Below are 72,089 nucleotides of genomic sequence, written 5' to 3' on the forward strand. Positions count from 1 at the left end.
TCAGACCATAACCAAATAAATGTGTACCTTAAACTTTCTGCCCAAACTACAGACACAAAAAAGGAACCCAGTAAGCTACATAAAATAAACCAGACATACAGATGGGCCCCAGACAGTGGAGATAAATTCATCACAGCACTAAATGCACCTGATCTCACAAGTAAAATTTCAAAATTTAAAGAAAATCTATATGAGATCACCAGAGATGGTGTAAACATGGCCATAGAGGATATAAATATGATCTTCCATGAGGCAGCTGTAAAAGCCGACCTCGTGAAACAGAAGAGGAAGAGTCACAAAAGACAAAATAAAAATAAGAAATGGTTTGACCACGAATGCAAAAATGCCAGAAAAGACCTGAGAAAAATATCAAACCAAAAGCATCGCCAACCAAACAATCCGGACCTACGTACTAGATACAATGAAACCCTCAAAAGATATAAACACACCATTAGGAACAAAACACAAAACTATACCCACAAAATACTAGAAGAAATTGAAAACTCCACCAATCCAAAACAATTCTGGGAAATGTGGAATAACCTGAGTACAACACAATTGCAAGCATTACCAATCCAAGATGGCGACATCTGGAGAACACATTTTGAAAACCTCTACAAAGACATCCCAATAAACGAAACAAACCCAAGTCAACATCAGGTCACAGAAAAACTCCACACATTAGAAGCAACAATCAAAGACAACCAAAACCCTCTAGACTCCCCAATCACATGGAAAGAACTGGCAACAAAAACAAAATCTCTCCACCTAAAGAAAGCCTGTGGCCCAGACAACATCAAAAATGAAATGCTCAAGTTCAGCAATATGGAGATGCAGGGTGCGGTACTCAAATTATTCAACATCATATTACGTTCAGGCTGTTTTCCCGATATCTGGTGCCAAGGACTAATCTCCCCCATATATAAAAGCGGAAACAAATCAGACCCAAATAACTACCGCGGCATCTGTGTCAACAGTTGTCTAGGGAAGTTATTCTGCAGTATTCTAAATAGTAGATTACTTGATTTTCTTAACAAACATAATATCCTCAGAAAAAACCAAATAGGCTTTCTTCCAAAACACCGCACCGCCGACCATATCTATACCCTTCACACCCTCATTGAAAAACATATACACCAAACAAAAAATGGGAAAATATTCGCCTGTTTCATCGACTTCAAGAAAGCCTTTGACTCTATATGGCACGAAGGGCTCTATTATAAACTTCTTCAATGTGGAATAGGGGGCAAAGTCTATGACCTTATTAAATCAATGTATCTGAAAAACAAATGCGGGGTCAAAATTGGAGACAAACGCACCGATTTCTTCACCCAGAGAAGAGGCGTCCGGCAGGGCTGCAATTTGAGCCCGACCCTGTTCAACATATACATAAATGAATTAGCAGACATGCTGGAGCAAAGCGAGTCACCAGGTCTCCGTCTCCTGGATGGAGAAGTGAAATCCCTGTTCTATGCAGACGACCTGGTTCTGCTGTCTCCCACAGAACAGGGATTACAGCAACAACTAGACCGACTCGACAAATACTGCCAAAATTGGGCTCTAACAGTAAATCTAAAGAAAACCAACATCATGATTTTTCAAAAAAGGCCCAGATGTCAGGAAAACAAATACCAGTTTACCCTCAGTGATACCACTATAGGACACACTATGAGCTACACCTACCTTGGTCTAACTATTACAGTATCAGGGAGCTTCAGCATAGCAGTGAATGCACTAAAAGAAAAAGCCCGAAGAGCCCTATATGCAATAAAAAGAAAATTCTACAACATCCAAATCCCAATCAAAATCTGGCTCAAAATATTTGACAGCATAATCCTGCCCATTGCATTGTACGGTAGTGAAGTATGGGGCCCGCTAAATCACCAAAGCTACACTAAATGGGAAAAACATGCAATAGAAGCCCTACATGCAGAATTCTGCCGAAGCATCCTTCGCACCCAAAGAAAAACGCCAACAAATGCATGCAGAGCCGAACTAGGCAGATACCCACTGATAATAAACATCCAAAAACGAGCACTAAACTTCCTAAATCACCTCAAATCTAGCTCCCCAGACACCCTTCATTTCAAAGCCTTTCAGACCCAAGAGCTAAACCCAGAAAAGAGTCCCCTGAGTCAGCTGCTACGGAAACTAAGTACTCAGCCGGACCCTGACCAGCCCCAGACCAACACAGCCATCCAAACACCAATCCGAGTGAACCAAATCATTAAAAAATGCAAAGAAACCTACCTGGAACATTGGAACAAAATAACCGAAAGCCAAAGCAGATTAGAATGTTACCGGGCCCTAAAAAGAGAATATAAACTGGCAGACTACCTCACGACCATCAGAGACACAAAACAGAGACAGACCCTCACCAGGTACAGACTAAGCGACCACCAACTGGAAATTGAAAAAGGCAGATACAAGAAATCCTGGCAGCCTAGAGAGAATAGAATATGCGATCAATGTATGGCTGGCGAGGTTGAAACAGAAATGCATTTCCTCCTAAAATGCGAAAAATTCAACACATCAAGAAACATATTATTCAACAAGCTAAGCCAAACAACCCCAGATTTCAAGGAATTGGATGATCTGTCAAAATTGAGATTAGTCCTAGGAGAAGGAGACAGACCATACCTTGGGGCCAAATATGTAACAACATGTCACAACCTGAGGACTGTCTAAAATTAAGACTGTTTAAAATTAATATTGAACGTACCAAATGAAGTACAAAGACTGTTTAAAATTAATATTGTTTAAAAGTAATATTGTATGTACCCAACAAATGTCAAATCGATTGACACCTACAGAATGTTGGAAAACTGTACCTTTTTGCTATGTAAGCTTTGGCAATATGGTTCTCTGTAAACTTTCATGCCAATAAAGCATTTGAATTGAATTGAATTGAATTGGAGTACAGTGTGTGAAACAGAGAAACACCAACAGAGGGAGATTGATAAATGTGAGTTGGAGTACTCTCAGTGAATCAGAGAGACACCAACAGTGGGAGAGCGATAAAGGTGAGCCTGAGTAAATTGGTGTGATACACAGAGACACCAGATGGAGATTGAGAAGAATGTGTATTGTGAACTGCAGCGACAGAGAAACGGATGGGTTTAATACAGGCTGCACCGTTCAGTGTCCAACTTGTAATGATATGATGTCGTACGGGGAATTAAAGGGATCCGTACTGTTTTGTGTAAAGCAAATTTAGAATAAAGGGTATCAGTAAAAGGTAATGATTCCACATGAAACCAGAATGGGTCCGACAGACACGGCACGAACCTCACTGTATAAAGCAGACGGACACAACAACATAGGGATTCATATATCGATGTTCCAGTCCTACTCAGGTCCCCTCCCTCACCTCTTTTTCCGGTACATCGATGACTGTATTGGTGCCGTTTCCTGCTCTCGCCCTGAACTAGATAAGTTCATTCACTTTACTTCCAATTTCCACCCTTCCCTCACCTTCACATGGTCCATCCCCGACACTTCCCTTCCCTTCCTTCACTTCTCCATCTCTATTTCTGGCGATTGGCTTTCGACTAACATCCACTACAAGCCCACCGACTCCCACAGCTACCTGGACTACACTTCCTCCCACCCCGCTTCCTGTAAGGACTCTATTCCATTCTCCCAGTTTCTCCGTCTCCGCCGGGTCTGTTCTGATGATGCCACCTTCCATATCAGTGCTTCCGACATGTCTTCCTTTTTCCTCAACCAAGGATTACCCTCTACTGTGGTTGACACGGCCATTGACCGTGTCCGTTCTATTTCCCGCACTTCTGCTCTCGCCCCTTCCCCTCCCTCCCAGAACCATGATAGGGTTCCCCTTGTCCTCACCTTTCACCCCACCAGCCTCCACATTCAACAGATCATCCTCCGCCATTTCCGCCACCTCCAACGTGATCCCACCACCAAACACATCTTCCCCTCACTTCCCCTTTCAGCATTTCGAAGGGACCGCTCCCCCCGCGACACCCTGGTCCACTCCTCAATCACCCCCAACAGCCCTTCTCCTTCACCTGGCACCTTCCCGTGCAAGTGCAGGAGATGCAACACAAGCCCTTTTACCTCCTGCCTTCCCACTGTCCAGGGCCCCAAACACCCCTTCCAGGTGAAACAGCGATTTACTTGTATTTCTTGCAATTTAATATACTGTATTCGCTGCTCACGATGCGGTCTCCTCTACACTGGGGAGACCAAATGCAGATTGGGCGACCTCATTGCGGAACACCTCCATTCAGTCCGTAAGGGTGACCCTGAGCTTCCGGTCGCCTGTCACTTTAATTCTCCACTTCACTCCCACTCTGATCTCTCTGTCCTCGGCCTATTACATTGTTCCAGTGAAGCTCAACGTAAGCTCGAGGAACAGCACCTCATCTTTCGATTAGGCACTTTACAGCCTGCCGGACTCAACATTGAGTTCAACAATTTCAGATAATAATCCCTGCCCCCATTTTTCACACAGTATGATTTTGCCATTCCCATTTGCAACATTTTCACAGCATGTTCTTTCAATTCCTTCCCCCCCCCCACCCCCACTGTCTCTGCACCTGCTTAAAATCTGTTACATTTCCAGCTTTTTCCAGTTCTGATGAAGGGTCCCAGACCTGAAACGTTAATCCTGTTTCTCTCTTCATGGATGCTGCCTGGCCTGCTGAGTATTTCCAGCATTTTCTGTTGTTATTTCATGTACCTTTATATAGACTGGACAAATCAAATTGGTAAAAGCAGTTTGAAGGATGAGTTCATGGCATGCACTCGAAACACTTTCCTAGAACATGGAAACCACCATGGAACAGGCTATTTTTAAACTTGTCTCGTATAATGTGACAGGGTTAATCAGTAATCTCATAGTAAGAGTGCTACCGACCCCACCCCTCAACCCCGCCCTGGTCACAGACAGACTGACCCGCACCAGCGAGCGGGGCTCAGGTGGTTAAAGTAGTCCCTGTAGCTGAGGTGTTTGTACTGGGAGGAGGGCACTTTTGTGTGACAAGACTCAGCTACATACATTTACAGCACACAGCGGATAAAGGGGAGCGATTCACAGCTGTCTGGTACTGAACGGCCCGAGTGTGTCCAACAGATCGTCTTCTGGGGCTCTTAAGTATGCAGATTGTGTCAGTGGGTGATTTGTCTAGTATATAAAAAGATATACGAATCCCTCTGTTGTTGAGTCCCTCTGCTTTATACAGTGAGATTCGAGCCGTTTCTCTCTGTTTCCTTTGAAAACGTGGATCGGCGTACAGGGATCTTTAAATGCAGAAATCAGGTTCCGGGGTCTTTTAATTACACAGATCGGGTTACAGGGTCCTCTAAATAGACAGATCCGGTTTGGGGATCCTCAAATACACAGATCGGGTTACAGGGGCCCCTCACATATGTAGATAGTGTTCCCCCGGGTGGGTAGGGGGCAGTTTAAATACACAGATTGGGTTACAGGGGTCCCTCACATACGTAGATAGTGTTCCCCCGGGTGGGTATGGGGGCAGTTTAAATACACAGATCGAGTTACAGGGGTCCCTCACATACGTAGATAGTGTTCCCCCGGGTGGGTATGGGGGCAGTTTAAATACACAGATCGGGTTACAGGGGTCCCTCACATACGTAGATAGTGTTCCCCCGGGTGGGTATGGGGGCAGTTTAAATACACAGATCGAGTTACAGGGGTCCCTCACATACGTAGATAGTGTTCCCCCGGGTGGGTATGGGGGCAGTTTAAATACACAGATCGAGTTACAGGGGTCCCTCACATATGTAGATAGTGTTCCCCCGGGTGGGTAGGGGGCAGTTTAAATACACAGATCGGGTTACAGGGGTCCCTCACATATGTAGATAGTGTTCCCCCGGGTAGGTAGGGGGCAGTTTAAATACACAGATCGAGTTACGGGGATAATTTAATTACAAAGATCGGGCTCCAGCTCCTCCTTTAAATACACAGACCGGGTTATGGTGGCTCATTTAAATAAACAGAACAGTTGTGGGGGTGTTTCTTAAATACACAGATTGGGTTCAGGGGGGATCCTTTAATTAGAAAGCTCGGGTTCCGGGGGTCCTTTAAATGTATTTGTCGGGTTGTGGGGGTCCTTTAAGTCCATCGGGATCTATGGGTACAGAATGTTGAGGGCCTTCAATGTCCTTTACCAAGAGTGGCTCGGTAGTGTTAGATCCGTGATTCGGAGAGCATGATGTTTTTCAATAACCACACGGATGCTGTAACTTAACAATCAACAGGTATTTACTGGAGTAGGGTAGTCTCAAGACTGGGGGTACAGAGGCATGCTCAAGGCTTATATACAGGTGTGGTCACTGCCGGTACTACAGTATACAGGAGCTGTAAAAGTAGTTCCCTCTTAAAGGTACATACACTACAATTCCTCCCCTTTTAGATTAGCAGTACCCATAATATTCAAATAACAATTAACACTTTAACATGTACATTAAACAACAATAGTCCATTTATAGATTCAGTCTTTGGGGCGGCTTCCTGATCCTTTCGGGATAGCGCCTTTCCTGAGGTTCTTGTTCTTGGTGCGGAGGCGATTCTGGCCCTTTTTCGTCGGTTAGTTCATCAGTTTCCACTGCTACTGGTTTGGAGGTAGATGCTACCGGTATGTCGGGTTCATCCCCAGGTACGCGAGACATGGGGTTGACTCGTTCCTGTGACGCTAAGATCTGATCGACGTGGCGTCTCACAATGTTCTCCCCGACATCCACTGTGTACGTTAATGGCCCCTGCCTTGTGCATATCATTCCGGGTTGCCATTTCTCTGTTCGGTAGTCACGGGCCAAGACTGGTTGTCCTACGTTGAAGCTCCTTGTCGGCTTCTCATTGATGTGCTGGAATTGTCTATCCTCAACATTTCTTCGCACATTTGGTCTGAGCAAGTCCAGACGAGATCTCAACCTTCGGTTAAAGAACATCATGGCCGGGGTCTGGTTGGTAACTGCATGTGTCGTGTTTCGGTAGGCTAATAAGAAATTGCCAACCTTATGCTGTAGTGGAATTTCATCGTCGCACATGGCCTTTATCGCCTTCTTAAAGGTTTGTACGAACCTCTCAGCCAATCCATTTGTGGCTGGATGATACGGGGCGGATGTGTAATGCCTTACCCCATTCCTTCTCATAAATTTTTGAAACTCTTCGGACACAAACTGTGGTCCATTATCAGAGCAAATCTGCTCTGGCAAGCCGTTCCTGGCAAATATGGTCCGTAGGACTGCAACCGTTTTCTCTGTAGTGGTTGAGGACATTTTTATCACCTCAGGCCATTTCGAATGAGCATCCACTGCTATTAAGAACATTGAGTCCATGAATGGACCAGCGAAATCAATATGAACCCGTTGCCATGGAGAGGAGGGCCATTCCCATGGGTGTAGAGGGGCATGTGGTGGTGCATTTTGGACCTTCTGGCATCCTGAGCAGCTCTTGGTTAGGTCTTCGATTTGTTGATCGATTCCCGGCCACCACACATAAGCCCTAGCAAGGCTTTTCATTTTCACTCCCCCCAGATGACCTTCATGAAGCTCATTTAGCACTCTCTCCCTTAACTTGGGTGGAATCACCACTCTGGATCCACACATCACTGTCCCCTGGCATACTGACAGCTGTTCTCTTCTGGATGAGAATGCTGGCAACAGAGTCACCATGTGTTGGCCATCCCCTCACCATCAAATCATACACCCGAGACAGCGTCGGATCATTGCGGGTCTCCTTCTCTATATCCGCGTTCGTTACTGGCAATCGTTCAATTATTGATGAATAAAATATCTCGATAGGGTCCACTGCTGGTGCTTCCTCCACAGTAGGCAGTGGCAGGCGCGATAGCCCATCAACGTTCCCATGCTGTTTCGTGCCTTTATATTCTATTTCATATTGATTCGCCCCTAGAAACAGGGACCATCTTTGTAACCGTTGTGCAGTCATCACTGGAACGCCCTTCTTAGGATTAAAGATGGAGACAAGTGGTTGGTGGTCAGTCAGCAAAGTGAACTTCTGCCCATGCAGATAGTGGTTGAATTTTTTTACTCCCCATACTAGGCTGAGGGCATCCCTGTCAATCTGGGTGTAGTTGCGCTCGGCTGAGGTTAGTGACCGAGACGCAAAGGCTACTGACCTCTCCAACCCGTCTGGGAATTTGTGCGACAGCACCGCTCCAATACCATAGGGTGATGCATCACATGCCAAATGAATTGGTAGTGCTGGGTTGAAATGGGCCAACACCTCTTTTGATGTGATCAATTCTTTACACTTCTGGAAAGCTCATCTACGTTCGTCATTCCACTTCCATGGTTCCCCTGTTTGCAGTAGGGTGTTCAGTGGGTGTAATACCGTGGACAAATTTGGTAAGAACTTATGGTAGTAGTTTACCAGCCCGAGGAACGACCTCAGTTGTGACACATTTTCCGGTGCTGGAGCCTTGACTACTGCCTCAATTTTTTCAGGGGACTTATGTAACGCCTCTTCATCGATGACGTGGCCACAATACGAGATCTGCTTCTGGAAAAACTTGCACTTGTGGCGATTAGCTCGTAGCCCATATTCCTTTAATCTGGTGAGCACCTCCTCCAAGTTGGCGAGGTGATCACTGTCATTTTCGCCCGTGACCAGGATGTCGTCTAAATAACACTGGGTCCCTGGAATCCCTTGCAGGACTTGATCCATCGCCCTTTGCCAAATAGCCGGAGCCGATGCTACCCCGAACACCAGCCGGTTGTATTGATAGAGACCTTTATGAGTGTTGATCGTAATGTATTGTTTCGAGGCTTCTTCTACCTCCATTTGCAAGTACGCCTGGGCTAGATCAATTTTGGTGAAGCGTTTACCTCCAGATAGCGAGGCGAAAATATCCTCAATTCGTGGAAGCGGATATTCTTGCTGTTGGTGTTCTTCCCAGACCTGCAGACTCTTGCTATGTGTTCTGCTTTTCCACACTGTCTGCACACTTGGTCCTTGAACCAACAATCCTTCTGGCCGTGTGTTGTTCTGCCGCAGCGATAACACTTCCCTGTTCCATAGGACATTTCATTGGTGCCATATTCTTGCGGTCTCCGTTGTATCTCTGCAGCGCCCCTTGCGGCTGCTTCGTGTGATACTGCCATACTGAAAGCCTTGTCCAGCGTAAGATCCTTTTCTGATAGAAGCCGTTTCTGGGTTCCTTCACTTTGCAGCCCACACACAAACTTGTCCCTTAACGTATCTGCTAGTCCCACTCCAAACTGGCAGCGTTTCGATAGCTTGCGCAGTTCCGTTAAGTACTCAGCATTGCTTTCGTCTTTGTGTTGGTTCCTTTTATGGAACTTAAATCGTTCTGCTATCAGCAGCGGTGTGGGGTTTAAGTGGTCCTGTAGGATTTCTACTATGCTTTCGAAATTCTTGTTCACAGGCTTCTCTGGGGTTATTAGGTTTCGCAGTAACCCATAAGTTTTTGCACCCATGGAATTTAACAAAACCAGTGCTTTCCTTGCATCTGGCACTTCATTCGCCCTGCGGTACACCTCAATACGTTCCACATATATTGCCCAATCTTCGACTTCATTGTCGAACGTAGAGATACTGCCACTCTTCGGCATCCCTGGGTGTGATTTAACCATCAAAAATGGCGTCTCCCGCGCTTTCCCTTCTTCTCCGCTGGCACAAAATGGCATCTCCCGCGCTTTCCTTTCTTCCCGCGCTCGCCCTTCTTCTCCGCTGCGGCTTCTGAAAATGGCGCCTCTTCCTTCTTCTCCGTGGCTCAATGGTGTCTCCCGCACTCTCCCTTCTTCTCCCTGTGGACACTGTTCAGCCCTTGAGCCCTGGCTGTGTTCTGCGCATTTTTTTTTTTTCTGTGCGCCTTTCCCGTTTCCGCCGCTCGGTCCTGAACCCGACTGCTGCTTTACCCTCTCTCTCTCTCCGTTTTGTTTTTCCTTGACGCTGCTCTGTTTTCAACCCCCGGCTGTGCCCTGTGCGCTTCACCCTCTATCTTACCCCGTCGACGCTGCTCGGCTTTTTCTCCGCCATCGGTCGGCTCCAGCCGCCGCTGTCCGGGAAGGGTCTGCGCTGGACCTGTCGTCAGTCTCTTGCTGATCGTCGTGGCTGGGGAACCAAGCCCGGCTCTCCACAGACTCCCCTGCGATGTTCACTCTCTGTCGGATGACTGGGCGATTGCTCGTGGTCGACGCCCGTGCTTCTGGCCTCGACTTTCTTCCACCGCCCTCCCGGAGCGAATCCTTGAAGGGAAATGCAGAGTTGCAGGTAGATTCGAATCGACACTCATCGCCACTGTTAGATCCGTGATTCGGAGAGTATGATGTTTTTCAATAACCACACGGATGCTGTAACTTAACAATCAACAGGTATTTACTGGAGTAGGGTAGTCTCAAGACTGGGGGTACAGAGGCATGCTCAAGGCTTATATACAGGTGTGGTCACTGCCGGTACTACAGTATACAGGAGCTGTAAAAGTAGTTCCCTCTTAAAGGTACATACACTACAGGTAGCACCACTACTAACCTAGCTGGCCAAATCCTGAAGGAAATAGCTGCCAGCGTGGGCCAGTGACAGGTGGTGAGAGAACCAACACGAGGGAAAAATCCAATTGACCTCGTCCTCACCAATCTACCTGTCACAGATACATCTGTCCATGACAGTATTGGTAGCAGTGACCACCGCACAGTCCTTGTGGAGACAAAGTTCAATCATCACACTGAGGCCATCCTCTATCGTGTTGTGTGGCACTACCACCGTGCTAAATGGGATAGATTCAGAATAGATCTAGCAGCTCAAAACTGGGTATTCATGAGGCACTGTGGGCCATCAGAAGCAGCAGAATCGTACTTCACCACAATCTGTAAACTCATGGCCCGGCATATCCCTCACTCTACCATTACCATCAAGCTGGGCGAGCAACCCTGATTCAATGGGGAGTGCATAACAGAGTGCCAGAAGCAGGTGCAGGCATACCTAAAAATGAACTGCCAACCTGGGAAAGCTGCAAAACAGGACTACATACAAGCTAAACAGCTGAAGCAGCATGCTATAGATAGAGCCAAGTGATCACACAACCAACGGATCAGCTCAAAGCTCTACATTCCTGTCACATCCAGTCATGAATGGTGGTGGGCAATTAAACAACTAACGGGAGGAAAAGGCTCCATGAACATCCCCATCTCAATGATGGCAAAACCCAGCAGATGAGTGAAAAAGAGATGGCTGAAGCGTTTGCAACCATCCGAGTGGACAATCCATCTCATCCTCCTCCTGAAGTCCCCACTATCACAGAAGCCAGTCATCAGCCAAATTGATTCACTCCACGTAACATCAAGAAATGGCTGAGCGCACTGGATACAGCAAAGGCTAGGGGCTCTGACTTGTGCTCTATAACTAGCCATCCCTCGAGCCAAGCTGCTCCAGTACAGCTATAACACTAGCATTTACCCAAAAAAGTCAAAAGTTGCCCAGGTATGTCCTATCCACAAAAAGCAGGATAAATCCAATCCAGACCCCTGCTCTGCAACTCACCCCCGGAGCCTTTTGGGAAGCAGGCCCTCCCTCTGTGCCACTTACACCGGGGTTTGTCTGAGGGAGCAGTCCCCCGATCTACACGCAAACCCCGGGTCTGTCTGGGGGAGCAGAACCCCCTCTACACCGCCACCCGGGACTGTCTGGGCAAGCATGCCCTCTCTTTACACCACTCCCCCGGGACTCTCAATGTCAACAAGCCTCCAACCCCTAGAGTAGAATTTGTGAATGATTCAGCAGTGAGTCAGTCAGTAGACTAGAGTATGTTCGGACAAAACTAGCAGATCAAAGCTCAAATCATCCGGCTTCAAGGACAGAAATCCCAGATATTTAATAATCTACAATCGCCACAATACCAATTACAGAGACAAAGATGTGGAGCCGCCATCAGTCACTCGCCGTCACCTGGATGAAATCAAACCATCCCCGATTTTCTCATCAACTCCTTCAGCTAATCTCTGTGAACTGAAGTCCCTGGAGTACCAGCCGGACGCGCGAGGCCACTGGGGAAGAGGAACAAATGGATGGTTGCAGAGCAAGGAAAACCCATCAAACCCACCTCATCGCCACAAGCACCAACAGCCAAACCCATCAGATCCAGCACGAACTCAGAAGCACCAAAAGCAACACTCTTGAGACCATTCAGACCCAGTACACCCCCACAAACACCTGCAGAAAATCCATTTGCATGCACCTAACTGCACATTTGTCTGCAAATTACATATCAGACGCAGCACACACCCACAGAAACAAGCATTAAAACCCACCAGGCACCCACCACCAAAAGCACCAGAATAAAAACCCTTCTGACACACCGCACCCCACAAACACCAGCAGCAAAATCCATCAGACCCAGCACACCTCCACGCACCAGAAAAAACAATCAAACCCAGCACAACCCCAACAAAACCAGCATCAAAACCCATTAGACCCAGCACACCGCACAAACACTAGCTGCAAAACACATCAGTCCTCCAAAAACACCAGAATCAAAACGCATCAGAAGCCCCACCACCCACAAACAGCAGCAAAATGCACCAGACACTCCACCCCCACAAACACCAGCAGAAAAACCCTTCAGATCAACCATACCCCACAACCAACAACTGCAAAACTAGTCAAACCTAGCACTGCCCGACAAACACCTGCACTAAAACGCATCAGACCAAGCACCCACACATGCAGCAACAAAACCATTCGAACCCAGCAGACCCTCACAAACACCTGCACCAAAAACCATCAGAACCAGCACACCCTCACAAACACCAACAGCAAAACCCTCACAAACACCGCCACCATAAACCAACAACCCCCTACACAATAAATCACCACCAACAACATCAATCATACCAACCCCCACCCTGGTCTCCTCACCCCGGCAATTACAGAGAGGTGCAAGAAATATAGAGTAGTAATGATGGGGGACTTCAACTATTCTAATATAGCCTGGGATCGTGATAGTCTGAAGGGCAGAGAAGGGAAAGAATTTCTGAAATAACAACAGAAAATGCTGGAAACACTCAGCAGGCCAAGCAGCATCCGCGGATAGAGAAACAGAGTTAACGTTTCAGTTCTGTGACCCTTTGCCAGAATTTCTGAAGTGTGTTCAGCAGAACTTTCTTGATCAGTATGTTTATGGCCCGATGAGGGAGGAAGCATTGCTGGATCTGATTCTGGGGAATGAGATAGATCAGTGGAGCAAGCGCCAGTAGGTGAACATTTAGGGAACTGTGATCATAATATCATACGGTTTGGATTAGCTATGGAAAATGACAGGCAGCAATCTAGAGTAAAAACGTTTATTTGGGTGATATACCGATCAATTCATCCAATGAAAAGCGACGAGTTAAGATAGTAACTATAGGTTTTTATTGGCTAAATGACAGAGCCCACCCTCGTGGGTGATCGGGTCCAACAAGGAGGAATACCAGCCAGTCGACCACCTTTATACCTGGGCAAGCAGGCGGAGCCATGGGCGGAGTCAGCTGTGGTCAGCCCAGGTATAACAGCGTGACAAGAGGTGACCTTGTGTAGTGATACAACAGTGTAAACAGTGATAACCATAGTGTAATGATATAAACAGCGATAACCATAGTGTAACGATAGTGAACGATAAAAGTGGTTTACCACATTCACCCCTTGTTTAGATTTGAGTCCGGCGGGGTGAAGTGTACTACCAGTTCGGGTATGTCAGTCTGTCCGGAGGCCTCATAAGTCTTTCTGATCGGCGCAGCAGCGGCGGCGGTGATGCAGTATCCGATGTTAATGCTGGTGTCTGCGTGGTCGGCGAAGGCTCGTGGGGTTCCGGCATGCCGTCTACCTGGGCTGGATTTGGGGGGGTGGTGGGGGGTAACGGTGGCATCTCAGGGGTGCCCGAGGGTGCAAGGTCTCGTAAGGAGACTGTGTCCTCCCGCCCGTCTGGGTATGCCACATAGGCGTACTGGGGGTTGGCGTGCAGGAGGTCCACCCTCTCGACCAGGGGGTCCATTTTATGGGCCCTCACGTGCTTTCGCAGCAAGACGGGCCCCGGAGAAGTCAGCCATGTTGGTAGCGAGGTTCCCGTGGTCGACTTCCTGGGGAAAACAAACATTCGTTCATGGGGGGCGGCATTAATGGCCGTGCAAAGCAGTGACCGGATGGAATGCAGCGCTGCCGGGAGGACTTCCTGCCAGCGAGAGGTTGGCAGGCCCTTAGACTTTAAGGCTAAGAGAACGGCCTTCCAGACAGTCGCGTTCTCTCTTTCCACCTGGCCGTTCCCTCGGGGGTTGTAGCTGGTGGTCCTGCTTGCAGCAATGCCTCCTGCTAGTAGGAACTGGCGAAGTTCCTCGCTCATGAAGGATGAGCCCCGGTCGCTATGTATATAGTTCGGGAACCCAAACAAGGCGAAGAGGTCGTTCAGGCATTTGATGACCGTGGTACTGGTCATGTCTGGGCAGGGGAAGGCAAAGGGGAAACGGGAGTACTCATCAATGATGTTGAGGAAGTACACATTACGGTCAGAGGACGGGAGGGGCCCCTTAAAGTCGATGCTCAAGCGCTCGAAGGGGCGGGTGGCCTTGATCAGGCTTGCTCTGTCCGGCCTAAAGAAATGCGGTTTGCATTCGGCACAGGTTTGGCAGTTCCTGGTCATGGTCCTGACCTCCTCGATGGAGTACGGCAGGTTGCGGGCCTTAATGAAGTGGTAAAGTCTGGTGACCCCGGGGTGGCAGAGGTCGTTGTGGAGGGTCTGCAGTCTATCAATTTGCGCGTTGGCGCATGTACTTCGTGATAGAGCATCTGGGGGTTCGTTCAGTTTACCAGGCCGGTACAAGATTTCATAATCATAGGTGGAGAGCTCGATTCTCCACCTCAAGATCTTGTCGTTCTTGATTTTGCCCCTCAGCTTGTTATTAAACATAAAAGCGACCGAACGCTGGTCGGTGAGGAGGGTAAATCGTTTGCCTGCCAGGTAATGCCTCCAGCATCGTACTGCCTCCACGATCGCCTGGGCCTCCTTCTCGACCAAAGAGTGTCGGATCTCAGGGCCCTGGAGGGTCCTTGAGAAGAAGGCCACAGGTCTCCCTGCCTGGTTAAGGGTTGCAGCTAGGGCGAAGTCGGATGCATCGCTCTCCACTTGGAAAGGGATAGACTCATCTACCGCATGCATTGTGGCCTTAGCAATGTCTCCCTTTATGAGGGAGAAGGCTGCGCACGCTTCTGCCGTCAGGGGGAAGGAGGTGGACTTCATGAGGGGTCTGGCTTTGTCCGCATAATTCGGCACCCATTGGGCATAGTAAGCGAAGAGCCCCAGGGTTCTCTTCAGTGCCTTTGGACAGTGGGGGAGGGGAAGCTCCATGAGGGGGCGCATTCTTTCGGGGTCGGGGCCGATGACTCCGTTCTCTACTACGCAGCCGAGGATGGCAAGACGCGAGGTGTTAAACACACATTTCTCCTTATTGTAAGTGAGGTTCAGCCGTTCGGCCGTACGGAGGAATTTCTCCAGATTAACATCGTGGTCCTGCCGGTCGTGGCCGCAGATGGTGACGTTATCTAGATAAAGGAACGTGGCCTGCAGCCCGTTCTGGTCAACCATCCGGTCCATCTCCCTTTGGAAGACCGAAACCCCGTTGGTGACGCCGAAGGGAACCCTAAGGAAGTGGTAGAGGCGGCCATTCGCCTCGAAGGCGGTATACTGGCAGTCCTCAGGGCGGATAGGGAGTTGGTGATAGGCCGAATTAAGGTCAACGGTAGAGAATACTCGGTACTGTGCAATCTGATTGACCATATCAGATATGCAGGGAAGGGGGTATGCGTCCAGCTGGGTGTACCGGTTTATGGTTTGGCTGTAGTCGATGACCAGGCAGTTTTTATTGCCGGTCTTAACGACTACGACCTGGGAACACCAGGGGCTGTTGCTCCTCTCGATGATGCCCTCCTTCAGGAGACGCTGCACCTCAGAGCTAATAAAAGCTCTGTCCCCGGCGCTGTACCGCCTGCTCTTGGTGGCGACGGGTTTACAGTCGCGGGTGAGGTTAGCGAACAGGGAGGGGGGCGGGACCTTGAGGGTGGATAGGCCGCAGGTGGTACGCGGTGGGCGGTTTAAAGGCTGCTGGTTGTCGACTGTGAGTGGCGGGAGGGGTCCACCGCATGCCAAAGTGACACTTTGAAGGTGGGATTGGAAGTCCAGCCCTAGTAGGACGGCAGCGCAGAGCTGGGGCAGGACGAGGAGTTTAAAATTTTTATACTCCGTGCCCCTAACCGACAGGGTCACAACACAGTAGTCGCTGATGTCTGTAGAATGGGACCTCGACGCCATCGAGATCCGGTTGCACGTTGGCCGGACAGTGAGGGAGTAGTGGCTCACCGTGTCTGGATGGATGAAACTCTCCGTGCTTCCGCTGTCGAACAGGCAGGTCGTGGCGTGGCCGTTTACTTTGATGTCCATCATGGACTTGGACAGGTGATGCGGGCGAGCTTGGTCCAGTGTGACGGAGGCTAGTGTATGGCTGAGCGAGCTGCTGTAGTCTGCGGGTGAGGCGGTGGTCGGGTCTGGAGACAAGGTGGCGGACGAGTGTGGTGGACAAAATGGCGGCGCCCACGACGTTGAATAAAATGGCGGAGAAGATGGCCGCCCCCACAACTCACATGAGGCCCTGCTGGCGTCGGTGGCCTTGATCAAAGATGGTCGCCCCCACGACTCACACGAGGGGATACTGGCATCTGTGGCCTTGATGAAAGATGGCCGCCCCCACAACTCGCATGAGGCACTGCTGGTGTCTGTGGCTCTCCCCCTGCAGGCCTTTGCGAAGTGGCCTTTCTTGTGGCAATCGGAGCAGGTCGCGTTTCTTGCAGGGCAGCGCGTCCTCGGGTGTTTCGCCTGGCCACAGAAGAAGCAGCCGGCGGCCCGATCGCGGGGCTCCGATGCCGCAGCCGGTACCGGGGGTGGCGGTCCCGATCGGTTCTGGGACGCCGACGCTGAGGTAGGTCCCAGAGGCAGCGGTGCGAGGGGTATTGCGGCCGGGGTCGGGCCCGAGTCCCAGGGTCGCGCAGCACAGTACCTGGAATACGCCTCGAGGTCCTGATGGGCCACTTCCAGGGAGCGAGCGAGGGCTGCAGTTGTATTCAGGTCGAGGTCCTTTGATTCGAGCAGTCTTTGCCGTGAGTAGTCGGACCGAAGGCCTTTCACGAAGGCATCGCGGATATTCCCTTCAGTATTTTCTGCAGCCGTTACAGCTTTAAAGTCACAGTCCCTGCCGAGTGTTTGTAGTGCCCGTAAAAATTCATCTACAGACTCTCCTGGCTGTTGCGAGCGGGATCTTAGGAGATGTCTGGCATACATAGAATTTACCGGGCTCCGGTACTGCTCTTTCAGCAGATTGAGGGCGTCCTCGTATGTAGTAAGGTCCTGGATGAATGCAAATACTTTAGGGCTCACTTGGGCGGTCAGAACTCTTAGTTTGGATCCCGGAGGCACGCCGGATTCTCCCAGGTAGGATTCGAAACAGCTCAGCCAGTGTTTGAAGTCGAGGGCTGAGTTCGCTGCCTGAGGGTTTAGATCCAGGTATGGTGGTCGGAGGGCTCGCAGCCAGGCCGGCTGCTGTGGCTGTTGTAGCTGGCCGTTTGGCTGGTCGTTTGGCTGCTCCGGTCCACTCATTTCAAAATTTAGACAATAAAATTGATATACCTATCAATTCATCCAATGAAAAGCGACGAGTTAAGATAGTAACTATAGGTTTTTATTGGCTAAATGACAGAGCCCACCCTCGTGGGTGATCGGGTCCAACAAGGAGGAATACCAGCCAGTCGACCACCTTTATACCTGGGCAAGCAGGCGGAGCCATGGGCGGAGTCAGCTGTGGTCAGCCCAGGTATAACAGCGTGACAAGAGGTGACCTTGTGTAGTGATACAACAGTGTAAACAGTGATAACCATAGTGTAACGATAGTGAACGATAAAAGTGGTTTACCACATTGGGGGAATGCCAACTTCAGTGGGATGAGAACAGATCTGGCCCGAGTAAACTGGAATCAAAGATTGGCAAACGAAACTGCAATTTGGGTACAGTCGAGGCACATTCCCACGAAGGAGAAAGGTAGGGCAACTACAATCAGAGCTCCCTGAATGATGAAACAGATAGAGAATATGACGAAGCAGAAAAAGGGTGCGAATGACAGATGTCAGGTTGCCAATACATCTGAGAATCAGGCTATATATAGAAAGGTCCGAGGAGAAGTGAAAAAGAAAGTAAAAGGGGCAAAGAGAGGATATGAGAATAGAATGGAAGCCAACATAAAACGTTATCCAAAAGTCTTCTATAGGCATATAAATAGTAAAATGGTAGTAAGAAGAGGGGTTGGGGCCGATTAGGGAACAAAAAGGAGACTTATGCATAGAGGCATACCGTATAGCTGAGGTACTAAATGACTGCTTTGCATCTGCCTTCACCAAGGATGAGGATGCTGCCATAGACATTGTGAAGTAAGAGGTAGTAGAGACACTTGATAGGATAAAAATTGATCAAGAACAGGTATTAGAAAGGCTGGCTATACTTAAAGTAGATAGGTCACAAGGAGCGGATGGGATGCATCCTAGGATGTTGAAGGAATTGAGGGTGGAAATCGCGGAGGTACTGGTCATAATATTCCAATCCTCCATAGAAACGGGGTTGGTGCCAGAGGACTGGAGAATTCCATAAGTTACACCATTGTTCAAAAAAGAGTGTAAAGATAAACCCAGCAACTACAGGCCTGTCAATTTAACCTCGGTAGTGGGGAAGCTTTTAGAAACAGTAATCAGGGACAAAATCAAGTCATTTGGATAGGGATGGATTAATTAAGGAAAACCAGCACGGATTTGTTAAAGGCAAATCGTGTTTAACAAACTTGATTGGGATTTTTGCTGAGGTAACAGAGCGGGTTGATGAAGGTAATGTGGTTGACCTAGTGTACATGGATTTCCAAAAGCCATTCGACAAAATGCCACGTAACAGGCTTGCCAGCAAAATTGAAGGCCATGGAATAAAAGGTACAGTGGCGGCATGGATACGAAACTGGTTAATTGACAGGAAACAGAGACTAGCGATAACGGTTGTTTATTGGATTGGAGGAAGGTACACAGTGGGGTTCCCCAGGGGTCGGTTCTAGGACCACTGCTTTTCTTGATATATATTAGTGACTTGGACATGGGTGTACAGGGCAGAATTTCAAAACTGTATTTGATACAAAACCTGGAAGTAAAATGAAAAGTGAGGAGGAGAGTGATAGACTTCAGAAAGATATAGACAGACTGGTGGAGTGGGCGGACACGTGGCATATGAAATTTAACACAGAAGAGTGTGAAGTGATCCATTTTGGTAGAAAGAATGAGGCGAGGACATATAAGCTAAATGGGACAATCCTAAAGGGGATGTACGAACAGGGAGACCTGCGGGTATGTGTGCATAAATCGTTGAAGGTGGCAGGGCAGGTTGAGAAAGCAGTTAAAAAGGCTTCCAGGATCCTGGGCTTCATAAATAGAGGTATAGAGTACAAAAAGTGTGAAAATTATGATGAACCTGTATAAAACCCTGCCCATGACAGAATTAAAGAAGTTGATACCAAGCTAAATTGTAGAAAATGATACTTAAATTGTCCTTAGAGGCAATGCTGAAATCTATCCAAATCTACAGTGGACGTTCTGTAAATAGTGTGACCATTGGGAATTTGAGAAACATAATGGCTAAATTTTCATCTTTGCTGCCTGGGCATTAAACATCCATTGAAATCAATCAGGAAGATCAGGTGGGTTGTGTAAGGGGCGTGCAAACCAGGCAGTAAAAATAATAATGTAACCCCACATCTCTCTAACTCTGCCAACATCCATTCTGGCCACAACTGCACAAGTGCAACATATAGGCATAAGTTTCAATTTGATATTCAAGGCCTGGAGGCCAGTTCAGGTCAATCACACCTCATCAGATGTACAGAGACGCTTCGTAAAAGTAGGAGCAGGAAACCTGGCCTTCGCTTCTCCCCTTAACCTGATTCATATTAACTCAAACCTACAGCTGCCCAGGCTGTTTGTGAGATCCTGAGGTGTACAGGATAACCGTCAAAATAAAATCACCCACCGCATCAAAATAATTGTACTTGTTGCATTCTGAGACATTTACGAGAAACATGATGAGATGACTCATATTGACAAATGGTTCATTTTACTCCCACTGCTTCCATTTTAATCACCCACATTATAACCACCTCAGGGCTGATTCACCGACTCCACACACCAGGCCCAGAGCTTAAGTCATCACATTGAAATTTGTGCTGGGCCTTCCCAGGCTGCGATTTTCATCCATTAAAATAGTGGATGGAGAATCAGGAGTTGATGGCGTGTTTTACAATCTGTGCTCCTGGGCAGTGCTCAGAGCATTGAAGTGGGGATTCTCCTTTAAACAGACCAAGAGGGTCCCAGTTTCAAGCCCTGGGGTCTGAGCTGAGTTATCTGGTCTCAGTAGGAACAGCAGTAGAGGGGCTGAAATCGGCCACTGCACAATGGCCGGCCAGCTCTCACAGGAAAGGCTCAACCTGAAGACTGGCCAGCAAAGTGTGACAGGGAACAATAATCGCCAGTCACTGATGCTAAACCCAGTCAGGGAGTTGAAAGGATTAGGATGAGGAAATATTTTTTTCAAATTGTCTTTTTCACCTTTCAGAGCGCCTAGTTACTATGGTTACTGGACTTCATGGCTTCAGTATCTGACTGCTCATTGACAAAGCCCTGAAACTGCCATCTTTAGTTTTGAACTGGATGTGATGAGCTGGGTTTTCTGCTGTGGAGGACATTTACCAACAGGCAGCAGCCTTTAAACTGTCACAACTCACCAGAGCCAACTTTAAGCCCCATAGACACTGAGAACCAGCTCTGGACAGTTATTGGGACTGGGGAGACTTGGAAGGATGGGATTTCAAAATCAACACACAATTTATTACAATTATATGAGGAAAACGACGATGGTCAAGAACAACATGGGCCCCATGAAAACTGATAACTGTGATGTTGTAAATGAAAATAAGTAAATAGCGGACATGTCGAATAATTACTTTGTATCAGCATTTACAGTAGAGGAAGAGGATAGCATGCCGGACATTCCAAGGTAATTAATATTAAATCAGGGATGGGGACTCACCAAAATTAACACAAGCAAAATAACAGTAATGAAGAAAATAATGGAACTAAAGAGTGACAAATCCCCAGGACAAGGTGTTTCAGCTCAAGGCTTTAAATGAAGTAGGTGAGAACATTGCAGATGCCCGAACTATAATCTTCCAAAATTCTCTCGATTCGGGAACCAGTCATTTAGATTGGAAAATTGTGCATGTCACTCCGCTGTTTAAGAATGGTAAGAGAGGGAAACCAAAGACTTATAGAGCAGTTAGCCTAACATCTGGTGTCAGAAAATTGCTAGAGTCTCTAACTAAGGATTGAGTGACTGAACACCTTGAAAATGTTCAGCTGATCAGAGAGAGCCAGCATGGATTTGTAAAGGTCAGGTCAGGCCTGAAGAACTTGATTTATTTTTCTGCAGATGTGGTAATTGACAGAGAAATGTCCATGAAGGTTACTTACATGGACTTCCAGAAGGCATTTGATAAAGTCCCACATAAGAGACTGTTAGTTAAACTTGAAGCTCATGGAATTGAAGGCAAATTTTTGGCCTGGTTAGAAAATTTGCTGAGCAGCAGAAGACAGAGAGCAGGAATAATTGGCAGGTACGCTAATTGGAAGAATGTGACTAGTGGTGTCTGCAAGAACTCTGTTGGGGCTTTAACTATTCACTGTATTTATTAACGACTTAGATGTTGGGATAGGATGCCACATATCCAAGTTTGCCGATGACACAAAGATAGGCCGCGTTATAAGCAGTGTAGATGGAAGCATAAAATTACAAAGAGAATTTAATACATTAACTGAATGGGCATAACTGGCAAATGGATTTCAACGTAGGCAAATGTGAATTCATTCAATTTGGAATTTAAAAGAATGGAACAGAGTACTTTCTAAATGGTGAAAAGCTAGAAACAGTGGAGGTCCAAACCGACTTGGGGTCCATGTATATAGATCATCAACATTTCATGGACAGGCGCAGAAAATAATTTAAAAGACTAATGGAATGCTGGCCATCACATGTAGATGACTAGAATACACGGGGGTAGAAGATATGCTGCAGCTATACAAAGCCCTGGTTAGACCACACCTGGAGTAGTGTGAGCAGTTCTGGGCACCACACCTCAGGAAGGATATATTGCCCTTGGACGAGTGCAGTGTAAATTTACCAGAATGATACCTGTACTCCAAGGTTTAAATTACGAGGAGAGATTACACAAAGTACGGTTGTATTCCATGGAATTTAGGTGGTGAAGAGGTGATTTGATCGAAGTTTTCAAGAAATTGAGGGGAACAGATAGGGTAGATAGAGAGAAGTTATTTCCGCTGGTTTGGGGATTCTAGCACTAGGGGGCACAGTCGAAAAATTAGAGCCAACCTTTCAGGAGTGGTTAGGAAATACTTCCATACACAAAGAGTGGTAGATGTTTGGAACTCTCTTCCGCAAAAGGCAGTTGATGCGGGGTAAATTGTTAACTTTAAATCAGAGATTCATAGATTTTTGTTAACCGAAGGTATTAAGGGATATGGGCCAAAGGGGGGTATATTGAGTTAGGTCACAGATCAGCCATGATGTGGCGGAACTGGGTCAAGTGGCTAAATGATCTACTCTTGTTCCTGCGTTCCTATGGGGAATCACGGTTTAAATTTAGTGCTTTTAATTTAATTAACTTAATCATCTGAGCAAAGGGATATTTAATCACATTCTTTAACACATTTCTGAATTTAGTCTGGGCCACTGCATAAATAATCGTGTTGGTGCAGGAACTCAAACGCTGGAGCATATATCCGCTGTGTTCCATGACGGTAAATGGATCAGCGTAATCTGTTCGGTACAACTGAGTATCTGTAATTTTTGCCCACATTTCACAGAGGAAATTTACCATCCAAAGCAGGATAAAACTGCCTGAAATTGCGAGCAGTAAAATGATGGATTTCTTTCGGTTCTCCATCTCTGGATCATTGTGACTTTCACCCTCCTTGCTCCCTCGGAGTCCCCTCCTGACTCTACTGGCCTTTACAATGTGCCTGATGGTCAGAGCATTGAGCAGTGCAATCAACAGAAATGGAGCGAAAGGGGTTAACATATTGCGAAACCAGAAGTAAGCCACCCAAATGGGCATGGTGTAGAAGGCAGATTTCACAACACAGAACCATTGTATGTCATCAAGTATTTCACCAGACTCGTTTGCAAAGTAAAGTGGAATGTTTAGCAAACAGCTCAACACACACACAGTTATTATAATCACAGTCGCAGTTTTGTCGGTGCAATATTTGACTCTCAGCTTCTGGTAACAAATGGCGATGAATCGATCAAAGGTGAAAGCGACTGTTAACCAGACAGAACAATCAATGGCAGCAAATGCCAAGCTGAAACTGATACTGCAGATGAGAGTATAGTCCAGGAATGAATGTGGGAAATAAATCTCTTTAATCTCATACAGAATTACATCAAAGATCAGGACCAGTAGATCCGCTGCTGCCATGACCACCAGGTATCGAGTGATACATGTGGAGAGACCGCATTTTCCACGGGAGAGAATCACAATTGTGAATAAATTCGCTGCAGTATAAGAGGGAAAATAAATTAATCATTATAGTCATAACAAAATGGCCAACAGTTAATGACAGTTTATCAAATTTCAGCACATATTTTCTACAGCTCAACACATTCTCTCTCTCCGACTCTGTATTTCTATATCTGTCACTGATTCTGACCATCCCTCTGTTTTTCGGACGATCTGCCTTTTTCCTGCCTCTCTCTCTATGTCTCAGTTTGTTTCTGTGTCGCTCCAATCATCTCTCTCTCTCTCTCTCTCTCTGTCTCTCTTTAGCTGTGATTTTTCTATCAGGGTATTTTAGGCCAGAATGGCTATGAGGCACGGTTGAATGTACAGTATTAATCAGAAGTGCGCTCTTAACACCCAGGTCTACTCACTAGCACAGCTTCAGCTGCAAATTGGGATGGGTTTGGGAGAAGGCAAAGGGGTTGGAGTCAAATAAAAGGGATGGGGACATTAAAAGGGAGTGTCAGAATAGGGGTCAAAGATTCTGAGATGCTTTGGAGAGTCTCAGAAAGCATCTCAACCCGTTATCCATCTTGGCTAGGGTGCAGGAATAGTGGACTAAGAAGAAACAGGCAACTAGGTAAAGAAAGGAAGCCCAAGGTTCAGGCATAAGTTGGCAGACAGCAAAATGTGGCAATAGGGAGAAAACAGTAAATCATAGAAACATAGAAACATAAAAGATAGGAGCAGGCGTAGGCCATTCAGCCCCTCGAGCCTGCTCCGCCATTCAATGCGATCATGGCTGATCATCCAATTTCAGTACCTGGTCCCTGATTTCTCCCCATACCCCTTGATCCCTTTAGCCTTAAGAAATATATCCAACTCCTTCTTGAATATATTTAATGAATTGACCTCTACTGCCTTCTGTGGTAGGGAATTCCACAGGTTCACCACTCTCTGGGTGAAGAAATTCCTCCTCATTTCTGTCCTAAATGGCCTACCCCTTATCCTTAGACTGTGACCCCTGGTTTTGGACTCCCCGACAATCGGGAACATTCTTGCTGCATCTAGTCTGTCCAGTCCTGTCAGAATTTTATAAGTTTCAATAAGATCCCCTCTCATTCTTCTAAACTCCAGCGAGTACAAGCCCAATCGTCCCAATCTCTCCTCATACGTCATTCCTGCCATCCCAGGTATCAGCCTGGTGAATCTTCGCTGAATCCTACCATGGCAAGAACATCCTTCCTCAGATAAGGCGACCAAAACTGCACACAATACTCAAGATGTGGTCTCACCAAGGCCCTGTACAACTGCAGCAAGATATCCTTGTTGCTGTACTCGAACCCTCTTGCTACGAAGGCCAACATACCATTTGCCTTCTTAACCGCCTGCTGCACCTGCATGCTTACCTTCAGCGACTGGTGCACAAGGACACCCAGGTCTCGTTGCACTTCCCCTTCTCCCAATCTATTGCCATTCAAATAATAATCTGCCTTCCTGTTATTGCCACCAAAGTGGATAACCTCACAATTATCCACGTTATATTGCATCTGCCATGCTTTTGCCCAATCACCCAACCTATCCAAATCATCCTGGAGTTTCTCGGCATCCTCCTCACAGCACACACGCCCACCCAGCTTTGTGTCATCTGCAAATTTGGAGATATTACATCTAGTTCCCTCGTCTAGATCATTAATATATATTGTGAATAGCTGGGGTCCAAGGACCGATCCCTGCGGTACCCCACTAGTCACTGCCTGCCACTCGGAAAAAGACACGTTTATTCCAACTCTTTGCTTTCCGTCTGCCAACCAGTTCTCTATCCAAGTCAATACCTTGCCCCCAATCCCATGTGCCTTAACTTTACATGCTAATCGCTTATGCGGGACCTTATCAAAAGCCTTCTGAAAGTCCAAATACACCACATCCACTGGTTCTCCCTTATCTATTTTACCAGTTACATCCTCAAAAAATTCCATTAGATTGTTCAAGCACGATTTACCTTTTGTAAATCCATGTTGACTTTGTCCGATCCTGCCACTGTTTTCCAAGTGCTCTGCTATTACAACTTTTATAATGGACTACCCACTACCGATGTCAGGCTTACCGGTCTGTAATTCTCCGTTTTCTCCCTACCACCTTTTTTGAATACTGGGGTAACATTAGCTACCCACCAATCCATGGGACCTGTTCCAGATTCCATCGAATGTTGGAAGATGATCAGCAATGCATCTATTATTTCGAGGGCAACTTCCTTAAGTACCCTAGGATGCAGATTATCAGGCCCTGGGGATTTATCGGCCTTCAATCTCGTCAATTTCCCTGACACCATTTCCCTAACAAATACTGATTTCTTTCAGTTCCTCCCTTTCATCAGACCCTATGTTCCTCGACATCTCTGGGAGTTTATTTGTGTTCTCCTTTGTGAAGACAGAATCAAAATATGTATTTAATTGGTCTGCCATTTCTTTGTTCCCTTTATAAATTCCCCTGATTCTGACTGCAAGGGACCTACGCTTGACTTCACCAATCTCTTTCTCCTCACATATCTATAAAAGCTTTTACAGTCAGTTTTTATGTTCCCTGCAAGCTTGCTCTCATATTTAATTTTCCCCTTCTTAATTAATCCCTTTGTCCTCCTTTGTTGAATCCTAAACTGCTCCCAATCCTCAGGTTTACTGCTTTTTCTGGCCAATTTATATGTCCTCTCCTTGGATCTTATGCTATCCCTAATTTCCCTTGTTAGCCACGGTTGAGTCACCTTTTTTGTTTTATTTTTATGCCAAACTGGGATGATCAAATTCTGTAGTTCATCCATGTGGTCTTTGAATGTTTGCCATTGCCTATCCACCGTCAACCCTTTGAGTGACATTCCCCAATCAATCCTACCCAACTCGCACCTCAGACCATCGTAGTTTCCTTTATTTAAATTCAGGACCCTAGTCTCTGAGTCAACTACTTCATTCTCCATCTTAATGAGGAATTTGATCATATTATGATCGCTCCGACCCAAGGGGCCTCGTACAACAAGATTGCTAATTAATCCTTTCTCGTTACATAATACCCAGTCTCAAGATGGCCTGATCTCTGGTTGGTTCCCCGACATATTGGTCCAGGAAACCATCCCGTAAACACTCCAGGAATCCTCCTCCACAGTATTGTTACTATTTGGTTAGCCCAATCTATATGTAGGTTAATGTTACTCATGATGACTGCTGTGCCCTTATTGCACGCTTCTCTAATTTCCCTTTTAATGCCATCCCCAACCTCCACATTACTGTTTGGAGGTCTATATACCACTTCCACTAAAGTTTTCTGCCCCTTGGTATTTCTCAGTTCTACCCATACAGATTCCACATCATCAGAGCTAATATCCTTCTTTACAATTGTGTTAATCCCTTCCTTAACCAGCAATGCTACCCCACCTCCCTTTCCTTTTTGCCTATAGTAATAGGGGATTATATTGTAAGGGGAATAGATAGGCATTTCTGCGGCCGCAAACGAAACTCCAGGATGGTGTGTTGCCTCCCTGTTGCAAAGGTCAAGGATGTCTCAGAGCGGCTGCAGAACATTTTGGCAGGGGAGGGTGAACAATCAGTTGTCGTGACGCATATAGGCCCCTCTTTTTCCTCCCGTCCTGTGCAGCAGAGCCACCCCTGGTGCCAGGAAGTTGGCTGCTGCTGCCTTCCTCTGATAAGCCATCCCCCCAACAGTACTCAAAATGGTTTATCTGTTTGAGAGGGGGATGTCCACAGGGGACCCCTGCACTACCTGCCTGCACCTAGTACTCTGTCTGTTGGTCACCCCTTCCCTTTCTGCCTGTCCAACCTTTGCCTGCAGTGTGACCAACTGCTTAAACGTGTTATCCACGACTTCCTCAGCATCACAAATGGTCCAGTATGTATCCAATCGCAGCTCCAGTGCCGCAATGTGGTCTGCCAGTAGCTGCAACTGGACACACTTCCTGCTCACATAGTTGTCAGGGACACAGGAAGTGTCCCTGAGTTCCCACATAGTGCAGGAGGAGCATGCCATGGGGCCGGGCTCTCCTGTCATGACTTACCCTTTAATTAATTGAAATTAAATTAAATCAAATCAATCCCACCAATTACACTACAGTTAAATGGTATATTTAAGGGCCCTGGTTTATGTATTTTGGGTCATTTGTCCACGTCTCTGGATTCGTAGTCTGGGAGCAAAATCAAAGTCCTTTGAAGCAAATGGAAAAATAATCCAGCGAGTTTTGAAACAAGCTGTCAACTCGTGAGCCCTGGTTTTGCACCCTGCTATCAGAGTTCAGTTTACCCTCTGTCTCTCTGACTTTCCTTTTCTGCCTCTTTTATTTAATCTCTTTTTATATTTCTGACTCTGTCGCTCTCTATCTTTCTCTCTCTCTCTCTTTCTCGCTCTCTCCCTGCCAGTTTCTTCTTTTCTGACTCTGTGGGTGAAATTGGTCTCAGACGGGAGCACAAAACTGGCGATAGTGAATTGGCAGCAGATTCAGACCGTGCCCGAATTTCTTTTCATTTTATTTCAATGGGAAAAAATTGGGCGTGGAGTAAAACGGGTTTGGATTCGCTGTGAGCCCATCTCGAGCTGTTGCCGAAGATTAACTTCACCCCCAGTACTGGGAGACTGCAATGAAAGTTGTTAAAATATTTGGCGCTGAAACTGCAGAGACAATTGTAGCTTCCCTGGGAATATCTGTGACGTTATTGCAGTAAGGTTTCAGTAGAAGGTGGTGACATTTAACTGATCTCAGTACAAACAAGCCCGTGAAAACAAACAGATCACAGAATAAACAGGAGCAGTGATACATGTAAACCCCGAGTGATATTGACAACTGATGGTAATGACTTACCAGGAACACCAAACACTGCGAGAATCGGGTAGTAAACCACTTCAATCTGGGCAAGGATTGGTCGACCCATCTCTTTGAGTCAAACAATGCCGGTGCTGGAGGCATTAGCTCAGTTTGACAAGAAAATGAAGCCGCTTCAATCCAATCCTTTACTTATATCTGAGTGAAATCTCTAGTGAGTCAATTAGGTTACGCAATGACTGAAATTACTTACGGTCTTTTTAACAAACAGATCAGGCAGCTGCTTTTACTCCAACGATTCTTGGCTATTAGGAGGTGGAACTCCAGGTCAGTGAAACACTCGTGTGAACTTTAACCTATTTGCCCTATATTCCTGAGTGCACCAACTTTACAGAGGTTTTAACCCATTAACGCACACAGGACTATCAAAGTAAATTTGCCACTTGTTTGTCCTCAAATATCTATTAAACTTGGCTGACAGCGCTTGCTTTTTACAGATTGATTATTCTCCTTAACTAGCCCACAACTTTCAGGGTTGGCACAATGTTGTCCTGTCTTCTGGTTCCAGAAGATGTCACACGACCAATCTAATCGAGCCATGTCCTCCCCTTGTATCCTTTCGCTCCCTCTAATGGATTCCTTGGTGAAAATTGGGGTAGAATATTGGTTTCTGTTATATCTCTACCATTCTCTCTTTCTCTAGCAGATTATGTCCTTGTCCATTTAATGAATCCTTCCCTTTATTTAACTATTATTTTTTTATCTGTTTCTAAGAACCTATACTATTGACCTGCCAGTCTTCTTATTACTAGTTCGAATCTTTTTTTTCTTCAGATCTATTCCTTTTTCAGTTTGATTTCCTTTTACATTAGAAATGTCACATGCTTTTTTAACTCTTATTTAAATTTTTATTTCACTACACAATCTAGGAATTCCAGCATTTGGTGAGCTAACTTTACTTGCGGGAATATGTCTTGGCTGTAGATTAATATTCCGCAGTTTGAATGATGCCCACGGTCTCTGCAGTGCCTTATTGTAAAGCTTTCATTCCACATTTTCTGGTATAGTCCTAAACTCCTACATCACCATCCCTGGGTATGTCCTGCCCCACCGGCAGGACAGATGCACCAGGGGTGGCGGCACAGTGGTATACAGTCGGGAAGGCGTGGCCATGGGAGTCCTCAACATTGACTCTGGGCCCCATGAAGTCTCATGGCTTCAGGTCAAACATGGGCAAGGAAACCTCCTGCTGATTACCACCTACCGCCCTCCCACAGCTGATGAATCAGTATTTCTCCATGTTGAACACCACTTGGAAGAAAGACTGAGAGTAGCAAGGGCACAGAATATACTCTGTCTGGGGGACTTCAATGTCCATCACCAAGAGTGGCTCGGTACCACCACTACTGACCGAGCTGGCCGAGTCCTGAAGGACATAACTGCTAGTCTGGGCCTGCGACAGGTGATGAGAGAACCAACAGTTTGGAAAAACCTACTTGACCTGGTCCTCAACAATCTACCTGTCGCAGATGCATCTGTCCATGACAGTGTTGATAGCAGTGACCACCGCACAGTTATTATGGAGTCGAAGTCCCGTCTTCACACTGAGAACACACTCCATCGTGCTGTGTAGCACTACCACCGTGTTAAATGGGATAGATTCAGAACACATCTAGCAGCTCAAAACTGCGCATCCATGAGGTGCTGTGGGCCATCAGCAGCAGCAGAAATGTATTCCACCACAATCTGTAACCTCATGGTCCGGCATATCCCTCACTCTACCATTACCATTAAGCCAGGGGACCTACCCTGGTTCAATAAGGAATTTAGAAGTGCATGCAAGGAGCAGCACCAGGCATTCCTAAAAATGAGGTGCCAACCTGCGGAAGCTGCAACACAGGACTACATGCATTCTAAAAAGCGGAAGCAACATGCTATAGACAGGGCTAAGCGATCCCACAATTAACGGATCAGATCAAAGCTCTGCAGTCCTGCCACATCCAGTTGTGACTGGTGGTGGACGATTATACAACATCGGGAGGAGTAGGCTCCATGAATATCCCCATCCTCAATGATGGTGGAGCTCAGCACGTGAGTGCAAAAGACAAGGCTGAAGCATTTGCCACCATCCTCAGAACTGCTGAGTGGTTGAGCCATATCGTCCTGCTCCTGAGGTCCCCACCATCACAGAATCCAGTCTTCAGCCAATTTGATTCACTCAACGTGATATCAAAAATGGCTGAGCGCACTGGCAACAGCAAAGGCTATGGGCACCGACAACATCCCGGCTATCATGCTGAAGACTTGTGCTCCAGAACTAGCCACGCCTCTAGCCAAGCTGTTCCAGTACAGCTACACACTGGCATCTATCCGACAATGTCAAAAACTGCCCAGGTACATCCTGGCCACAAATTGCAGGGCAAACCAAAGATGGCCAATTACCGCCCCATCAGTCTACTCTCAATCATCAGCAAAGTGATGGAAGGTGGCATCAACAGTGCTATAAAGCGGCACTTACTCATGGATAACCCACTGATGTGCAATTTGGGTTCTGCCAAGAATGCTCGGCTCCCAACCTCATTACTGCCTTGGTCCAAACAGGGACAAAGGAGCTGAATTCCAGAGGTGAGGTCAGAGTGACTGCCTTTGACATCAAGGCAGCATTTCACTGAGTGTGGCATCAAGATGTCCTAGTAAAATTGAAGTTAATGGGAATCAGAGGGGAAATTCTTAACTGGCTGGATTCATAACTAGCACAAAGGAAGATGTTTCTGGTGGTTGAAGGTCAATCATCACAGCCTCAGGAGATCGCTGCAGGAGTTCCTCCGGGCAGTGTCCTCGGCCTAACCATCTTCAGCTGCTTCATCAATGATCTTCCCTCCAACATAATGTCAGAAATGGGGATGTTCGCTGATGACTGCACAGTGTTCAGCACCATTCAGAACTCCTCAGATAATGAAGCATTCCATGCCCGCATGCAACAAGACTGGGCGGCATTCAGGCTTGGGCTGAAAAATGGCAGGTAATATTTGCGCCACAGAAGTGCCAGGCAATGACTATCTCCAATAAGCAAGAATCTAACCACAGCACCATGACATTCAACGGCATTTTCATCGCCGGAACTACTCCATCAACAAATTGGGGGTCACCATTGAGCAGAAACTTAACTGGACCAGCCACATAAATATTGTGGCAACAAGAGCAGGTCAGAGGCTGGGTATTCTGCAGCGGATGTCTCACCTCACGACTCCTCAAAGCCTTTCCACCATCTACAAGGCACAAGTAAGAAGTGTGATGGAACACTCTCCACTTGCCTGGATGAGTGCAGCTCCAACAACACTCAAGAAGCTCGACAACATCCAGGAAAAAGCAGCCCACTTGTTTGGCACCCCATAAGAACATAAGAACATAAGAAATAGGAGCAGGAGTAGGCCAATCGGCCCCTCGAGCCTGCTCCACCATTCAATAAGATCATGGCTGATCTGATCCTAACCTCCAATCTACTATCACTCTATATCCCTCCCGAACCCATGTGATCTCCTGGGAGAGGCGAAAAACCAGATAAAAAACCCAATGGCCAATTTGGAAGAAAAAAATCTGGGAAATTCCTCTCCGAACCATCTAGGTGATCGAAACTCGTCCAGGAGATCACTGTCCCTATATTTTCTACAGTACTTACCTTCTGTAAAAGGTAATCTCCAGCCCAGCCAGGAACAGGGATAGAAGCATCTGCTCAAATCTAACACATAATTAGAACACAAGAAGTAGGAGCAGAACCAGGCTACACGGCAACTGGGCCCGTTCCGTTACCCACAGGGCCATGAGCGTTCCGAACATAGCCTCATGTCCAATTTCCTGCCCGCTCCCCGTAACCCCTAATTCCCTTTACGTCTAAGAAACTGTCTATTTCTGTTTTAAATTTATTTAATGATGTAGCTTCCACAGCTTTTTGGGGCAGCAAATTCCACAGACCGACCACCCTCTGAGTGAAGAAGTTTCTCCTCATCTCAGTTTTGAAAGAGCAGCCCCTTATTCTAAGATTATGCCCCCTAGGTCTAGTTTCACCCATCATTGGGAACATCCTCACCGCATCCACCCGATCAAGCCCCTTCACAATCTTATATGTTTCAATAAGATCGCCTCTCATTCTTCTGAACTCCAATGAGTAGAGTCCCAATCTACTCAACCTCTCCTCATATGTCCACCCCCTCATCCCCGGGATTAACCGAGTGAACCTTCTTTGTACTGACTCGAGAGCAAGTATGTCTTTTCATAAGTATGGACACCAAAACTGTATGCAGTATTCCAGGTGCGGACTCACCAATACCTTGTACAACTGAAGCAATACCTCCCTGTTTTTATATTCTATCCCCCTAGCAATGAAAGCCAACATTCCATTGGCCTTCTTGTTCACTTACTGCACCTGCATACTAACTTTCTGAGTTTCGTGCACCAGGACCCCCAGATCCCTTTGTACTACAGTACTTTCCAGTTTCTTGCCATTAAGATAATAACTTGCTCTATGATTTTTCCTGCCAAAGTGCATAACCTCACACTTTCCAGTATTGTATTCCATCTGCCAAATCTCTGCCCACTTACTTAGCCTGTCTATGTCCCTTTGCAGGTTTTTTATGTCCTCCTCACTCACTACTTTCCTTCCTATCTTTGTATCATCTGCAAACTTTGATATGTTACACTCAGTCCCCTCCACCAAATCGTTAATATAGATTGTAAAGAGTTGGGGACCCAGCACTGACCCCTGCGGAACACCACTAGTTACTGATTGCCAGTCTGAGAACGAACCATTTATCCCAACTCTCTGCTTTCTGCTAGATAGCCAATCCTCCACCCATGCCAGAATATTACCCCCAATCCCATGATTTTTTATCTTGAGCAATAATCTTTTGTGTAGCACCTTGTCAAATGCCTTTTGGAAGTCTAAATACACTACGTCCACTGGTTCCCCTTTATCCACCCTGTATGTTACTTCCTCAAAGAACTCAAGCAAATTTGTTAAACATGACTTCCCCTTCATAAAACCATGCTGACTTTGTCCTATTAAATGATGTTTATCCAAATGTCCTGTTACTGTCTCCTTAATAATGGACTCTAAAATTTTACCAACCACAGATGTTAGGCTAACAGGTCTATAGTTTCCAGCCATCCACCGCCTTAAGTATTCACTCCCTCCACCACTGGTGTATCGTGACTGCAGTGTGTACCATCTACAAGTTGCACTGCAGCAACTCGCCAAGGCTTCTTCGGCAGCACCTCCCAAACCCACGACCTCTTCCATCTAGATGGACAAGGGCAGCAGGCACACGGGAACACCATCAACTCCAAGTTGCCCTCCAAGTCACACACCGTCCTGACTTAAAATTATATCGCCGATCCTTCATCGTCATTGGGTCAAAATCCTGGAAGTCCCTACCTAACAGCACTGTGGGAATGCCTTCACCACATGGACTGCAGCGGTTCAAGAAGGCCACTCAGCTCCACATTCTCAAGGACAATTAGGGGTGGGCAATAAATGCTGGCCTTGCCAGTGATGCCCACATCCCGTAAACAAATAAAAGAAAGTTTTATTTTATTAATTAAAACTACCTTTGCCCAATTCTGTGTCTTTATCTTTGACTGTACTCTCTTCTTTTCAGTTATAACATGGAATTTAACTATATTTTCCTAAAGTACAGGCACAGCATGAGATAAATTAACACTAGTTTTTCCTGTAATCCTTGAAACGTGATATTTACACCACCTTCACTTCTGTTCACTTTGCCTCTTTCATCTCTACCAGCATCTCTTTCTCCTTCATTTCTATCCCTCTGTAGCCCTTCTCTCTATTATTCCTCTCTTTCTAGACTTACAAAGAATGGAAACTTGTATTTATATAGCGCCATTCATGACCTCAGGACGTCCCAAAAAACTTTACAGCCAATGAAGTACTTTTGAAGTGTAGTCACTGTTATAATGTAGGAAACACGGCAGCCAATTTGCACACATCAAGTTCCCACGAACAGCAATGCGATAATGACCAGATAATCTGTCTCAGTGACGTTGCAGGTATCAAGGCTTAAAAATTAGAACCCAGACTCAACAGCTGCTATGAAGGAGATGCTCCCTTCTGTTAACCAGATATATTGAGATGAACATCTGGGACATTGTGCCTGAGTTGGTAAAATGGGACAGATGAAGAATATAAATGTCCTCTCCTACCACCTACAGCTCTTGCAGCTACTACCTGTCTCCAGAAATGTACCATAGCTCCAACTTTCCAAGCAGTGTCAGCCTCCTACAATCCACCTCTATCACTCTGGAGCTCTGTGGTATTTGATACTGGAGCTGGGCTCCCTTTAATATTATTCCTTGTGTGTGCCATCGTCTCTTGCCCATTTCCTCCTTTGAATATATTCAGGCCGAGAAATTCATCTCGGGTGGTGGCGCAGAATGGGCGGTAGTGGATCGACCGCTCATTATACGCAGCGCCTGACATTCAGTTCCATTGACATCACAGGACAGCTGGTAACTGAATGGTTGGTAAAGGTCACTTCGTTTTTTTCTTTTTCTTGCTCTTCAAGCGGCTGTGGTTAAATAGCTGGTTAGAGATAAAACAGAAACTTAGAGATTGGTAACTGTTAATACTATATTTAATTAGTAACTGTTAGTACTATATTAAATTAATAACTGTAATACCATATTATATTAATAATTTAAATTAGATACATCTTAGTCTTAAGTTTCTGTAAAGCTAGTTAATAGCCTATTAAATAGAGGCATTGCAGGACAGCTCAGTCCCACAGGGTGCACATCCAGTGCCATATGGGAAATCCAGGAAGCTTCCCGTATCCTGGACAACCACATGTGCAGGAGGTGCCGTCAGCTGGAGGAGCTCGAGCTCCGGGTTTCGGAGATTGAGCAGCAGCTGGTGTCACTGCGGTGCATCCACGAGGCTGAGAGCTACGTGGATTGCACATTTCAGGAGGTCGTCCTTCCGCAGCTGAGGAGTGTGCAGGCAGAGAGTGGTTGGTGACCGCCAGACAGAAAAGGAGGACCAGGACAGGTAGTACAGGAGTCTCCTGAGTGCATCTCGCTCTCCAACCAGTATTCTATTCTGCACAGTGGTGAGTGCAATGGTTCCTCTGGGTTGTACAGCCAGGGCCAAGTCTGCGGCACCATGGGTGGCTCAGCTGTATAGTGGGTGCGGAAGAAGAGTGGGAGAGCAATAGTGGCAGGGGATTCGATAGTTAGGGGAACAGACAGGCATTTTGTGTCCGCAGAAATGACTACAGCAAGGTAAATATAGAAATAGGAGGAGAGAGCAGATGAATGTGTGGCTGGAGAGATGGTGCAGTAGGGAGAGCTTCAGATTCCTGGGGCATTGCGACCTGTTCTGTGGGAGCTGGGACCTGTACAGGCCAGACATGTTGCAGCTCAACAGGGCCAGAACCAGCATCCTTGCGGGGAGATTTGCTAGTGCTGTTGTGGAGGGTTTCAACTAATTTGGCAGGGAGATGGACATTAGAAAGGTGAAGTAAAGTGATCAAAGGATTGGGAGAGGCAGAGAGGACCGAAGTAAGAAATAGTAAGGTATTAGGTGGGGTCCAACTAAGAGAGAATACAGGGTGGTCTAAGATGGGTTTACAGTGTATGTATGTGGACACACGAAGTGCAGTAAACAAGGTAAGTGAGCTGCAGGACCAAGTAGCCACATGGAAATATGATGTGGTATTAACTGAGACCTTTCTCAAAAAGGGCAGGATTGGGTATTAAATATTCCTGCTTATAAGATGTTCAGGAAATATAGGGAAGGAGAGATAGGAGGTGGTGTGGCAGTATTAATCAAAGAGAATGATACAGTGCTGGAGAGGGATGATGTCCTGGAGGGGTCACGGACAGAATCTATATAGCTAGAGTTAAGAAATATTAGCGGTGCCATTACACTACCAGGAGTATTCAATAGATCACCAAATAGTGGGAAAGATATGGAGGAGCAAATTTACAGAGAAATTCCAGAGTGGTGCAAGAATTATAGAGTAGTAATAATGGCGGATTTCAACTATCCTAATACAGAATGGGATTGTAATAGTCTAAAGGGCAGAGAAGGGAAAGAATTTCTGAAATAACAGCATAACATGCTGGAAACACTCAGCACGTCAGGCTGCATCCGCAGAGAGAGAAACAGAGTTAACGTTTCCGTTCTGTGACCCTTCATCAGAATTGCTGAAGTGTGTTCAGGAGAACATTCTTGATCAGTATGTTTCCGGCCTGATGAGGGAGGAAGCATTGCTGGATCTGGTTCTGGGGAATGAGGTAGATCAAGTGGAGCATGAGTCAGTAGTTGGACATTTAGGGAACAGTGATCATAATATCATAAGGATTAGTTTAGCTATGGAACATGACAGGCAGCAATCTAGAGTAAAAATGTTTAATGGGGAAAGCCAATTTCAGTGGGATGAGAACGGATCAGGCCTGGGTAAACTGGAATCAAAGACTGGCTGGCAAAACTGCAGTGGAACAATGGGCTGCCTTTAAAGAGGAAATAATTCGGGTACAGTCGAGGTATATTCCCACGAAGGAGGAAGGGCAACTAAAATCAGAGCTCCCTGGTTGAAGAAACAGATACAGAATATGATGTAGCAGTAAAAGAGCACGTCTGACAGATGTCAGGTTGCCAATGCCTCTGAGAATCAGGCTATATATAGAAAGGTCAGAGGAGAAGCGTAAAAGAAAATAAGAGGGGCAAAGAGAGGATCTGAGAATAGAATGGCAGCCAACATTAGAACATAAGAACATAAGAAATAGGAGCAGGAGTAGGCCATTCAGCCCTTCGAGCCTGCTCCGCCATTCAATGAGATCATGGCTGATCTTCTGCTTCAATTCCATTCACCGGCCCTATCGCCATATCCCTTGATGTCCTTACTAGTCAGAAATCTATCGACTTCTGTTTTGAATATACCCAATGACTGAGCCTCCACAGCCCTCTGGGGTAGAGAATTCCAAAGATTCACCACCCTCTGTGTGAAGAAATTTCTTCTCATCTCAGTCCTGATTGGCCTACCCTTTATTCTGAGGCTGTTGCCCCTGGTTCTAGACTCCCCAGCCAAGGGAAACATTCTTCCAGCAATCACCCTATCAAGCCCTGTAATAATTTTGTATGCTCCAATGACATCCCCTCTCATTCTTCAAAATTCAAGAGAATACAGGCCTAGTTTACTCAATCTATTCTCATACGACAGTCCCGCCATCCCAGGAATCAATCTCGTGAAACTTCCTTGCACTCCCTCTATGGCAAGTATATCCTTTCTTAGGTAAGGAAACCAAAATTGTACACATTACTCCAGGTGTGGTCTCACCAAGGACCTATATAATTGGAGTAAGACTTCTTTACTCCTGTACTCAAATCCTCTTGTAATGAAGGCCAGCATACCATTTGCCTTCCTAATGACTTGCTGCACCTGCACATTCACTTTCAGTGACTCATGTACAAGGACACCCAGGTCCCTTTGAGCATCTGCATTCCCCAATCTTTCCCCATTCAGGAAGTACTCTGCCCTTCTTTATTTTTCTATGAAAGTGGATTACTTACATTCCATCTGCAATGTTCTCACCCACTCACTGAGCCTGTCGAGATCCCCTTGAAGCCACTTCACATCCCCATCACAACCAACACTACCACCTAGCTTTGTATCATCAGCAAATTTGGAAATGTTACATTTAGTCCTCCTCATCCAAATCATTGATATCGATTGTGAACAGCTGGGGCCCAAGGACTGACCCTTGCGGTACCCCACTAGTCACAGCATGCCATCCTGAAAAAGACCCGTTAATCCCTACTCTTTGTTTTCTGTCTGTTAACCAATTCTCAATCCATGCTAGTATATTACCCCCAATTCCATCTGCCCTAATTTTGTTCACCAACCTCTTGTGTGGGACCTTATCGAAGGCCTTCTGAAACTCCAAATGAACCACATCTACCGCTTCCCCTTTGTCTACTCTGCTAGTTACATCCTCAAAGATCTCCAATAGGTTTGTTAAACAGGATTTCCCTTTCATAAATCCATAATGACTCTGCCCAATCTTACTATCAGTTTCTAAGTGCCCAGTTATTGCATCCATTATAATAGATTCCAGCATCTTCCCAACTACTGATGTGTGGTTAACAGGTCTTAAATAGCGGGGTTACATTTGCTCTCCTCCAATCTGCAGGAACCGTTCCAGAATCTATAGAATTTTGGAAGATGACAACCAATGCGTCCATTATCCCAATGGTCACCTCTTTCAAAACACTAGGATGTAGGTCATCCGGTCCTTGAGTTTTATTGACTTTTAGTCCCATTCATTTTGCTAGTACTGTTTTTTTACTACTAGTAATTCATTTAAATTCCTCATTCCCGCCACACTCTTGGTTTTCTCGTATTTCTGGGAGGTTTTTGTGTTTTCCTCCATGAAGGCAGAAACAAAGTATTTATTTAATTTCTCTTTCATTTCCTCATTCCCCGTTATAAATTCTCCCGTCTCTGACTGTAAAGGACCTACATTTTTCTTTGCCAGTCTTTTCCTTATTACATACCTATAGAAACTGTTACAATTCGTTTTTATATTTTTTGCTAGTTTGTGCTCATATTCCATTTTCTTTTTCAATTCCTTTCTTTTTCAATTTCTTGGCCCCCCTTTGCTGAGTTCTAAAAGGATCCCAATCCCCAGGCTGACTGCTTTTTCTGGAAACATTATAAGCTTCCTCCTTTGACTTAATACTAGTTTTAATTTCTTTTTTGAGCCATGGTTGGATCACTTTTCCTTTTGGGTTTTTATGCCCTAGAGGTATATATGTTTGTTGCAAATTATACATTATTTCCTTGAATGTTAGCCATTGTATGTCCACCTTCATACCTTTTAGTGTAGTCTCTCAATCTACCATGGCCAACTTGTCCCTCATACCTTGTAGGTTCCTCTGTTTAGATTGAAGACCTTAATTTCAAACTGTCCTACATCACTCTCAAACTTAATATACAATTCAATCATATTATGGTCACTTGTCCCTAAAGGCCCCTTTACCACAAGATTATTGATTAGCCCTTTCTCATTACACAGTACCAGATCCAGAATAGCCTGTTCCCTGGCTGATTCCTCCACATACTGATCCAGGAAACCATCTCACGTACATTCCAAGAATTCGTCCTCCACACCATTAGTGGTAATTTGATTTGCCCAGTCAATAAGGTAGATTAAAGGCCCCCATGATTACTGTATTGCCCTTGTTACATGCACTTCTAATCTCTTGATTGATACTGTGCCCTACATTACCATTACTGTTTGGTGGCCTATACACAACTCCCACCAATATTTTCCACCCTTTCCTATTTCTTACCTCCACTTAAACTGATTCCAGATCTACATTACGATCTGCCAAGCCAAGATCTTTTATCTCTACCGTACCAATCTCATCCCTTATTAACAGCGCTATGCCACCTCCTTTTTCTTTTTGCCTGTCCTTCCTAAATGTTGAGCATCCTGGAACATTCAGTTCCCAGCTTTGGTTACCCTGCAACCGTGTCTCTGTAATGGCAATTACATCATACCCATTTACTTCTATTAGTACCATTAATTCATCCACCTTGTTGCGAATGCTACGTGCATTTAGGTAAAGTGTGCCTGTTTAATACTTTTCTACACTTTGACCCTCTTTACTTTTGCCTTTTGTTTCTGCTCTCCACTAGTTTTGCTGACTACTTTTCTAACTTGCCCTTCCAGCTTTGTTTCTCTCTGTTTTGGGCCCACCCTTAGGTTCACAGCCCCCTGACAAATTAGTTTAAATCTTTCTCAACAGCACTAGCAACCCCACCCCCCCGCCCCCCCCCCCCGGTGAGGATACTGGTCCCAGTTCTGCCGAGGTGTAACCTGTCAAGCTTGTACAGGGCTCACCTTCCCCAGAATCAGTCCCAATGCCTCAGGAATTTAAATCACTTCCTCCTACACCATCTCTTCAGCCACACATTCATCTGGGCTATTCTCCTTATTTCTACTCTCACTAGCACGTGGCACTGGGAGTAATCCTGAGATTACTACCTTTGTGTTCCTGCTTTTTAATTTATTTCCTAACTCCCTTTATTCTGCTTGCAGGACCTCGTCCCTCTTTCTACCTGTGTCGTTGGTACCGATATGGACCACGACCACTGGCTGTTCACCCTCCTCCTTCAGAATGTCCTGCAGCCGCTCAGTGACAACATAAAAGGTAATCCAAATGTCTTCTATAGGCATATAAATAGTAAAAGGTTAGTAAAAGAAGGGGTGGGAACCAATTAGGGACCAAAAAGGAGACCTAGGCATAGAGGCAGAGGGTATAGCTGTGGTACTAAATTAATACTTTGCATCTGTCTTCCCTAAGGAAGAGGATGCTGCCATAGACATTGTGCAGGAGGAGGTAGTAGTGACACTTGATAGGATAAAAATTGCTAAGGAAGAGGTATTAGAAAGGCTGGCTGTACATAAAGTAGATAAATCACCAGGAGCAGATTGGATGTATCCTAGGATGCTAAAGGAATTGAGGGTGGAAATCGCAGAGGTACTTGTCATAAGATTTCAATCCTTTATAGATATGGGGGTGGTGTCAGAGGATAGGAGAATTGCAAAAGTTACACCACTGTTCAAAAAAGTGTGCAAGGATAGGCGAAGCAACTACAGGCCAGTCAGTTTAAGCTCGGTAGTGGGAAAACTTTCAGAAACAGCAGTCAGGGACAAAATCAAATCATTTGGATAGGGGTGGGTAAATTAAGGAAAGCCAGCATGGATTTGTGAAATACATATCGTGTTTAAACAACTTGATCGAGTTTTTTGCCAAGGTAACAAAGAGGGTTGATGAGGGCAATGTGGTTGACCTAATGTACATGGACTTCCAAAAGGTGTTCGACAAAATACAACGTAACAGGCTTGCCAGCAAAATTGAAGCCCATGCAATAAAAGGGACAGTGGCAGCATGGATACAAAATTGGCTAAATGACAGGAAACAGAGAGTAGTGATGAATGGTTGTTTATCAGACTGGTGGAAATTATACATTGGTGTTCCCCGGGGTCGGTTCTAGGACCACTGCTTTTTTGATATGTATTAATGACTTGGACGTGAGTGTGCAGGGCACAATTTCAAAATTTGTATTTTATACAAAACTTGGAAGTACAGTGAACAGTGAGGAGGAGAGTGATAGACTTCAGGAAGACATAGACAGGCTGGCGGAGTGGGTGGATATGTGACAGATTAAAGTTAACGTAGAAAAGTATGAAGTGATCGATTTTGGTAGAATGAGTGAGGAGAGGACATATAAACTAAATGGTAGAATCCTAAAGTTGGTGTACGAACAGGGAGACCTGCGGGTCTGTGTGCTATAAATCATTCAAGGTGACAGGGCATGTTTTGAAAGCAGTTAAAAAGGCTTCCGGGATCCTGGGCTTCATAAATAGAGGTATAGAGTAGAAAAAGTGTGAAAATTATGATGAAGCTGTATAAAATACTGCTTCGGCCCCAAATGGAGTACTGTGCCCAATTCTGGGCACCACACTTTAGGAAGGATGTGAAGTCCTTAGAGAGGCTGAGGAAATCTATATATATAAAGGAATCGTTCTGTCTGTCTATCTGTCTGTCCTTCTGTCTGTCCTCACGTGTGCGTCTGTCCGGCTATGCGCTTGAAAGTTACAGAGCGTACCTACGCGTGCGTTACGTCGAAAAAAAGCTCACCGTTCCAAAACGATGGTAAGCGTATTTACGTTTCGGCCGGACAAAAATTGCGCCCGCGGTATCCGAGAAACCTTCAACATTCCGCTCATTAGCATCTCATTATCCACTCATTAGCGACAGAGTGACCTCGAGGTCAACCAATCGTACGCCGGGTTGCTGGCGCGTGCGGCCGGGCCCTCCTACGATCGAGTGACGGGACGGTTGACCAATCCTACGCTTTGGTCACCTGACGGTCGACCAATCGTGTGTGGGCGGGCCTTATCGTTCTGAACCGAGGTGAGTAGCCGCCATCTTGCTTCCATTCTTTTTCCTGCTTTCTGCGTCTTTCTTTTCAAATATACATTTCCAGCAAAATAAAATTGCTTTTATTAAATTGTTTTTAAAAAACTTCATTCATTTGTAAATATTTTCTCTAACCTGAAGATTCTATTTCCTACCTTTCCCCGTTTTTGTTAGGCCTCAAAGCCTGGGCCTTTCTTGCCCAGCCAGGCCCGAGCTAGGTAATTGTCCCACGGCTTCTGCTAAGCTCCTCAACCACCCCCCCCCGGTGTCACGTTACCCGGGGCACCGGCATCAGCCACGAGGGTCACGAGGGTCAAGGTGCGCGCGCAGCAGGAGCAGCTGAGACGCGGCATATCTCTCTGTTCCCCGCGCGGCTCGGGCAGGGGGGCGGGGCTCTCGGGAGTGCGGATCTCGGGCGGGGCTTGGTGAGCGGGAAGGGTTACCCCGGCAACCGGGCCCGCCGGCCGTCTCTCACAGCCGCAATCGGCGGACTTCAAGCCAGCTCGGGCGGGGGGCCGGGGCTCGGAGAGCGGGGCTCTCGGGAGTGCGGGGCGGGGCGGCTGGGGCTCGGAGAGAGGGGCTCTCGGGAGTGCGGGGCGGGGCGGTGCGGCCGGTGCTCGGGAGGACGGGGGCTCGGAAGGGGGGGTAGGGTTACCCCGGCAACCGGGCTTGGCCGTCTCTCAGCCTCAAGCCGGCTCACGCCTGTTCACGGGGCTTGGCTCCATTTGTGGCCGCGGGCCACTCGCCCTCTCTCTCTCCTTCCCTCTGTCTCTCTCTCTCCTTCCCCCGTCTCTCTCTCTCCTTCCCCCCCTCCCCCCTTCTCTCCCCCCTCCCCCCTTCTCTCCCCCCTCCCCCCTTCTATCCCACTCCCCCCTTCTCCCCCTCCCCCCTTCTCGCCCCCCTTCTCTCCCCCCCTTCTCCCCCTCCCCCTTCTCTCCCCCCTTCTCTCCCCCCTTCTCTCCCCCACTTCTCTCTCCCCCCACTCCCCCGTCCCCTCCCCCCTCCCCCTCCCCTCCCCCTCCCCCTCTCCCCCTCCCCCTCCCCCCTCCCCCTCCCCTCCCTCCCCCCCTCCCCCTCCCCTCTCTCCCCCTCCCACTCCCCCTCCCCCCTCCCCCCCTCCCCCTCCCCCCTCCCCCTCCCCTCCCCACCCTCCCCCCTCCCACCCCCTCCCCTCCCTCCCCCCTCCCACCCGCTCCCCCCTCCCCCCTCCCCTCCACCCCCCTTCCCCCTCCCCCCTCCCCCTCCCCTCCCCTCCCTCTCCCCCCCTCCCCTCCCCCTCCCCCCCCTTCCCCTCCCCTCCCCCCTCCCCTCCCCTCCCCTTTCGAGCTAGGACGTGCTTTCCAGGATGAAACCGTCTCTCCTTGGCTCTTTTCTCTCTCCTTTCAACTTGAGCTTGTTGTTGACGATGGACAACCTGCTCTGCCCTTGGAGCTTTGAGTAAGTCAAAACTTGTCCGCAACTGCCTCTTCATCATGAGCGAAGCAGGGGATGTTTTGGTTGTGGCATGCGGCTCGTTCCTGTAGGACAACAGGAAGCTGTTCAGACGTTGGTCGATTGAGCCCTAACCTTTCGATGCCTTCAAGGCGTGCTTCAAAGTTTGCACGAACCTTTCTGCCAAACCGTTAGTAGAGGGATGAAATGGCGCAGACCTGATGTGTTGGACACCATTCACATGCAGGAAGGTTGCAAACTCCTGTGATACAAATTGTGGACCGTTGTCACTTACGAGCCATAACAGCTGAACATCTCACCCAGTTTCTCAATTGTTTTCTCTGCCGTGGTAGACCTCTTCACAGCGACCTCCGGCCACTTGCTACGATCATCCACAACCACCATAAGCATCTTCTCTTCGAAAGGACCGGTGAAGTCCACATGTACTCGCTGCCACACTTCTTCAGGCCAATCCCAGTGGTGTAGGGTTGCCAGCTGTGGAACATTCCGGACCCTTTGACATGGGGAACATATTTTGGCTTTCTCCTCAATATTTCCATCGAGACCTGGCCACCAGAAGTAGCTTCTTGCCATTTCCTTCATCTGAACCATCCCACTGTGGCCTGTATGAAGTTATTGCAGTATAGGTTCCCTCAGAGGTGGCGGAATGATGACATGGCGTCCCCAAAGAAGACAACCTGCCCGGACGGAGGGCTCATTTCTTTTTGAAACGGAAGGTTTCAAACTAGGAGAATCTGCTGTAGCTCTCCCTCGAATGACATTGTGCATTACCTCAGACAGGACTGGATCGTTGCGGGTGTACCTTTGCACCTGAACTGCAGTGACAGGTGCTCCCTCCACTTGTCCAAAGTAGAAGATGTCTATCTGACGAGGCTCCGGGGGAGTAACAGGCAAGGGCAGCCTCAAGAGACCGTCTGCGTTGCTGTGCAAGTCTGATTTGCGATATTTGATGTCGTATGTGTGTCCTGACAACAGTAAAGCCCACCTTTGCATCCTGCTTGCAGCAAGAGATGGAATTCCGGTGTGGGGCTCAAAGACTGAAGTCAATGGACGGTGGTCCGTCAGGAGTGTGAACCTTCTCCCAAAGAGATACTGATGAAATTTTCGAATTCCAAAAACGATTCCCAAGGCCTCGCGCTCAATCTGCGCATAGTTACTCTCGGCCTTGTTCAAGGTGCATGATGCGAAGGCGATAGGTTTCTCTTCCCCAGAAGGCATGATGTGGGATATGACTGCTCCCACACCATATGGTGATGCATCACATGCTAGCTGCACGGGTAGCTTTGGGTCAAAGTGTGTCAGGACCTCCGACTTCAGCAATGCTTTCTTTGCTTGGGCGAAAGCTTCGTTGCATAGTTCAGTCCATTTCCATGTTTTGCCTTGACATAGCAACTGGTGTAATGGCTTCAGCAATGTTGCTAAGTCTGGAATAAACTTCCCATATTAGTTAAGTAGCCCCAGAAATGAACGTAACTGGCTCACATTCTTGGGTGCTGGGGCCTCCACGATCGCCTTGAGCTTTGACGGCGACTTATGCAGCCCAGTAGCGTCAATCACATGCCCCAGGTACTCAACTGAAGACTGAAAGAATTCACATTTGTCCTTACGAACTCTGAGTCCGTACTCTTTCAGTCGTTGTAGTGTCGCATCCAAGTTCAGAAGATGATCCTCCTCATTTGTCCCAGTGACAAGGATGTCGTCCAGGTAGCACTGGACTCCTGGCAGTCCACTCAAGATCTGATCCATTGCCCTTTGGAATAGAGTAGGGGCCGACGTATTTCCAAACGGAAGGCGGCAGTACCTGTATAGCCCCTTGTGTGTCACAATTGTCAACAGCTCCTTTGATTTGTCATCGACATGCATTTGTAGATAAGCCTGGCATAAGTCTATTTTGCTGAACTTTTGCCCTCCGGCCAGGCCCATAAAAAGATCACCAATGAGGGGAAGAGGGTACTGTTCCACAGACAGCGCCGGGTTAATAGTCACTTTAAAATCCCCGCAGATTCGAACAGATCCATCCTTTTTCAGGACAGGAACAATGGGTGTGGCCCATTTGCTCATGCTCACAGGCTCCAGGACTCCATTCTCGACTAAGGCCTCCAAGTTAGCTTCAACTTTTGGCCTAATTGCATAGGGTACATGTCGGGCTTTGTGAAACTTCGGCTTGCTTTCAGGTTTAATGTCCAGTCTCACGCTTACCTTTTTCATGCTCCCAAGTTCACCATTGAAGAGTTCTGCATGTTCGTTTAAAACTGCAGTCAGACCTGACTCCCCTTTTGACATCATTTGGACTGCAGGCCAGACCAGCGTGATTTTCTCTAGCCACCCACGTCCCAGTAGAGATGGGTAATTTGGTAATTTCCCTTTACCACATATAGTGGCAGTTTCGCAGTCTGTCCGTTCAATTTAACTGTCACCTCAATGGCGCCTCTCGTGGCCACAGGTTTGCCGGTATACGTCTTTAGCACAATGTTTGTTGGCCGAAGGGTAAGATGCTTTAGCATTTTGTTGTAGACAGTGTCTGAAACAAGGGGCACAGCCACGCCTGTGTCCACCTCCATCCGCACTGATTGTCCCTCCACCAGTGGCGACACCCAGTAGCCATTTGGACCACCTGCAACTGTCAGTATGTGCACCTCTTCCTCCTCAGAGGTGTCGCTCCCCTCTGTTTTGCTTGTTCCATCATACTGCACTGAATGAACACTCTTTTTCTTCTCTTGTCCAAATACAGACATTTTGCTTTCATGCTTCCCAGCTCTGTCTGTTCTTTTTATCTCTACAGGCACGTTCAATGTGACCTTTTTTTGCCATAATTTCAGCATTCCAGCTCCGTACACCAGCAGTCATTAGCATCATGGCCCGTTTTCCCACAATGGTAACATGTGCCGTTCCATGCACCTTTAGGCTCAGACGACACCTTCTGAACTCTCCCTGTTGAACTCAACTGGTGAGCCTCCTTTTCCGCCAGCTCCATGGAGACACTAACTTCAATGGCCTTTTTAAGAGTAAGGGTGTCCTCAGTAAGAAGGCGCTTCTGTGTGGCTGCACTTAGCAGACCACGCACAAGTCTGTCTCTAATGGTGTCATTCAGCACCTCCTTGAACTCGCAGTGTTCTGACAACCTTTTTAAAGCAGCAATAAACATTGTCACTGATTCCCCCTCCTCTTGATTCCGTTTGTGAAATCTAAATCTCTCAGCAATAACCAGAGGTTTTGGTGAAAAATATGCTCCAAGAATTTCCACTAGTTGTTTATATGTTTTAGTTCCTGGCTTATCTGGCTGTACAAGGCTGCGAAGTAAATTGAATGTCTTTGCCCCCATGATACTCAAAAAGGTAGGCACGACCTTTTCGTTTGCCACTGCATTCGCCAAAACAAAATAGTCAAAACGATCCATATAAGCGCTCCATTGCTCCACATTTTCATCAAAATCACCGATGTTTCCTAATATAGTAGCCATCTCACATTTCAAATTTTAATTTCTGTTTACTCACTGCACTCGTAACGTTAATCTGATGCTGCAATCTCTGTTCCGAGTGTTTTGTAGTCGAAAACAAGAAAGATCCCACAACGCAGATTCATCCCATCCTCGTCGCCACTTTGTTGTGTCTGTACCTTTCTACCTAGACAGAATTAGGACTCAGAATTCAGAGATTCAAACATGAGGCTTTATTCAAAAAGAAGGTTCTGGAGAGAACCGAACAAAGAGAGCTAAAACTTAACCAAGAGAACAACCCCAACCATTTATCAGCTGTGACAACGCCACCGCAGGTGGGAGGAGAGCACCCAATACATAACAGATTGGACTTGCCATTGCAACACTAAACTCGTCCCCGATGGGGGCGGTCACTATAAGCAGCCAGAAGACAAGGCAGAATAGGTCACCACCAACATGAACAAGTGACATGAGTGCAATTTAAACAGAGTGCTGCGAGTTGGGTGGGACAGGAAGTCTTAACTGTTTGCTAAAATCAAAATTGTGTTTGTTTCACATTAACTGTTACTGTTTACTGTTTAAAATCTAAATTTCCCAGCTTTAAGCAGGGTTATAAAGGGATGTAGAAGGCCTAAAATTCAGAGCTGCTAAAGGCAGTTAATTAGGGAAATTAGATTAAACTGTAGCAGGGCTCAGCAACCTCCTTTATTTCAGGGCCTATAAAAACAGGCTTTACAGTGTGATTTTGCACTGAATGCGATTTAAGCAGAGTGCTGCGAGTTGGGCGAGTCAGGGAGTTAGGTAAGGAGTGGAAGGAGAAGCTCCCTTGCTTCGCCTTTGCTTTTCCTAACTTTTCACTCTGTAGGAACTGGTTCTTACTTTACACCAAGTAGTGTTTAAAGGGAAGTAAGGTCCCTAGTGTATTTTATATTCTTAAATTTAAAGGAAATAAAGGGAGTAAATTAAGGGTAGGACATGGCAGGGCAGCTCGGCAGTGTGGAGTGCTCCTCCTGTGCTATGTGGGAAGTCAGGGACACTTTCGGTGTCCAGGGCGAACACATGTGCAGGAAGTGTCTCCAGCTGCAGCTACTCGAAATCCACGTTTCGGAGCTGGAGCTGCGGCTGGAGTCACTGTGGAGCATCCACGAAGCTTAGAATTTCGTGGATAGCATGTTTAACGAGGTGGTCACACCGCAGGTAAAGAGTGCACAGGCAGACAGGAAATGGGTGAACACCAGACAGACTAAAAGAACTAAAAGAACAGATTTTCCGTTTTTGATACTGATGGGTCAGATGGTTTCTCAGGGGAATGCAGCAAGAGCCAAGTCCATGGCACTACGAGTGGCTCAGCTGCACAGGAGGGGAGGAAAAAGAGTGGGAGAGCAATAGTGATAGGGGATTCTATCGTAAGGGGAATAGATAGACGTTTCTGTGGCCGCAGACCTGACTCCAGGATGGTATGGTTTTGCCAGGTCAAGTATGTTGCTGAACAGCTGCAGGGCATTCTGAAGGGGGAGGACAAACAGTCAGAGGTCATGGTTCACATTGGCACCAATGACATGGGTAGAAAGAGGGATGCGTTGCTGCAACAAGAATTTAGGGAGCTAGGTAGCAGATTAAAAAGCAGGACCTCAAAGGTTGTATTCTCTGGATTACTCCCTGTGCCACGTGCGAGTGAGTATAGGAATAGAAGGATAGAGCAGATGAATGCGTGGCTAAAAGGTTGGTGCAGGAGGGAGGGTTTAGTTTCCTGGATCACTGGTTCTGCTTCTGGGGAAGGTGGGACCTGTACAATTCGGACGGGTTGCACCTGAACTGGAACGGGACCAACATCCTTGCGGGGAGGTTTGCTAATGCTGTTGGGGTGGGTTTAAACTAATTTGTCAGGGGGGTGGGATACGGAGTCGAGCTATAATAGGGGGTGATGCACAGCCAAATAAAGATGAAAAAACAAGTAAGCCTGGAAGGCAGAGCAAATATGTAACGGCACAAGGGAGTATGGCAAGTCTGGATGGCATTTATTTTAATGCAAGGAGTTTTGCGAGTAAGGCAGATGAATTGAAGGTGTTGATGAACACATGGGAGTATGACATTGTTGCTATCACAGAGAGGTTGAGGGAGGTTCAGGACTGGCTGCTCAATATTCCATGGTATAGGATCTTCAGGCGAGACAGAGGTGAGTGTAAAAGATGAGGGGGTGTCGCAATATTAATCATGGAGTCAATTACTGCTGTAAGGAGGGATGATATCTTAGCAGGTTCTTCTAATAAGGCCATATGGGTAGAAATTAAAAACAAAAAGGGGGCAAGCACTTTGGAAGCCTTAGAGGACTATAGAAAGTTCAGGGGGTTATTTTAAAAGATATAAGGACAGCAAAGAGGTGGCATGAAAATACACTAGCGGGCAAAATAAAGGAACATCCCAAGGTGTTTTATATATATATTAAGGGCAAAATGATAACCAGGGAAAGAGTAGGGCCCATTCGGGACCAATGTGGCAATCTGTATGTGAGGGTTTAAATGAAAATTTTGAATCTATGTTCACTATGGAGAAGGACAATGTAGGCACAGAAATCAGGCAGGGTGACTGTGATAAACTTGAACAAATTAGAATTGAGAGGGAGGAGGTACTAGCGGTGTTAGCGGGCTTAAAAGTGGATAAATCCCCAGGCCCAGACGAGATATATGCCAGGCTGCTGTGTGAGGCAAGGAAGGAGATTGCAGGGGCTCTGACATAATTTTCAGTCCCTCTCTGGCCACAGGGGAGGTGCCAGATGATTGGAGAGTATCAATGGTAGTACCATTATTCAAGAAGGGTTGTAGGGATAAACCAGGGAATTACAGGCCAGTGAGACTAGCATCAGTGCTGGGAAATTATTGGCAAAAATTCTCAGGGACAAAATTAGTCTCCACTTGGAGAGGCAAGGATTACTCAAGGATAGTCAGCATGGCTTTGTCAGGGGGAGATCTCGAGCGAATATAAGCCTAATTGACCCAATCTCTCTTCATACGTCATTCCTGCCATCCCAGGTATCAGTCTGGTGAAGTTCACTGCAATCCCTCCATGGCAAGAACATCCTTCCTCAGATAAGGCGACCAAAACTGCACACAATACTCAAGGTGTGGTCTCACCAAGGCCCTGTACAACTGCAGCAAGACATCCTTGCTCCTGTACTTGAATCCTCTCGCTATGAAGGCCAGCATACCATTTGCCTTCTTAACCGCCTGCTGCACCTGCATGCATACCTTCAACGACTGGTGCACAAGGACACCCAGGTCTCGTTGCACTTCCCGTTTTCCCAATCCCTTCCTAACAGCATTGTGGATGTACCTACACCATATGGATTGCAGCAGTCCAAGAAGGCGGCTCACCACCATCTTCTCAAGGACAATTAGGGATGGGCACTAAATGTAGGCCTAGCCAGCGACGCCCACATCCCATAAATGAATTTAAAAAAAAAATCTATTGCCATTCAGATAATAATCTGCCTTCCTGTTTTTGCCACCAAAGTGGATAACCTCGCATTTATCCACATTATACTGCATCTGCCATGCATCTGCCCAATCGCCCAACCTGTCCAAATCGTACTGTAGTTTCTCTACATCCTCCTCACAGCACACACGCCCACCCAGCTTTGTCTCATCTGCAAACTTGGAGATATTACATATAGTTCCCTCGTCTAGATCATTAATATATATTGTGAATAACTGGGGTCCTAGCACCGATCCCTGCGGTACCTCACTAGTCACTACCTTCCACTCAGAAAAAGACCCATTTATTCCATCACTTTGCTTCCTGTCTGCCAACCAGTTTTCTATCCAAGTCAGTACCTTACCCGCAATGCCCATGTGCTTTAACTTTGTACGCTAATCTCTTATGCAGGACCTTATCGAAAGCCTTCTGAAAGTCCAAATACACCACATCCACTGGTTCTCCCTTATCTATTCTAAAAGTTACATCTTCAAAAAATTCCAGTAGATTAGTCAAGCATGATTTGCCTTTTGTAAATCCATGTTGACTTTTTCCGATCCTGTCACTGTTTTGCAAGTGCTCTGTTATTTCATCTTTTATAATGGACTCTAGCATTTTCCCCACTACCGATGTCAGGCTTACTGTTCTATAATTGCCCATTTTTTCTGTACCACCTTTTTCAACAGTGGGGTAACATTAGCTACCCTCCAATCCATGGGTACTGTTCCAGAGTCTATACAATTTTGGAAGATGACCAGCAATGCATCTACTATTTCTAGTGCCACTTCCTTAAGTACCCTAGGATGTAGATTATCAGGCCCTGGGGATTTATTGGCCTTCAATCCCATCAATTTCCCTAAAACCATTTCCCTACAAATACTGATTTCTTTCAGTTCCTCCCTCTCATTAGACCCTATGTTCCCGACATCACTGGGAGTTTATTTGTGTCCTCCTTTGTGAAGACAGAACCAAAGTATGTATTTAATTGGTCTGCCATTTCTTTGTTCCCCATTATACATTCCCCTGATTCTGACTGCAAGGGACCTACACTTGATATTACCAATCTTTTTCTCTTCACATATCTACAGGAGCTTTGACAGTCAGTTATTACTCTAATTCTCTATTTCCCCCCTTTTAATTCATCCCTTTGTCCTCCTTTGCTGAATCCTAAACTGCTCCCAATCCTCAGGTTTGCTGCTTTTTCTAGAAAATTTATATGCCCTCTCCTTGGATCTTATGCTATCCCTAATTTCCCTTGTTAGCCAATGTTGAGTCACCTTTTTTGTTTTATTTTCATGACAAACAGGGCTGAACAAATACTGTAGTTCATCCATGCGATCTTTAAATGTTTGTCATTGCCTATTCACCCTTTAAGTTACATTCCCCAATCCATCCTAGCCAAAGTCCCACATGGGAGACTGGTCAAGAAGTTAAGAGCCCATGGGTTCCAGGGCAATTTGGCACATTGGATCCAAAATTGGCTTAGTGGCAGGAGGCAGAGTGTGATGGTTGAAGGTTATTTTGTGACTGGAAGCCTGTGTCCAGTGGTGTACCGCAGGGATCGGTGCTGGGTCATTTGCTGTTTGTAGTGTACATTAATGATTTAGATATGAATGTAGGAGGTATGAGCAGTAAGTTTGCAGATGACACAATAGTTGGTGGAGTGGTAAATAGCGAGGAGGGAAGCCTTAGTCTACAGGATGATATTGACGGTTTGGTTAAATAGGCAGAACGGTGGCAAATGGAATTTAACCCTGAAAAGTGTGAGGTGATGCATTTTGGGAGGGCTAACAAGGCAAGAGGATACACAATGACTCGTAGGACCCTAGGAACGACAGAGGATCAGAGGGACCTTGGTGTGCATGTACATAGATCCCTGAAGGCAGCAGGACAGGTAGATAAGGTGGATTATAGGCATATGGGATACTTGCCTTCATTAGCCGAGGCATAGAATATAAGAGCAGGGAGGTTATGATGGAGCTGTACAAAACGCTAGTTAGGCCACAGCTGGATTCACCAGAATGTTACCTGGGCTGGAGCGCTTCACTATGAAGAGAGACTGGACAGGCTGGGGTTGTTTCCCTTAGAGCAGAAAAAGCTGAGGGGGTACCTGATTGAGGTGTACAAAATTATGAGGGCATAGATAAGGTAGACAGAAAGGAACTTTGTCCCTTATTACAGGGGGTCAATAACCAGGGGTCATAGTTTCAAGGTAAGGGGCAGGAGGTTTAGAGGGGATTTGAAGAAAAACTTTTTCACCCAAAGGGCTGTTTGAATCTGGAACTCACTGCCTGAAAGGATGGTAGAGGCAGGAGCCCTCACAACATTCAAGAAGCATTTAGATGAGCACTTGAAACGCCATAGCATACAAGGGTATGGACCAAGTGCTGGGAAATGGGAATAGAATAGACAGGGCTTGATGGACGGTGCGGACACGATGGGCCAAAGGGCCCGTGTGCTGTATAACTCTATGACTCCATGACTGTATGACTGCACAGGTTCCAATCATTATATTATAAACGCTAATTAATAATTGTAACATCAGACAAATTGATTATTTAACAATGTGTCACTTCGTATAATGCTGCTGATATATCTCCGACCTCTCTTTCACTTCCAGATGTCAAGTTACACTAGAAGCCTATGAGGTGCAGTGAGCACAGATCTGGAGGTTGTAACAGAGGTGGAGTTGGCAGCAAATTGGCGGTTTTCAACAAGTTTGGAGCAGGTGAGAATCTGGAATTGGTGGTAGGTTTCGATTGGCTGGGCGATCCGATAACCACTGGAGCAGGTCCAGCCAAATTTAACACCGCATTCACTGGAATATTTGAGCAACGCAATTTACATCTTAGTCACTTCTGTTCACTTTTTCTCTTTCTTTTCCTCTCATTTACGTCAGCCCTCTCTCTCCTTTTCCTCCATGCTCTATCCTCTCCTCCCATTGCCCTCTCCTTTCCACTCCTCCTTTCCACTCCTCCTTTCCTCTCCTCTCCTCCCATTGTCCTGTCCTCTCCTCTCCTCCTTTCCACTCCTCCTGTCCTCTCCTCTCCTCCCATTGCTCCTGTCCTCTCCTCTCCTCCTTTCCACTCCTCCTTTCCTCTCCTCCTTTCCTCTCCTCTCCTCCCATTGCTCCTCTCCTCTCCTCCTTTCCGAGCGCCTTTCCTTTCCTCTCCTCTCCTCCCATTGCTCCTCTCCTCTCCTCCTTTCCTATCGCCTTTCCTTACCTCTCCTCTCCTCCCATTGCTCCTCTCCTCTCCTCTCCTTTCTGCTCTCTTCTCTTCTGTTTTCCTCTGCTCTCCTCTACGGTTCTCTCTCGCCTCTTCTACTCTCCTGCCCTCTCTTCTCCTCCCCTCTCCTCGCCTCTGCTCTCCCCTACTCTCACCCACATTCTCTCTGCTCTCCACTCCTTATCTTCCCCTCCTCTACTCTCTTTTACTTAAATCTGTGTCGTTTTCCTCTTTGACTTTTGTGACTCTAGAATTATTCACTCATTTATTTCTCTCTCTCTCTCTCTGCTTCTTTGTGAACTAATTTTACATCAAATGGAAGCATCCCCTCTATGGCTTTGTGTTGATTTACACCGAATGATTGCGCCCCTCTGTCACTTTTATTGAATTATAAACCTGATGAAAGCGCCTCTGAAAGGTTTTGTACTGAAACCATACCTCATGAATATGTCCCCGCCTGATTTTTATGTTGATTTTAAGCCAATTCAAAGCGCCGATTGCATAAGTTGTATTAATTTTATACCAAATGACTGCACCCCGTTTACGATTTTACACTACTTTTACACTGGAATGCAGTGTGTGCGATTGTATTCTGATTTTACACTTACTGGCTGCACCCCTGTGTGATTTTGTTCTGATTTTATGCCTAATAAATGAATTCTCTGTGATTTAATTCTGATTTAACTCTTAAGAAATGCTGTCCCTGTATGATTTTTTAAAATTACATAAATCTAACAAATGCACTCCTTGTATGATTTAGCACTGATTATGAATGCCTCCCCCCCACTCCCGGAATGATTTTGCCCTGGTTTTACACCAATGGATCCCCCGCCCGCCCCCGCTCTATTACATACCGATTTTATACTGATTTTACACTGACTGAAAGCGCACCCTGTATAGTTTTGAATGACTTTATACCCAATGGCTGCACCCTGTTTGATGTTGTACATCTTTTACAGTTGAATACATTTCATGACCACAGTCAGTCATTAGATTCCAATATGTGCTGTTCATTACCAGATTTAATGCAGTAATTATTTTTGGTAAACATCCTATGTGATGCATTACAGATAGACACGGAAATAATTATTTGGTTTAGTTTAACATTGAGAATAAAAGTACACCAACTAATGTTTACTGTAATTTGGACATTGACTTATTGGAGTAAATGGATGTGTTTTGAACCAAAAGGAATAGAACATTGCACAGTGATGCAGGAGGGGGCGCTCCTCCGTGGTGGGAGCTGAGGGACTTTGTTGAGGTGGTAGAAGGAGCGTAACTCTGCATCCAACGGCAAATCCCTGACTGGCCCGCACTTGTTACTAACACTGGGTATCAGAGGGAGAGTGAGTCTGAGGGGGATTGACAGAGTAGATGCCGACAGGCTGCTTCCCCTGGCTGGAGAGTCTAGAACTAGGGCGCAAAGTCTCAGGAGAAGGGCACGGCCATTAAATACTGAGATGAGGAGCCATTTTATCAATCAGAGGCTTTTGAATCTTATGCAGAGTGGGATTAAACGGAGTGAACTTAAGCAGAGTGTCTTATTTGGGAATTTGGAAAGAGTGGGAATTCAGAGGAGGGGGGAAGGAGTTGTTGCTTTTTGCCTGCACTACTTGTAGTGTTTATGTTACAAGTAGATATTTAATTTCAGTACCCTTAACTTAATCTAGATCAAGTAAGCAGTCAAGAAACTACATTGCAAACTAAGTTACCCAAATATACAATTAATAAAATTTAACTAAATAAATGTAAATAAAACAAACCATATCGGGATTGCAGTGCAGGTGGTGTGCCACAACGACAGCATGTGGAGAGAATTCTGCTCCCAGACAACCAGATTTGCAGAAAGTGCCTGTAACTTGAGGATCATCACCTCAGTATTTTTGAGCTGGAGTCTGAGGTGCAAACATTGCAGGACAACAGGGATGGGCAGATTTATCTGGATGCTTTGAACAATGAGGCAGTCACACCCCTCAGGTTAGGTATTGGTACAGGTCTTTTAGTGGTCAGGGAAAGGAGGGTGTGACGGCAACTCAGGCAGGTAAGGGGACCCCAGGTGCAGTGCTGGAGGAGCCTCAGCCATTGCCCTGGTCCAAAAGTTATGAGTTTTTTGCTGCCAGTGTGAATGAGGGAAAAGTATGTCAGATGGATGAGCAAGTTGATCATGGCACCATGATGCAGGAGGCAATTCAAGTGGGGGAGTGAAAAGGAATGTAGTTATGGTAGGGGACATTAGAGTCAGGGGGATAGATACCGTTCACTGCAGCTGAAGTTCCGAAGGTTATATTGCTTGCCCAGTGCCAGTGTTAAAGACATCTCCTCGTGGCTGGGGAAGAATTTGGAGTGCGAAGGGGAGGATCCCGTTGTCATGGCCCATGTAGGAACCAACGACATAGGGAAAACTAGTAATGAGGTTATGCTGAGGCAGTTTGAGGACCTAGGATCCAAATTACAAAGCAGAACCTTAAAGGTAATAATCTCTGGATTGTTACCTGAGCCACGTGCACATCAGCATAGGGACAAACAGATTAGAGGTTTAAATGCTTGGCTCAAAGCGTGATGTGGGAGGAAGTGAATTCAGTTCATGGGGGCACTGACACCAGTACTGGGCAAAGACGGAACTGTTCCATTGGGATGGGCTTGCCCCTGTGTCCTGCTGAACAGAATGATTAGGGGATTAGACAAGGCATTAAACTAATGAAGGTGGGGGTGGAAGGATTCAGGAAAGAGTAAGTTTAAAATTGATAAAAAAAAAGGGAAAATCGAATATGAGAGTAAACTAGCAAGAGACATAAAGAAATACTGTTAAAGCTTCTATAGATATGTAAAAAGGAAAGATTAGTGAAAATAAATGTGGGTCTCTTACAGGCTGAGACAGGGAAAATTATAATGGAGAATAAGGAAATGACAGAGGAATTAAACAAATACTTTGTGTCTGTCTTCATGGAAGATGCAAAAAACTTCCCGAAATTGGTGGAAATCCCAGGGTCCAGAGATAATGAGGAACTGAAAGAAATTAGTAATAGTAAAAAAATAGTACTGGAGAAATTAATGGGACTGAAAGCCAACAAATCCCCATGACCTGCTGGCCTACATTATAGGGTTATGAAAGAGGTGGCTATAGAGATAGTGGATGCACTGGTAGTCATTTTCCAAAATTCCATTGATTTTAGCATGGTTCCCGCAGATTGGAGGGCAGCAAATGTAACCCCACTCTTTAAGAAAGGAGAGAGAGAGTGAAAACGGGGAACTACAGTGCAGTTAGCCTGACAACAGTAGTGGGGATGAATGCTAGAATCTATTATTAAGGATGTGGGAACAGGGCACTTCAAAAATACTAATAGTATTGGGCAGAGTCAACACGGATTTATGAAAGAGAAATCGTGTTTGACAAATATGTTAGAGTTTTTTGAGGCTGTAACTAGCAGAATAGATAAGGTGGAACCAGTGGATGTGGTGTATTTGGATTTTCAGAAGACTTTCGATAAGGTGCCACACAACATATTGTTAAACAAAATTAGGGCTCATTGGAATGGGGGTAATATATTAGCATGGATTGAGGATTGGTTAACGGACAGAAAACAGAGAGTAGGAATAAATGGGTCATTTTCCGATTGGCAAGCTGTAACTAGTGGGATCAGTGCTTGGGCCTCAGCTATTCACTATCTACATCAAAGAATTGGATATGGGGACCATATGTAATATATCCAAGTTTGCTGATGAGAAAAAGCTGGGTGGCAATGTAAGTTGTGAGGAGGGTGCAAGGAGGCTTCAGGGGGATAGAGGCATGCTAAGTGAATGGACAAGATCACGGGAAATGGAATATAATGTGGAGAAAGGCGAAGTTATCCACTTCGGTAGGAAAAATAGAGAAGTAGAATATTTTTGAAATGGCAATGGATTGGAAAATGGTGGTGATCAGGGGGACCTGGGTGTCCTTGTACACGAATCACTGAAAGTTAACATGCAGGTATAGCAAGAAAGTAGGAAAGCCAATACTATGTTGGCCTTTATTATAAGAGGATTTGAGTATAAGAGTAAAGGCGTCTTACTGCAATTATATAGGACCCTGGTGAGACCACACCTGGAGTATTCTGCACAGTTTTGGTCTCCTTACTTAAGGAAGGATATACTTGCCATAGAGAGAGTGTAACGAAGGTTCACCAGACTTGTTCCTGGGATGGGGGGATTATCCTATGAGGATGCAGGGAGGGTGTTTCCCCTGTCTGAAAGGTCTAGAACCAGGGCCCAGAGTCCCAGAATAAGGGGTTGGCCATTTAGGATTGAGATGAGGAGACATTTCTTCACTCAGAGGATGGTGAATCTTTGCAATTCCCTATCCCAGAGGGCCGTGGAGGCTCAGTCGTTGTGTATATTCCAGACAGAGATCGATTTATTTTTGAATATTAAGGGAATCAAGGGATATGGGGATAGTGCAGGAACATTGAAGATGAGGTAAAAGATCAGCCATGATCTTATTGAATGGTGGAGCAGGTCAAAGGGACAAATGGCCTACTCCTGCTCCTATTTTTTATGTTCTTATATAAGGAGTCTACATACTTTTTGGAAAATAAGAGACTAAATGGGGTAGAGCAACTAAGGGATCTGGGGTAAACACTCACAGATCATTAAATGGAGCAACACTGGTTAATAAGGTCATAAAATGCAAACAAAGAACTGAGGTTTATTTGTAGATAAATACAATTCAAAAGCAGAGAAGTCATGTTAAAGATGTATTGAACCTTGCTTAGACCATATTTAGATTACTATGCACAGTAGTTCTGGTCTGCATATTATAAAAATGGCTTTAGATGCATTGGAAAAAATATTTTTTTACAAGGATGTCACCAGACAGAGAGGTTATAACGATCAGGAAAAAATAATAGACTGGGGCTCTTTACTCTAGAAAAGAGAAGACTGAGGGGGGACCTGATGGTGGTCTTTCAGGTTATGAAGGGGTTTGATAGAGTAGACTTAGAGAAGATGATTCTACTTGTGGTGAATCCAAAACTAGGTGCCACAAATATAAGATAATCACTAATAAATCTAACAAGGAATTCAGGAGAAAGGTCTTTACTCAGAGAGCAGTGAGAATGTGGAAGTCACTACCACGTGGAGTGGTTGGGGCGAATAACACAGAGGTATTTAAGGTGAATCTAGATAAGTACATGAGGGAGAAAGGAATCGAAGGATATGTGTATAGGGTGAGATGAAGCAAATAGAGTGGGAGGAGGCTGGTGTGGAGCATAAACACTGGCAGGGGCCAGTTGGGCCGAATGGCCTGTTTCTGTGCTGTAAACTCGATGTAATGCACCACGTGAAGAAAAGTGTTCGGTGTTGTAGTTAGTGACGGGCCCAAAGCGTCCTTTATATAATTCAAGAAACCTAACTTTCAGCTAATCTTTCGTTTTCATGGATTTATTTTCTTATTACAAACCAGACTGTTTTCAAATAACCAACAGCTTTATATCTCCAGGTCTGTTTCTCACTATCACCGAATTGAAATGTACGGTTTGGAGAATGTTTCTATTGTTTTGGGGTGGGGATGAACTATTTGTTCTCTCCTATACCGGAGACGGTGACTCACGGTGAAGGGCACAGGAACCAACAGACATCAGATAGCACACCTTTCAGTCTGGGTTTCATGGGGGAGCCCAGACTCTGAGTCTTGGTTTGCTGGTAAAGCTCCTCTCCTGCACTGGGGTCGCACTGACCATTCATGATGTGACTGGAAGGATTCTTCATACTTGTATTGAACAAGGAATTCTGTCCTTATCTCCTGGCCTAGAACAGTGCCCAGACCGGCGGGCTGAAAATTAAAACACAGGCGGGGGCGGAAGAAGGCGGTGAGGTGTTAGATATACCTGTGAACTTTGAGCTTTCCAGTGAATGAGGAACCCCTTTAAATAATATTAAACACACCTTCCGTAAATGGTACAATGTGGCCAAGTTAACAACAAACTTTAATAATGACAAATTTCCCATATAATCGGAGCTCAAACATTGATCTCAGCCAGGGGGTCATTTAAACCGATCAAAATAGTGCATCAGTTGAACACCGTTATCGAGTCCCAGAAACTTTTCGCGCTCCCCCGATAGAGGAATGGCAGATTAAATAGTTTCCCAATGTAACGTTACAATTTACTGGATCCTCTGGAGTTTCCAAATATACTATTTTAGCAAAACTGAGTCTGAAAATACTGAAAGAAACCGGAAGAAAGTGAATTCACCATTTAGAAAACCATTGTTATTTCCGACTTGTAATTAAAGTCCCTCTGTATACACAATGGATGTACTGAGAGCTGGGCACGGAATGGTCGGTGCCGTGATCCGACTGTGTAACACCTTGTGGCTGCTTTAAGCAATGTGCTCTGTGCTTCATTTGTTGTCACTTGTGGTTTATGTGCAGGGACTTTCTGCTAAAACTGTTAGTCTCTGAGTGACAAAAAAATGAAACTTTGCAGCTTTAGCATCTGCCGAACTGGACAGACACCCCCGTCCCTTCAACAAAGCTGTTTCCATTACCTGATGCACAGTTCCGCATGTTCAGTGATCCAACCGTGAGAAGACAGTTTCAAATCCTTGAAACCTTTGCAATTTGCTCCATAACAGCAAAACAAGCCATGAACAAACAAACTGCAGCGAATATTCCATGTCCCAGGACTTGAGCTGTTCACAAGGCACATTTCCCGTCTGCCTTCATTCCATTGTTCCACGCCATGACTAGACCCCGCCAGTGTAGTGACTGCAATGGAGAACCTCTGCTCTACCTGTTAAAGGGCACAGTTCCATGTAGCAGTATTATTCATTTAACAGTATTGGTATTCGATAATCAGCACCGGAACCTTACCAGGTACAGCAATTCTAGGTCCAGTACAAGTGCCCAGTCTTTACCAGTGCAGAGACGACTGAGCTACTTCTGGCAGTGGACATTGAAGTCCCCACTCAGCGTACATTCTGCGTCCGTGCTTCGCTGAGCGTTTCCTCCTAACTGCCTTCAATATGGAGCGGTACTAAATCCTCAGTTAATGGAGAGTGGGCTGATTCGGTAGGTGGGCTCCAGCAGGAGCTTTCCTTGGTATTGCTTGGCCGAAAGTCATGATATTTGTGATAGAGTCTTTGTGCGTCAGAAATGTGGTGGTGTGGAAGAGAATGACTGGAAACACTCACTGGGGGACCCAGGTTAAATACAAATTAGAAGAATGCACGATTTCATATCAGTGTGTTAAGGGGTCACACCACCCCATAGGTTGATTTCATATCAGTATGTTAAGGGGTCACACCACCCCATAGATTGATTTCATATCAGTGTGTTGAGGGCTAACACCAGCTCATAGGTTGATTTCATATCAGTGTGTTAAGGGCTCACACAACCCGATTGATTGATTTCATATCAGTGTGTTTAGGGGTCACACCAACCCATAGATTGATTTCATATCAGTGTGTTAAGGAGTAACACTACTCCATAGGTTGATTTCATATCAGTGTGTTAAGGGGTCACACTATCACATTGAATGATTTCATATCAGTGTGTTAACGTGTAACACCAATGCATAGATTGATTTCATATCAGTGTGTTAATGGGTCACACTACCCCATAGATTGATTTCATATCAGTTTGTTAAGGAGTCACACCACCCCATTGATTGATTTCATATCAGTAGGTTAAGGGGTCATACTACCCCATTGATTGATTTCATATCAGTGTGTTAATGGGTCACACGACCCCATAGATTGATTTCATATCAGTGTGTTAAGGGCTCACACCACCCCATAGGTTGATTTTAATATCAGTGTGTTAAGGTGTAACACCACCCCATTGATTGATTTCATATCAGTGTGTTAAGGGGTCACACTACCACATAGGTTTATTTCATATCAGTGTGTTAAGGGGTCACACGACCGCATAGATTGATTTCATATCAATGTGTTAAGGGCTCACATCACCCCATAGGTTGATTTTAATATCAGTGTGTTAAGGGGTCACACCACCCCATAGATTGATTTCATATTAGTGTGTTAATGTGTAACACCACCCCATTGATTGATTTCATATCTGTGTGTTAAGGGGACACAGGGCCCCATAGATTGATTTCATATCAGTTTGTTAAGGGGTCACACTGCCCCACAGGATGATTTCATATCAGTGTTTTAAGGGGTCACACGACCCCACAGGGTGATTTCATATCAGTGTGTTAAGGATTCATACGGTCCCTCAAGGTGTTTTCACATTGGTGTGTTAGGGGACCTACTATCCCACAGGGAGATTTAATCTCAATCTGTTAAGGTCACTTTCAAGAGTGCAGAATAAAGGTTTAAAGTAACTCAGAGGACACAGATCTATGTTAGTGGCTTGGGAGTTGAAAACACACATTAGCAGCAAATTTCCTCTAGGATGATGAAAGCCAAGATGAATTCCTGAGTAGGAAATCACGAATGGTAATCATTAGCGGTGCTCCCAATGCAGTTCGAATCTACTGGAACAGTCCTGGCCCTGGAGGGATGAGTTGCAATGGGCCCAAAGGTCTTTTCTTGTACAGAAAATGTCAGCCTATGGTTTACCACAATAAAGATTTGGCACTGGTGCTCCAGGTTTCTTCAATATTAGTTTAGGAAATATTATTGAGAAAAACCTGGTAAAATGTAAAGAAAACCACCCCCGCTCAGTGAACGCTACAGGTGTATGCTGGGCAAGTAGGCCAAGTTAACAATCCCAGATTGAACCGTCACCATTCAACTCAAAGACCAAGTTTCTGAAAGAGGATGAGGCCTGCAGATAAACAATTTGAGGAAGGCATTAAAAGATGCAAAAGGCAATTTATTGGATAGAATTAATGATTCAATTGTAGAATATAATAGTTGATGTTGTAAAATGTAATATCTTATTGTGGACAATAGAATGTTCAGACAACCACGATTGAAAAAAATAACAAAAAGATGTTTGAGTGATATGTGGGATGTGGTTTAAAAAGATAAACCCTGGATGGCTGGATGGATGGGTGGGCGATCTTCCATCTTTTAGGTGTCAGTTTATCTTCTCAGGAAACATGTATTCATTTCCACTAATTAAATATCTCTGCTGTCAGAATATAAGTTTAGACTACTGCATAAATTGCTCAGTGAACTGGTGTTTGTAACATTTGATGTTATTCCAATATGTTATTTTGTTCTAGATTCTCACTCTTTGATGTATCACTGCACACAGAACCATGGGATTTCTGAACTTCTGGACTATAGTATGATGGAGTTTTTGGATGACTGTGAGAAAGACTATTGTGATAGCAATATGTGCATAACGTTTCCAAGGAAGCAGTGGATGGTGAATTCCTATGACACTAGTTACTGTGAAGAAGTCACAATTACTGTAGCCAGTTTCCACGGAATCAGAAAGGACAAGTCTACAAAACGTTACAGCAGATGAACCTCAATTCAAGTAAGTTGATTTGTAAAATAATCCCCCTGGATCCTGGTGAAACGCATAGCATGCAATCCTAGTTCAATTCTATTATTTGCTGTTGCCTATTCATTCAGCTGTACCAGAGAACTATGAAAGCAGTATTCTGTAATTACATTAGCAATGTTCCAGAGCGAGTGCGGGGGATAATACATCAGTCTAGTGACGATAGTACTGGGCAAGCATCGCAAAGGTGTTGGGTCCAAATTCCAATATGGGTAGTTGAAAAATTGAAATCAATAAATCTGATAATTTGTGGGCTATCGCCAAGAAAAACGACCATGAAGCTGGTAGATTATCATACAACCGAACTGTTTCACTGATGTCTTACAGAGAAGGAAACCTGACACTCTCTATCTGGTCTGGCCTACAAGTGATTCTATCCCACCCAACATAGCTGGCTCTTAATGCAGTCAAGGCAAGAAGGGATGGACAATAAATGCTGGCTTGCCAGAGTCGCTCACTAATGCCACTTAAATTAAATATTTTCCAGTCACATCACAATCGCCTGTTTTTGTGCTGGGCCCGAGATCAATTTCCCCCTGGAGAATATAGTATAAAATAATCAGCATGGATTTGTAAAAGGAAGGCCTTGTTTAAACAACATTATTGCACAAGTTGAAGAAGTAATTGAAAGAATATTCAAGGGCAATGCAGTAGGTGTGATCTGCATGGACATTCAAAAGGCCTTCAATAAGGTGCTCGATAAGAAGCTCATGGCAAAGGTCAGAGCCTGTGGAGTCAGACGTCAGGTATCAGAATGAATTGAAAGATGGTTTGTTCTGGACATGTTACATGCAGATAGCACCCTCTGGTGGTGGTTATTTTGTTAGCAGTTTGTATGCAGCAAAAGTCATTTGACCTTTCTACCTTTCTTCCTGTGTGAGAGGTCATTTGACCTTTCTACCTTTCTTCCTGTGTGACCCAGGAAGTAGAATTCCAGGCAGAACCTGACTTGAGTAATGGAGAATTCCATGAGGGATTCGCAATCCAATGTAATCTGATCTCATATGTTAGGCCAGGCGCAATATCTGTGAGTATCTTTGTTTGTTAGCATAATAGCAACGTTGTCAGAGTAGTATTTTGACAATAATATGTTTATAAAAAGTAATAGTTGGTATTTACAGAAGTACAGTCCAAACGTTAGTTAGTTATACAATTAGTCTATTCTACTGTTGTAATATGTTATATCTTATGTAATATTGAATGTATAGTACTCAGTTTATGTACAAAACATACTTTGTCTTTGTTTACAGTTTCACAAATTTGTTCAAGTAAAGCTTCAAAACAGCGAAACGGCTTCACGAGGAATTATTTGAATGAGTGTTTAACTTGCTGGATAACTAGATAGGAGCACGTCTAGCGAGGCCAGTACATTGTTAAAATACAGAAAATGGTTTGGGTGATAAGGGAGGTTCCTAGACTGACAGCAAGTGGGAAGTGCTGTCCCACAGGGATCTCTGCTGGGACCACTGTTGTCCACCATCAACATCAATACTGTGGACTCAGAGTTTCGAGGCATGGGGTATGATTTTGAATTTGGTGATCAGCCATCCATTATACATATCCTGGGAGGTGTATTCCCCCCCGGTGTCAAAATTTGCACATGATACCAATTGGGGTGTCCAGCCAATATGGGGAGACTGCACTACAATACAAGAAGACACAAACAGGCTTGGAGAGCGGGCAGATAAATGAAAAAAGAAATTCAACATGGCGAAGTATGAGGTGGATCATTTTGGTCGGAGGTATAAGGAGGTCACTTATTTCTTGGAAGGTCAGAAACTAAATGGGGTAGAGGAGCAAGGAGATCTGGAAGCACAAAAGAATAAATCGTTAAAAGAAGCAACGGAAGCACATAAGACCATAAAAAGCGGAGGGAATATAGGGATATATAGCGGCAGGGTGTGAAGCAGTAATTAGATTAGGATAACACCCCTCTGGAGTATTAACACCAGATAGACCAGTGAGGCGAACGGCCTGTGTAAGGTTTCGCAAAATTTTGGAAAATTTCGGCAGCCCCTGAAGATTATTTGATTAAAGAAATCCTGGTTGGAATGTACCTTAAAAGCCCAGGGCATCAAAGATGGCTGTCAGGCCTCATGGCAGAAGAGAAAGACAGCCTGTCCGGATATCTCCCATCACTGGCTGACAATAGGATTGGAAAAAAACACCAGCCTGTGTGAATATGTTGAAGTACTTGAGGTACTTAAACTGTCAATCAACTGCGGTTAGGAAGTTTACATGGAACAAAGGATTGTTTGTTTACACGAGCTCTCCACAATGTTGACTCAAAGGCTTAAGCACTTGAAGCTGTCAATCAATTGCAGTTGGATTGCAACCACAAGACAATGGATTGTTCACCGAACACTTAAGGTTTGTTTGCTCAGCACTCGAGAAATCAGTGGGACATTTCCAACTGGTCACAAACCAGTCAAATGAATGGGAAACGCATTCAAACCCATTACAGTCAATGGGGACAGATTGGTCCCTTTTGTGTGACTCAGATACGTCCAGATTTGGGCGTGAAGATAAGGGCTCCCAAATGGGGTATAAAGATAGCCCCTCAGGAGGCCATTCTCTCTCTCAACCGCCTCGCCTCCGTGCCCTGCCTACAAGAGGAACAGCTCAGCAGCCCGCCCAAAGAAGTGGAGTACCAGCAGTTACTTTTCAATTACTGGGGTACCTCTACTTCGGGTGATGAAGAATCCAAGACAGACAGCAGGGGCACGGAGCAGGCGTTTACTGGTGAGCATGAACTTTCTGGCCCATTACAAGGGGTGTGAATTAAAGAGCAACTTTGTTAAATTGTCATTTAGTCAATTTTCACTCGATGTGTCCGTTTCTCCTCCCCTATTAAGTAAAAGTGTGCTGTATTAAGTAAAGGTGTTCTGTATTAAGTAAAAGTGTGCTGTATTCATAATTATTTTACTGTATAGCAATTTATTCTTTATTTCAATAAAATACTGGTCTTCTTTGCACCCAACCATGAGTCTCGTTTTGTCTACATCGCTACTGAAATAAGTCCGGCGGTCAGAACCAGAAAGGGGAGCAATTTGAAACTGCACGGGGCCTGGAGCAGCTCAGATATGCCTGACTGGCCAGGCACAAATAACCCCACAACCCCACCCCACTTTATACACCTGTTCCTGTGTTGAAGATTCTAACATGTAATTCCATGTAATTGGTTCCGACAACACGGATGCAGAAGCTTGGTGGAGTCACGGCAGAGCAGTAGGTATCGGAGGAGTAATTGGATTCACTCTGATATCAAATTTGGTTCTGTACGAATATACAATAACAGAAAAATAAAGAAATAAGTTTACAGTTCAAAGTGCTCATGAAACGATTGTTGTGCTCTCAGGGAACTTGAAAGTTCCACAGAATGTTTAATTCAGGAAGTTGTACAAATGCAATGCTAATTCTTTCAGAGGAAGTGAAACTACAAGAGCAAGAGCCTCCAGGCGTGAATCATTCTAGGAGCCCACAGTAACATATGTCTCAAAAAACCCAGGGCTCGAATTTGAAAAACAATATTTTAAAATGCTGATGTCTTAATATACGGTCTAATAAATGGATAAAATGCCAATTTCACCCACGGGATCACAAGAGTCTTTGGGAAACTGGAAACATGCAGAAGTTGGACAAGTTAGTGAGACAGTCTAGTTTGAAAAGACTTAACCAATTGCTGGGAGAAATGTGATCAGACGTCTTTCCCTGGTTTGGTTTTTACACTTTCTCTTTGAATTTCCCTCTCATTCTGTGATCTCGCCCTCCTCTAGGGAAGGTGGTACCTGATGCTGAGACAGCGTTCTGCGGGTGCCTGCCACCGCTCCCATTTCTCTGATGAGATCACTTTTCAGGTGCAAGCACATAGAATGAGAGTGAGCAGGATATTCCACTGTGAGGGGCAGTGCATCGCAGCACAGAGCGGGACAAATCAGTGTGCACAAAGATCTTCTAGCGTGTGGTCACTCAATATTGACCAACAATGTGTACCTGGGATCTGTCAGCCCATAGCACGGAGGCTAATTCTAATCCCACATCCCACCAGGTCACAGCCTTGGATGAATTAGCAACCTCAACACAGATCAGAGGGTGGAGTTTGCACATTCTCCCCATGTTTGCGTGGGTTTTCTCCGGGTGCTCCGGTTTCCTCCCACAGTCCAAAGATGTGCGGGTTAGGTTGATTGGCTGTGATAAATTGACCCTTAGTGTTAGGGGGATTAAATAGGTGGGGTTACAGGGATAGGGTGGGATATGTGTTGGGGTTACGGGGATCGGGTGGGATATGTGTCGGTGCAGGCTCGATGGGCCGAAATGACCTCTATCTGCACTGTGGGGTTTCTGTGATTCTGTGATTCTGTGACACATCTACACTTTATTGGAGACGGAAAATACCAAAAAAGCAACATTTTGTAATTGCCCACCTTGAATGAATACTGTGCATATTCACAACAAACTGTTGCAACTCGTTTCATTAAACACTCATCAAGGTTAGAGTTCTGTTCCCAAACCATGAAAATACAACCAGGAAACTGGTGCTTCTGATGTTACTGTTGACCTTGCCTGTCATTGTACACAAGGTGATGACCAAGGGGCAGATTCCCGTCTTTGCCACCTGGACGTTAAGCCTCGTCTGGGCAGAGCACAGAGTAAAACCAGATGGAGAGGCTCCCACACCATTTGCAGAACCTGCCTGATTTCCCTTCTATTGAACATTTAGCACCGAGTGTATTATTCCAGTGAGGTGGGTTCGATGCTTAGGGAAAACTGGACATCATTCATCTCCATCTATCTGTAATTCATGCCTTCTCTCCTTACTGATAGAAACCTCTGGTTTTTATAATTCACAGTTATATATGAAGATTTAGGGTAATATAGGAAGTGGAATAATTGAGATGGTTGGAGCATTGGGTATTTTTCCTAGAATAATTCAGACCCATTTGAAAGTCATTACATTCGGTCCTCATTTTTACTCAGTACTTTGACTTTATATTTTACAGTTTGGTTTTACATCGCAGAAGCACAAAATAACATCCGTTCAAGTGTAAAGTAAGTTGGAATTTAAAAAAATTAAACATTAACCCACACACCACTGCTGTATCGACAGCCGCAGTTTGGGGCAATTTTATCCTAAGTGGCTGGGCGGGATCCCACGGGGCGGGTGGAATGCTGTTTTCCTGCTCCCGCGCAATATTACTCTCCACTGACTTCAATGGAGAGTAAAATTGGGCGCGGTGTAAAACCAGCGTTGCCCCCGTGCCCGTTAGTTGTTCGGCCAGGCGGGTTAGGTTTAAATTGACCCACGGGGTCAGAAAGGGTTTAATTGCTGTGATATGAACTTCAATGGTTCACTGTATTGAGGATCAACATGCTGAACAGTTTATGACTCGACTCTTTGCGGTAACGAGGGTGTTTCCTGATAGATTCAGGCAATATATTTATTGTTATAAATTATACAACATAACCCCCGGAGCGCTGTTTTAAAGATATTTCTAACCGCCCGCCGTGTGTTGTCCATGGCCACATGGCGCAGGCATGGACTGTGAGTCAGTTTCGGTGCTGCTCACGGTTCAGGGACAGCCCTGGACAACCAATGACGGATCTTTACTGCGATTGGACGGTGAGCTCCCGCACTGCCCACTTGTGAGTGAAGCTGGGCTTGGTTCCATTCAAGGTGTTCAGTCTTGCTCTGTCACTGGGAGAGACGGCGGGTGGACGGGACGGCATGTTTCTGTCACTTGTACTGAGTTTCTCCCGCCTACAAGCGGCCCTGTCTGGTGAGTAGCCGGTTCCCGCTGCATCCTTGAATGTCTCCAGGCTCACCCTCTGATCTTAGACTGTAACCGGCGGGCCTGTCGGTCACACCTTAGGTGTTTCACACAGGGAAACTGGAAGTGTGTGCAGAAGTGAAGTGATGAAGCGGGACTGGAATCTGCCTCCTGCTGCTCAGACTCGCTTCTCCCTTTGCTTACATAGAAACATACATAGAAGATAGGAGCAGGAGTGGGCCATTCGGCCCCTCGAGCCAGCTCCGCCATTCAATGTGATCATGGCTGATCATCCAAATTCAGTACCCGGTCCCTGCTTTCTCCTCATACCCCGTGATCCCTTTAGCCTTAAGAAATATATCCAACTCCTTCTTGAATATATTTAATGAATTGGCCTCTACTGCCTTCTGTGGTAGAGAATTCCACAGGTTCACCACTCTCTGGGTGAAGAAATTCCTCCTCATTTCTGTCCTAAATGGCATACCCTTTATCCTTAGACTGTGACCCCTGGTTCTGGACTCCCTGACCATCGGGAACATCCTTCCTGCATCTTGTCTGTCCAGTCCTATCAGAATTTTATAAGTTTCAATGAGATCCCCTCTCATCCTTCTAAACTCCAGCGAGTACAAGCCCAATCGACCAAATCTCTCCTCATACGTCATTCCTGCCATCCCAGATATCAGTCTGGTGAATCTTTGCTGAACTCCTTCCATGGCAAGAACATCCTTCCTCAGATAAGGCGACCAAAACTGCACTCAATACTCAAGATGTGGTCTCACCAAGGCCCTGTACAACTGCAGCAAGACATCCTTGTTCCTGTACTCAAAGCCGCTCGCTACAAAGGCCAACATACCATTTGCCTTCTTAACTGCCTGCTGCACCTGCACAAGGGCTGGTGCACAAGGACACCCAGGTCTCGTTCCACTTCCCCTTCGCCCAATCTATTGCCATTCAGATAATAATCTGCCTTCCTGTTTTTGCCACCAAAGTGGATAACCTCACATTTATCCATGTTATATTGCATCTGCCATGCTTCTGCTCAATCACCCAACTTGTCCAAATTATCCTGGAGTTTCTCAGCATTCTCCTCACAGCACACACGCCCACCCAGGTTTGTGCCGTCTGCAAATTTGGAGATATTACATCTAGTTCCCTTGTCTAGATCATTAATATATATTGTGAATAGCTGGGGTCCAAGGACCGATCCCTGTGGTACCCCACTAGTCACTGCCTGCCACTCAGAAAAAGACCCGTTTATTCCAACTCTTTGCTTTCTGTCTGCCAACCAGTTTTCTATCCAAGTCAATACCTTACCCCCAATCCCATGTGCCTTAACTTTACACGTTAACTTCTTATGCGGGACCTTATCGAAAGCCTTCTGAAAGTCCAAATATACCACATCCACTGCTTCTCCCTTATCTATTTCACCAGTTACATCCTCAAAAAATTCCAGTAGATTAGTCAAACACGATTTACCTTTTGTAAATCCATGTTGACTTTGTCCGATCCTGTCACTGTTTTCCAAGTGCTCTGCTATTACATCCTTTATAATGGACTCTAGCATTTTCCCCACTACCGATGTCAGGCTTACCGGTCTGTAATTCCCCGTTTTCTCCCTACCACCTTTTTTGAATAGTGGGGTAACATTAGCTACCCTCCAATCCATGGGTACTGTTCCAGATTCCATCGAATGTTGGAAGATGATCAGCAATGCATCTACTATTTCTAGGGCCACTTCCTGAAGTACCCTCGGATGTAGATTATCAGGCCCTGGGGATTAATCGGCCTTCAGTCCCATCAATTTCCTTAACACCATTTCCTTACAAATACTGATTTCTTTCAGTTCCTCCCCTTCATCAGACCCTATGTTCCCCGACATCTCTGGGAGGTTATTTGTGTCCTCCTTTGTGAAGAAAGAACCAAAATATGTATTTAATTGGTCAGCCATTTCTTTGTTACCCATTATAAATTCCCCTGATTCTGACTGCAAGGGACCTACGTTTGACTTCACCAATCTTTTTCTCTTCACATATCTATAGAAGCTTTTACAGTCAGTTTTTATGTTCTCTGCAAGCTTACTCTCATATTCTAACTTCCCCTTCTTAATTAATCCATTTGTCCTCCTTTGTTGAATCCTAAACTGCTCCCAATCCTCATGTAAGATTCAAAATTTTCATTAATAATCACACAGTAAAATAGGGTTAATAAGACAGTTTTATTGACCAAAAGAAGCTTGTACAGAGAAACCTTTGATAAAAGGGCACACAAAATGGCCGCCGGACCTCGTGACCAGCTTCTGGGACCATTTGAATTTCTGTTACTGCAAGTCAGACAGGTTTGTGGATTGAGGTCATCAAGCCCGCGAAAACCAGTTTCAGGAAACCGAAACTCAGGGAACTGAGCAGACATATTGATTAGATTATAAGTACAGGACAGTTTTGGGTAGCAGGATGAGGCCCATCAAGAAATGGGCGGACAATTGAACGAACACTTAAACCCATTTACTGTACAAAGAGAAGCCATTTAACAGCCATCCAGGGCAATCTCCAGACCGATCAATATACAAACCAAGTTACGGTGACAAAGCAAAGACATTATCAGCCCAGGAAGGCCAGTTCAGCTATCACCGGCTCCCGTTACGAAGACAAAACGCCCCTGCAGAGAATTCTGCCCGCCAAAAATATTACAAAGACAGGACTATGATTTGGCGGGAGATAAGAATGTCCCAAAAAGGTATAACTGTGGATTGAAAGGTCCATCAGTAGCTTCACTTCGGTTTTCATTTCTTCAACGCTACGGGACAGA

General features: G+C 45.7%; 1 protein-coding gene across 1 annotated transcript; it reads right to left on the reverse strand.

Moving 5' to 3' along the window:
* Nucleotides 1-20,933: 20,933 nt before the first annotated feature.
* LOC147095580 (FMRFamide receptor-like) lies at nt 20,934-26,569 on the reverse strand. Its single transcript, XM_085974705.1, has one exon. It carries the CDS (start codon nt 23,617-23,619, stop codon nt 22,759-22,761), a length of 861 nt encoding a protein of 286 aa, XP_085830831.1. The 5' UTR covers nt 23,620-26,569; the 3' UTR covers nt 20,934-22,758.
* Between the last annotated feature and the right edge of the window lie 45,520 nt (nt 26,570-72,089).

The sequence above is a fragment of the Somniosus microcephalus genome, unplaced genomic scaffold, assembly GCF_052327205.1.
Source record: "Somniosus microcephalus isolate GS21.2 unplaced genomic scaffold, FLI_Smic_1.0 unresolved_chr1, whole genome shotgun sequence".
NCBI lineage: Eukaryota > Metazoa > Chordata > Chondrichthyes > Squaliformes > Somniosidae > Somniosus > Somniosus microcephalus.

What these genes read in the sequence shown, in the direction of transcription:
- LOC147095580 (XM_085974705.1), bottom strand. Translation starts at nt 23,619, where the DNA reads ATGGCAGCAGCGGATCTACTGGTCCTGATCTTTGATGTAATTCTGTAT.